The 72,089-nt window shown below is 41.2% G+C and overlaps 1 pseudogene; it reads right to left on the reverse strand.

Annotated features, from left to right (window-relative positions):
• Positions 1–1,243: 1,243 nt before the first annotated feature.
• LOC149261205 (syntaxin-21 pseudogene) lies at positions 1,244–37,345 on the reverse strand (annotated as a pseudogene).
• Between the last annotated feature and the right edge of the window lie 34,744 nt (positions 37,346–72,089).

Consider the following 72,089-nt stretch of genomic DNA (forward strand, 5'->3'; position numbering starts at 1 on the left):
AACGCATAAGATGATCTTGTAAATAAGAACAACTGGAGAAATATCCCAAGTGTAAGCACAAATCTCAAGTACAGGAATAATTTCTTAATGCGGCAAATCAGTGAAGCTTAGAGCTGAAAGGAAAATGTTGTAGCAAATTAAATACCATTAACTTGAGAAAGGAAAAGAAACTGTCAATAAACAAATAAAATTTTCACAACAAATAAGAATTGAAATGCTATTTATTTTAAAAGATGAGAGTAGTGTCGAGCTGGTCTAGCGGCCAACCTAGCCAGTTCACACCCTCTTTGAGTGCCTGGTTCACACATAAATTAACCCCATTAGATGCAGAAAATAAATAGATAGTTCATGGATAAAAATCGCTTCAATTAACTCCTGAAAAAAAATCTGTATATCAAGAAGACATCAACTTAACTCCAATAAGCAGGGAAGCGATCCACAACTAGAATTAGTGTGTTGCGACATCGAGACAAATTCTCGAGGATCGATTTCCTAATTCATGTCTATCTAATTAATTAACTAATTGACTGACTATACTGCTCCAGGCAGTTTCTCAAACTTATATATGCATCGATTTACAAATTCAGGCTTTTTAATTTGCTGATTAGAATATAGGAAGGAGATCTCAACAATTTGCCATGAATAAAGTTGGTTTGCAACTGAATGTTGAAACAGGGTCAATTCTAGTGAATTGTTACTCTTTTCCTTGAATGGTGATGTTGCTAGACTCCACTTAGGATGGGTGCAACGCTGCATCATAACCACTTTGTGTAGATGTGGACAAGGCATTGCGTAGACTCCAACGTTGATGTGGATGCCGTTCTATAAGCATCAGTTTTGATAAACTCACTGAGGATCTTAGCTTCAATATATTGAGGGTAACCAAAATCCATCATCTCATCTAATAATTCATACACGACGACAAAGTTATCTCTTAGAGACTCTTCTTCCAGCTCCTCAAAATAGTGCTTGAACATGTCCACGACTCGGTGAAGAAAGAGCAGTAGGCTGGCCGCATTGCAATTTTTTCTTGAAGCAATCATCAAATAAACATTGTTATGTTGAATGAGCATGTAAGTAATTCCATTGTCATGAACCATCAGATCATGAGATGCAGGATCACCCTCTTTTTGATGAGTTTGGAGAAGAATCGTTTGACATCAGAGATTCGGTGCATATCTCCAGAAATATAGATAAACTTTGGTGAAGCATGATTCATCATTGTTAAACAATACGTGGTCAATTATAAAACAAGGACTATGACCACAATGATTATCGCCACACCTAAAATTTCCAATGTTACCCAAAAACTCAAGAATTTTCTAGACTTCTAACTTTTGAATGCTTTATCAAGTTAGGTTTTAGCTTCAACAGTGGCAGAATATGAGCTCTCAATATTAGAACCAATGTCATCAATCACAATGCCTTGCTCATTAACTAGTATAACAAGTTCCTTAAAAAGTCTCATTAACTTCTGAAATTTGGTTCTGACTTTCCTTTATTCCTTGATCTCTTTCTTCGATGATGGCTTCATTGAAGGACACTTCGTTTTCTAATTGGACGAATTCTTGTTTTCTTGATTCTATGAGAAGCTGCTGCTCCTGATTTACTTTTGCACCCGAATCAGGCACAGTTGAAGAGTAACCTGAAGACCCAATCACTTGAGGAACAAAAGGTGTGTAATCTGTCTCTCGCTTAGCAGCAAGTTGTTGGGCCTTCTGATACTCTTTTAGTATAGCATGGATTTCTTTAACAAGTTTTGCATCAACGACATTTTTACTTGCAGAAACCTCTTGGTGCTGATCTATTTCACAGGCTTCTTTGAGTCGAGCAGAAGTCTCTTTCACTTGTTGCCCAATATGCTGCCTCATCTTATGCAACTTCTCGTGGAGCTGTGGAGGTGCCTAGATCATTGAGAAGGTGCTTGAAAGATGAAACAATGGTGTTAACAACTGAGCTAATAGGCTTGGATTCCCTAGTCGTGACCACGATGCACTTAAACCATTGGCATCTAAGCAATTAACATATGTGTCTGACTGAAGTAGTAACCCGTATGCACCATAGCAAGCCAAGGAACAAAATCCTTATACAAGTCAACAACTGATACAATTCGATCTCCATGATTGGAGGGTTCGATTAGGCACAGAGAATGTGAGTGCAGTCCAGGAATCCTTCGAAGTGCAAGCAGGTAAATGGTGCAGGCAGGTAAGTGAAATGGTGTAGGCACATAAATGCAATGGTGCAGGCACGTTCCAAAGTATAATCAAATCGGTTTTAATCCTGCAACATACAAACCTTAATTAAACTCTTATTAATGCTATTTTAATCCTGTTAAAACAAAGAAGTACAAATACTCTTCAAAAATAATCATTTATCCAATTGAGAGCATGAGAGAAATAAATAAAAATAAGACAAAACAAAGACCCAACGGTGATCCTTACCTCTCACAGTAAGTTGTATCTTTACCATTGTCATTGTATAATAGGATGGATGTGATCCTTATCTCTCATGGCAAGTAGTATCTCGCTTGTTGTCATTAGACAACATGATGGTTGCTTTGCTCGGTAAGTTGTATCTCGCCTATCGTCATTGGATATAGGGTGGCAGCTTGAGATCCACTATAATGATGATTCTTCTTTAGATTCAAGAATGTTCAATAGATGAGAATGACGATATTTTCAAGATGATATTTATGATTAAGTCATAAATTTCTCCCTAGCTGAGAGGGAGTGTTAATTTGGTAGTCCAGGGACAAATTCCCTCCTTGGAAAACATTCCTCACCAAGAAATACCTCTCTTAGCTTTTGGAATAATTTGATTTGGTCAATGAAAAATATTATTTTTGATGAAAAACCCGTAAGTGCACAAAAGTTCAGGTCGACCTTCAGGACAAATTGGGTCTCCTCCAACACATATAAATACACCTCAAGGTCACCTTATTTGGACAAAATCATCACACATTCATTTATTCTCTTAGATTATTTTCATAGCTCTAAAATTGCACTTATGAATTCACACGTGTGAAGAGGGGAGAGAGGCAACGTTCACTTCCTGTTTCACGTCTTTGATCAACGTTGGATTTTGGGAGTTTGGGCTGGCTTGAATTATTTTAACTTGGGAATTTTCATCTATTTTAGAGGCTAAATTCAATGGAAAAGAGGATGGAATGTTCTAGGAGCTTTGACCCGCGTTAACTATAGGTCTGCACCTAGGCTTTCAGTAGAGTTGATTTTGACTTTGACTAGAGTTGGAGGCACTATTTTGGGACTATTTTGACTTGAATTTAACCAATAAAGAAGGCTGAATATTTTGACTATTGACCGAGCTATTTTGGAGGAATTTTGACCATTGAATTGTGGACTAGTTAGGGCATCATTTTATGCTATTGATTGTTGTTAACTTTGACAGAAATTGCAGATTTGACTTGTTGACTTTGATAGAAATTACATATTTGACTTGTTGACTAGATTTGACTATGAGGCTCATATTTTGTATATTGGCTGGTTGATCTCTTGGATTCTAAAGTTGTTGACCTTTGAATAAATATTTATGAATTTGAACATTGTATCTCTTTGCTGAACATTTGATGACAATCAAATAGAAGATGAATTTGGAAAGGGTTTGCCCCCTTGTGGGGTTTTTCCCTTGTCTTTAACCAAATCTTGTGTCTCTTGTTATTACTCTTGGAAGTATTTTATTGTGAATTGGATTAACTGTTCTATCTACAATTGATTATTTCATTGGAAAATTGAATTTATTTGAAAAATGATTGCTAATTGAAGAAGAATTGGAATAAGTGATTGTGCTAAACATAGAACATTGGAAAATTAACAGGTCCAAAGTACATATGAAAATTGGTGAAACATACCTAGTTTTGAGTTTGTTGGTTGGCCTTATAGGTTCAAGTTAATTGTTAATGGTTTCAAGCATGTGGTGCTTCATTGGTTTTCTATTGATGAATAAACTTTGGTAGTCTTTGTTTCGTAGTGTTGGTTAGTTGGAAATCTCGGCAAGTCGAGCCTCTTACACACGTCCATTGGATAGTCTTTGTCACTAATTTTATTTTTTCATGGCGTGGTTGGATTCATTGGTATTCTAATTATGGATATACTTTAGTAGTTTTTTTTCACAATGTTGCTTACTTGGCAATCTTAGTAGGACAAGCCTCTTAGACACATTGATTGGATAGTCTTTGTCACTTATTTTCTTTTGTCACAATATGGTTGGATTCATTGGTTTTCTATTAATGGATATACTTTGTTTTGACCTTTGTTATTCGTCTCTATTTCATAATGTTTCTTGATTGGAAATATTCGTAGGCAAAGCCTCTTAGACACGTCGATTGGTTAGTCTCTATCACTTGTTTTCTTCTGTCACAGTGTGGTTGGCTCCATTGGTTTTTTATTGATGGGTAGACTTCATTTTGACCTTTGCCAGTAGTGTCTATTTCACATTATTTCTTAGTTGGAAATCTTGGTAGCGTGAGCCTCTTAGATAAGTTGAATTGGTGTCATATAGTCAACAATGTGGTTGACACATTTTCCATGGTAAGAAGAGACATTTGATGATGATTGTCCATTGGATAGTATCCCCACTTTGAGCCGGCTTTATCATAACAAAAGTAGTTCGAGAGAATAACATTGCAAGAATCAAAGGATAAAACAGTTGGTATTTGATTGGTAGTCGGTAGCTGAGGTCACAAGTTCGAGCCTTGACAATTATCAAGTCAAAAAAATTTATTTTTTATTTTTTCCCCATTAGTTACATGTTTTTGAACAGTACGAGGCTAGCGATGTTATTTTGTAGGACTACTCGAAAAAGGTTGTCTTATGGAACACACCCTGAAAGGGCCATTCTAATAAGAATTTAATTTATTTTTGGTTTTATATGGCTTTTGGGGGTTTCAGGGGTCATTTCAAAGCCAAATTGGATTCTGGAAGAAGCATAATGATCAAGATTTAGTTGTGAACAATTATGAAGGCATGAAGAGCCTTGATGATGTATTTTTTATGTTCAAAATCAGTGTTATGTGTTTTGGGCACTTATGAGCAGGTTGTAGTGAATGTTGTGTATATGGATAGAACAGGTTTCGAGAAGAGTTTTATGTGACTAGATTGATGAATAGGTTGTAATAAGTTATGGAAAGGATATGACATGTTCATGAAAAGATTATGACAACAACAACATGATCAATCTTCAAGACCTACATTTAAGAGAATGTAGATCAAGTTTGAAATATTGTTGAAAAGTGGTCCACACAAAGTTGAAGAAGGAGGTGGGTGATGAGCCTCATAAATTGGTAATTATATGGGCTCATTTTACCTCCTAACCTAGTCAAATAAACCATTCTCTTAGCTTATTGTATGATTTTCTGATTATATTTATGCTTATAGGGTGAGTTGAGTTAGTTAGTATGGCATGTGGTCTAACATGTATTTAATGTAGATTATTGATGGATTTCGAGGTCAAAGTGAAGGATCTAGTGGCCAAACTACAGCAATAACTCGAAGTAGACAGAGGAGAGGACTTATAAGAGGGAATGCCCCTCATTTATTGCTCCTCACTTCGAATTCCCCTTCATTCAGCTCGGAGTACAAGTAGCTGAATCATGCACTAGAAGGCAGCCAAGCAAGTGGAAGATGATTAAGAGTTATGTCGAGTTTTGGGAGCGAAGCCTCCATAATTTTAAGGAAGCTATTGGTAGCTTCAGATGTATAAGAAGAGAAGCCTAGGGTCTCACTAGGGTTAGATTTTTTTTTTCTTGTGTAAACTCTGCTCAAATTTCGAGCTTATTATTTTGTGACAGTTTCATGTAATCTTGCTATTTTTTGATAATGAAGATGGAATCCATTTTGAGCTAGAACTGAGTTACCTCAGAGGGTTGAAGCTCTTGGGTTAGGGCCCAATCCAGGTAGCCAAGCTTCTCTTTACTTGTATTTGTATACTTTACTTATGTTGGTAGAATAGTTTGTTGTTAGATGTATTTTCCTTATGGTTAAGAATAGGTTGCTTTTGATGATTTAGTAGTTTGCTTCCATTTGTGCTTTCTGTAGCAGGTTAAGCAGTAATCAGAAAAGATTCAAAAGGGTAGAAATAGTGCCTTGGCCTCTCTTCCTCCCTCTGGGACCATGATTTGAGGCAAATACTCTCTTGCTGCCCCAAAAACACAGCTTTTCCTCATTCCTAGGACTTCTAGCATTTGCAACACTTTAGTAGGCTGATAGTCCAGTTTTGCTTTGCTTTAGATCTCCTTTATCATGTTCAATTCCTGATTTTAAATAGTCCTCTTTTATTCTTTCCTTTCTTGCAGCATTTCTCAGCATTTCCTTTCATACATCATAGTTTAGACCATTTTTATGCAAAACTCTGTTTTCCTAGGATGCACTCATTTCATTTGCTACTTGATTTTCTTGGTTGACTGTTAGTTTCTATGTAGCAGATCTCCTCCAATAGTAGGTCAGCTTACTAGAAATCACAGCCTCCATCTGACCCATGCCCTACAGGTCTCCCAAACCTCACCTCAATTCTGCCCTAGTTTCCTTTATTTTCCATAGAACTTCTTCCTCTCCCCTTGAGCAAACCCAATTATCTTTCTCTCTCCTGGTGGTTCATGGTAGACCTTAGGTGCCCTAACACCTCATCCCAAACTTCATTCACCTTTTCTACCTACTCTCACACCCTCAAAACAACAAAAATTTCTCTCGGCCTCCTCCTGTAGGCCTTCTGTAGTTTTCTTATTTTCCTCCTATAGTTTCCCTGTGTTCTCTTGTAGTTTTTCTTGTAGGCCTTCTTTTGAAGGCCAATTGTGGGAAGAGCCTCCAGAAGGCCACCTAAGACCTCCTAGGAACCATACACGCCATCCTACATCCTCCCAAGCTCCAAAATCGCCCTCTAATGCCACCTGTTTGCTGCCACACTCACACACAATAAATTATATACACGATTAAATTCACATAAAAACACATAAAAATCCAAAAATATGTTCTTTGCTTATTTACTTCCAGAAATAGCATGGTTATATGTTTTTTACTTCTTTGGGTAGCTAATGGCATTTCTTTCATGGTTTTCATAGTGTTTTTGGCAGACGTAGATTTGGCTTGTTAATTAGGCTTTACTAGGTTTTTCTTTACATTCTAGTCTTTCTCCTTTCTACAGTTAGAATAACATCTGTAGAGTAATCTTTCTTTCCTTTCATCAGACATATAGCTTCTTCTAAAATTTATAGAAGTTAGCTTGAGCTCCTAGTGATCTTGCATCAGCTAACCAAGTGACAACCTGCAGTGAGAACTGGTACTTGTGCATACATCACCGACGCTTCCAAGTTTGTTACGAACTACTAGGTTGATAAAAGTAAAGTTGGCAGCCCAGGAGTTGCAACATTCTTGCTACAATACTGGCGCTCAACACTTTTTGGTGCCGTTGCCGGGGAAGCATCAGAGTATTATGTGATTACTACTTTCTTCTATTTCCTATTGCAACATTCATCTAATAGTTTACTTTAGCAAAAGTAGACTAGTCATTTCTTTTCTTTCAGTTCTGCATTTCCTTGCTTTCCTTTTCAATTCTACAAATTTCCATTCAGCAAGTTCATTTCATCTAGTTGTAATTTGTTTTTTTCAATCACAATTTTAGCTTCTGCAGTTACTATCAGTGTTGGGAAAAAGAAACAAAAACCAACCAAAAATATTTCCTTTCATGCCTCATAGGAATAGAGATAACTCGGGAAAATTTTTTCCCAACACCCCCACTGCTTCACACATCCAACCTTCTCTCTTCTTCGGGGGCTGCAGTCAAGAATAACCCTTAGGTGAAAAACCAGACATATTTGAAGAACCTATAGGGGAAGAAGAAGAAGAAAACATTCCTCTGGAGCCAATGGCTAAAAATAGAAATGCTAGGGGAAATGGAGAGAGAATAGAGGGTACCTTCCCCATTCGAGACATCAATGGGGACACCAAAATGAAGAATATAAGCCATTTAGCACTACCTCACTTCCATGGTCTGACTACAAAAGATCTTGACACCTTCTTGTTTGAGTTTGTTGTCACCTGTCACACTTATGACTATGCAGAAGACGAGAAAAAGTTGAAACTGTTCCCATCGACTCTCAAGCAGGCAGCACTGCGCTGGTTCATGGGATTACGTGGCAATAACATCACAACTTGGGCTCAGATGCAACAAGCCTTTAACAACAAGTATCAAGACTATTGTAGGTCAAAAGATACTAAAGAATAAATCTTCCAAATGACCATGGGAAGTGATGAGTCCCTAGAAGACTATGAAGAGAGGTTCCAACTCAATTACAAAAGGGCCGGGTGTACACTTGACCCTGAGTCTCTGAAGTTGGTCCTGATCAGGGGAATTCGGGAAGACCTTTTAGACACCCTCCTTCTATTGGCTGGGGGACACATCTACCAACTATCCTATGAGGACATAAAGACTATTTTTAGAAACCATTCTAGAGCAGCCATAAAGAAAGGTAGGGGGAGTCAACCCATAGCCAGTACCTCTTCCTCCAATTCGCCCATTAAAGGTGAAATTGGAAACATGCTAGAAGACTTCAAGAGTGAGATGCTGCAGACTCTTGAAGTTTCAAATGGATACCTTACATATCAAAAGAAAACAAGAGGAAGCAGAGAAGGCTTTGGTCATCTTTTGTCCTAGATGCACCTGGAGGCATCCTAGGAATGAATGCCCATTGAAATCTATAGAGGTTTGTTTAGTATATGAAGAAAGCATTCTACAGATAAGTGCCCTTCCTTGCCCGAACTTAAAGCTGTATACCAAGGGGCCGAAGGAGTCACTGAACAGATCTATTACATAAACCAAAGGAGGCCGCATGGACCATGACCATACCAGCAAGGGATGCTAGGGACATCTCAGGCATACTACAACTGCAACCAAGCCCCCTCCATACCTTCTTGGGACCCCCCTGCTCATCCTTCCTGGTCTATGTCTCCTCCTTAGTCCTTCACATCTCAATATCATTGCCAACGAGCCACCCATTCATTTCAATCTTATTCTCAACCAGCAACCTCAGTGGAATGCATCTCATCAAGGGTGGAGGCCCCAATACAACTCTCTTCCCGCTCTTCTACATCCACCACCTGCCCAACCATAACCATTACCTTCCGCTCCACCAAGGCAACCCCAAATGCCTGCCCAGCCAAATCTGAACCCGAACAATAGACAGGCTCAACAAGTGTATAATGTGGAACCATCATGCCCAACTTATGCTGTGGAGATTCAAGAAATTAACTTGCGATCTAGGAAAGTTCTTCCAGATAGCCAGCCTCCACCTAGGGAGGTTGAGGAAGATAAAGAGGAAAGTGAACCTAAAGCAAATCCACCCTTTCCTGAGAGACTATCCATGACAATCCAGCCTACCCCAGAAGAGACTGAACTCCTCGGAGAATTGAAACACTTATGTGTGAGGATACCACTTCTCCAAGCCATAAAAGATGTTCCTATATACAATAGGTTGATCAAAGAGAAGTTCTTTAGGCATCCAGGAAGGTGCAAGAGAGATGCCCCAACCATCAATGTCATAGGACAATTGTCTGACCTGATGTTGGGGCAGATAATCTGTCCAAAATATGTGGATCCTGGAAGCCCAATAGTTTATGTCCACATCAATGGCACAATGGTCTCACATACCTTGATTAATCTGGGAGCTACCATTAATGTGATGATAAAGGACACAAGGCTCAAACTTAACCTCCAAGGCTCCTTGAGGAAGACCACAACAGTGCTGCAGCTATCAGACCACTCCATAGTGACCCCTGAGAGGATTGTGGAAGATGTGATGGTCTCCATTGACTCTTGGGAGTACCCTGCTGATTTCTTAGTTCTCTAGCCAAAGGAAAATCTCATTGGGTATCCTCTCATCCTGGGAAGACCCTGGGTGGCTACAACTGATGCCTATGTCAACTGTCAAGTTGGGAACATGACCATAAAGAATGGGCACATGTCCAAGAAATTAACCATATATCCTCCTACCCAACCCTTGCTAGAACATGATCTATCTCTCTAGTTGGAGGAGGAGGATGAGGATGAATTTTATTTGGCACCACTTTGTGCATTAGAAATCGCCATGGGGGGAAGCGCAAGATGAGGACGATATGATTGAACAATTGATTCAGAATCCACCTCCCAGTGTATCACCATTAGAAGACATAGTAAGAGAAACCCAAAACAACCCCTCAACCGATCTCTGTGTGGCCAACCCTACTTCTCTTCGTGTCAAAAATATAGAGTTCGGCCTAGAAAGAACATTGAAAATCAATCCATCCGTATCCACTTCCCAGGAGAAGGAGCTATGTAGCCTACTGAGAAAACATCTAGATGCCTTCACCTGGAGTTATAAGGAGATGAAGGGAGTGCACCCTTCAGTATGTACTCATCATATATACATAAAGGAAGATTGCAAACTAGTCAGGCAACCTTGAAGGAGGATGAATCTAGCACTTAAAGATATTGTTAAGGAAGAATTGCAGAAATTACTTGATGCATGATTCATCTATCCCATCTCTGACAGTGAAAGGGTCTCTCCTTTGGTGCTAGTGCCAAAGAAAAATGGTAAGAGGAGAATCTGTGTCGACTATCGGGAATTGAAAAAATCCACTAAAAAGGACCATTTTCCTTTAGCTTTCATAGATCAAGTGTTAGACGGTCTGGCAGGGAAAAAGTTTTTCTCTTTCCTAGATGGGTTTAACGAGTACAATCAGATCCAAATCAGCCTAGAGGACCAAGATAAGACAACTTTCACTGGTCCTTGGGGTACCTTTGCATACCGGGTCCTTCCTTTTGGTTTGTGAAACACTCCAGCCACTTTCCAGAGAGCGGTATTGAGTATATTTTCTGAACTAGTTCATGATGTAGTAGAAATATACATGGATGATTTTACTGTTTATGGCTCTAACTTTCAGGAAGCTTTATCTAACCTAGGAAAAGTTCTAGATAAGTGTATTGAGATGAACCTATCCCTTAGTTTGGAAAAATGTGAATTTTTAATGACTGAAGGGACCGTGCTAGGTCATGCAATATCTCAACAAGGACTGTAGGTGGACACCAACAAAATTGCCATCATCTAAAGGGTCCCACCTCCTCAAAAGCTGAGAGATGTAAAAAGTTTCCTAGGCATAGCTGGATATTACAGGAGATTCATTAAAGATTTCAGCAAGATAGCCTCTCCTTTGTTTGGCCTCCTAGGTAAAGATGTTGAGTTCATATGGTCAGAAAACTATCAAGAAGCCCTAGATACCTTGAAGAGCAAGCTAGTGATTGCCCCAATTCTCAGAGGCCCAAACTGGGCCCTACCCTTTCACATTCACACAGATGCCTCAAACAAAGCGATAGGAGCAGTTAGGACAAATTGATGGAAAGCTACCTTATGCCATATACTTTATAAGCAAAAACTTGTCAAAGGCAGAGCTAAACTATACAGTGACCGAAGGAACTCCTCGCTGTCGTGCGTTCCTTAAACAAATTCAGACATTATATCATAGGCTATCAAACCTTTGTGCACACTGATCATGCTACAATTAGATATTTAATGAATAAACCAGATGTAAATGCTCGCATTATTAGATGGTTGCTTTTACTGCAGCAGTTTGATCTGACCATTATCGATAAGCTTGATAAAGAAAATGTTGTTGCTGACTTTTTGTCTAGAGTAAATTTGCCTGCAGGTGAAGAAGGAATGGTGGATGACCAAATGCCAGATGAACACCTATTTTCTATATCATTACTCTCTCCATGGTTTGCTGATATAGCAAACTACTTAGTTTCAACACAGTTCCCACCACACCTATCCTCAAAGGAGAAGAGCAAGATAGTAAGGAAAAGTGCCCCTTTCACCTGGATTGGAGGCAATCTCTTCAAACTTGGCCTAGATCAGATCTTGAGAAGATGTGCTAGGGAGGAGGAAGTCTTTGACATCCTCATGACCTATCATGACGGGCCTTGTGGAGGTCATTTCATAGCAAAAAGAACTACCTTCAAGATATTGCAGGCAGGCTACTACTAGCCCACTCTTCATTAGGATGTGAGGAGATACACAAGCCAGTGTGATCGGTGTCAGAGGATGGGGAAACCCACTCCAAAGGATGAAATTCCCATGCAACCTCAAGTGACCTTTGAGCCATTTGAGAAGTGGGGCATGGACTTTGTGGGGCCTATCAATACCCCTTCAAAGTAGAAGCAGTACATCATTGTGTGCACCGAATACCTGACAAAGTGGGTAGAGACAAAAGCAATCAAAGCAACGATAGAGGAAAAAGTAGTTGAGTTTTTGAGGGAAAATATATTCTACAAGTTCGGGTATCTGAGAGAGTTGGTCACAGACCAAGGGAGTCAGTTCAATTCTAGCCTGATTGAAAACCTTCTCACACATAATAAGATCAAGCACATGACTTCCACCCATTACCATCCACAAGATAATGGGCAAGTGGAGATCACTAACATAGCATTGGAAAGGATCCTAACTAAGGTAGTGAGCAGCAACAGAAAAGATTGAGCAGACAGATTAGTTGAGGCCACTTGGGCCTACAACACAACATGGAAGACCACCACCAGGTTCACACCCTATGAGCTGGTCTATGGGAAGAAGGCTTTGCTATCAATAGAGTTTGAATTCAATACCCTAAGGATGGTAGCTCAGCTAGACCTAGACCTCAACCATGCACAGAAGGAGAGATTACTTCAACTCAATGGATTGGATGAATACAGATTACAAGCCCTTCTCCATACAGAGGTAGTTAAGCTTTAGATAAAGATATGGCATGACAAAAATATCAGGGAGAAGCAATTCCAAGAGGGGGATTGATAACTACTCTATGATTCAAGATACAAGGATTTCAAAGGCAAGATGAGGACAAGATGGCTGGGACCTTACACTGTGGAGAAATGCAATGACAATGGTTCAGTTTTGATCAGAACCATTGATGATGAAGCCATCCCCATGCTTGTTAATGGACAACGGTTGAAAATATACAAGAAACCCCTCTCCAAGCGAGAGATTATTAAAGATTGGAATAAAACAACGATGGTAGTGGAGCATGTCCTAGCTCCCACTTCACCCACTTACTGAAGAAAAAGAGAAAAATAAGGACTCAAGTGAAAACCTCCATGAGGCGCTTGAGTCCCATCATTGTGATGAAAACCTCTCCTGAGGCGGCCCAGTGATGTCAGAAAAAAGAGAAAAAGAGGAAAAAAGGGAAAGAATAATATCCTTGGGTGAAAACCTCCCTTGGGGTGCCCAGGGCAGGCAATTAGGGTGAAAACCTCTCTGAGGCACTCTAGTTGTTTAAAAAAAATAAATAAAAAAAAAGTAAAAAAAATGATTTTTTATTGCATTGCGGGTTTGCAGGAGGACTACAGGGAGCAGAAGAAGGTGCCAAGGGGACCCTGACATTCACACCAACATCCATCTCATCTCCTCCAGACCTTCCTCCATCACATTTTTGGCATATCTTTCACCCCACTATACCTTTTCTTTCAAAACTGTCTTTTCTACAGGAGGCTATGTGTTTTCTACAGGAGGCTCGTGTAGGAATTACAGAGAGCCAAAAGTATCTATTGGAGGCAGTTTGAGGGACAAGAATAGCTTGATGAGGAACTTATCATCCCTCTTACCACCTTCAAGACTCCTTGCCATCATTTCCAAGCCTGCATCACACTCCAAGAATCATTATTTTTTTCCCTTGTCCAAGAAAAAACACAAAAAATAGTTTTTTCAGTTTTGAAAAAAAAAAACTAAAAATTAAAGGAGAAATGGCGCCATCAACCTCAGCTGAAGATTACCTACTATCCCTCCATCTTTATCTACACCTCTGGCATCATTCTTGAGCTCCAAAAATAGGAAAAAACTAAAGTTTCAAGGGAAGAAGCAGCTACAGGAGCTCTTGTAGGAATTCCTATAGCAGTTGATCCCATAGAAGTCCAACACCAACAACAAAAGAGTGCACATCTATAGGTTGAGAAGGAACATGTAGCTCAGATCTAGCAAAATAAGAACTTGCAAAAACACACAACAACACATTAGCAAGTAGAGACAACATGCATAAAGGAAAATGAAGGCATGCAACATAGAAAGCCACAACACCTCACAACAAATACACTCGGATCACAGGTAAGTAACTAAGTCACTCCTCTATTTGCATTTGTGTAATTAGGAGTCATATGAAGGGAATGAGATGGTTAATATCGAACGAGGGAAAGGTGTCCAGTTAACTTGGCCACCTTCTTTTGGTTGACTCCACTTTTTCGAGATGTCACCAACACATGCGCATAATCAACTCAAGCAAGAGATGCCAAGGACAGGTAGTGGGAGGAAGAGTTAACTCCGATGCAATAATGAGGGATGATTATGAGGAGGGGCCATGATGACCAAGAAGGTGGGGACCATCGGTCCTAATTCGGGCAACGTACACCTTGCCAGATCAGCACTCGTAACTGAAAATATCAATTAAAGGTAATGAGCACTCCTCCCCACGCATTCTCACCACCTTTTATTCATTTTCTTCTCGTAACTCAGTCACACAACAGTCTTCTTGTGCCCCCACAGCGTCATAACCACCATCCTGCATTGATTTCCTCCATATTCTTACTCTCGACATTTTCTACAGGAGCACCTACAGGAAATCTACAAGAGGGACAACGGGCTTCTACAGGAGGGGGAGTGAGTCATTTTGAAGGGAGAAACCACTATTTTTGGCACGAATTTCAGTCTGAAGAGGTAGGGTTCATGAATTCCCCCTGTTGAATATCAATATATGAAGGAAGTGGTCTCAATTTGAGGATGAAATAAGTCTTTAGGAGGGTAAAAATACATAAAAGGAATTTTTGTTTAAAAAAAAAACATAGTCTCCTTTGTTTCTCTGTTTTTCTCAAAATCCTTTGTCTCCACCTCCATATTTGGTTTTTCAAAAGAAGTACAGGCAGTATGATAGGGGGTTTATGATAAAAGAGCCCACTAACTTCACTAGGCTCCATGCACATCCTCAAGTGGTGGACATATTTACAAGGGCAAACAGGATGAATTTCTTTGAGAAGTTTAGAGGGTTTGATGATGAAATTGCCCAAGAATTTGCCCTCTCTCTGGTCCCTCACATAAGAACTCATGCTACTGTAACCATTAGAGGCCTCTTCACTAACCTTCCTCTTGGGCTGCCTTGGAGTAAAGATGAGAAACCAATTGGCCATGCTGCCAAGAAGAAATTTTTCCAAGATAATGAAACCCCTGTTGAAGACAAAAATGGAATTAGGAGGGATAGTATACCATATCCCTAGGATGAAGTTAGCTACCAGGTGATCAAATACATTTATTGTGAGGGGAGGCACAACATTGTCTATGAATATCATTTTAGAATCCTGCATGACTTGAGATATGGCATGGATACCCCAGCAGCTCAAAAGCTTAGTATCACTTACTTTCTCCTTCAATCCCTCATTTACTCCAGTACCAAGGTACAAGAAGGAAATTAATAGCAGTTAGCTCACCACGGCCTAATCAAAATCTTTGTAGAGGAAGCCCTCCATACCTTTACATTCCCTATAGCATGGGAAGTTTCCTGAAATATGACAACTGAGGATGACATAAAGGCATTAACCTATGATGTCAGTCCTATTGTCGGTGACAAGGAAGAACAACAAGGAGAAGGAGATGAAGCCATTGGTGACATAACAGAGAAAGAAAGGAAGGAGGAAAGAAAAGAAACAGAGGAGGGAAAATTTGAAGAAACAAAAAAAGAGATGGAAGAGGGAGAAAAGGAGGTAGAGAGGGCAGAGCAAGGAGAAGAGTCCCATGAAACTTTGGAAAGAGAAGCAACAACATCCCTCACTGCCCTCATACACTAGTCAAGCCAAAGCAGAAGAGGAAAAGAAAAACCTCCATGTATTTTAGGGCAAGGAAGAGTACCATAATTAAAACAAGCAAACCTCAGCCCTCCTCAAAGATTCTCATTACCATTGAAGATTGACCATCTGCCAAGGTGAAAGAATCTCCTTCCAAGATACCTATAACCTATGAAAGGGGGACTCCAAGATCTTCTACATGGAAGGGAAAGGTAGTTCTACAAGACCCCAAAAAAGACCTACAGGAAGTTGAAACAATCCTACAAGAGACATTGTCCCAACTACAGGAGACCCAAAAGCTTAAGAAAAAGGTAGGAGGACAACCAGAGATGAAAGAGGAAGCACAAGAGCTACAAGAACCTAACCCCTAACCTAGTCTTGCCTCCTATTACAATCTACTTGAGGGAGGAAAGATAATCCCACAAAAATTTGCAATTCCACTGTTTTTCAAATTGGAGAAGGAGAGAGTGAGAAAACATAGGTGGATGCAGATAGCCAAGTCCAAAGGATTTGAGGATATTGGTCACATGGAAAACAAACTCAGGGAAATGGGCAGAGAATTGAGTGCTCTCATAGATAGAGAAGCCATCACAAGAAGCCACCTTGAGAATGAGAATGAAATACTAAGGAGGCAGCTGCACGAGAAAGAGAATCATTTGGCATACATGGCCAACTTATCCATGGAATCATTACAATGTAGAACACTAGCCAAATCTTATGGCCTCTATCTGAAGGATCAATGGCTCCAATTCCAAAAAAAAATTTTGGCACAAAGAGGCACCATGCCTTCCCAAGACTACAGGCAGTTCATGGATTTGTATGACCAAAGCACCTCAGAGGATAAAGCAAATATGGGAGAGTTTTATCTACACAACATGGCCCTCACAGACATGAATGTGTTGGACCCCAATGCTAAGCTAGGGGATCTGCAATTAATGGCCATGGCCTCATGGATGAACCATGAAGAATTGAGGGTAGCAGAAATGAAAAGATTATTGATAAAAGAGCAAGAAGAACCATTAATGATAAGAGCTGAGCCATCAGATCCTATGGCCCTCATTAGCACACATAACCTGCTTGCCAATGACCCTTAGATTACCCCTAAATATCTAGCCAATCAGGCATAAGCCATTTCACACTTTGAAGATATGAAAATGCTACTTGGGGATGACTGTGTGCATGCATGCATGAGAAGATGGAACACCCTACCCCACAGCTTGTAGATCATAGAATACCATTCCCCAATGAGGCTGAGGGAGGCATTGAAAAGAGCGCCAATGTACAAGCACTCCATGCAAAGGCTGATGGTCAACTGGGTTGGCCTCAAAATGAGTCCTCCACTCCTATTAGGCATGCTGGAAGGTAGAAGAGAAGAAGAAGAGAAGGAGTAGTGGAAGGACATAGACGAATAGCAACATTTTATGGAAAACATGAGCAGACCACATCAGAAGCCTGGAATGCTAGGGAGTCCACCAAGGCCATAAAAGATGAAGAGATTGACTAGGTTGCTCAGAGGATGAGCAACACCTTCAGTAGGGGGGTGATGATGAGCCCCATAAATGGGTAATTATATGGGCTCATTTTACCTCCTAACCTAGTAAAATCAACCATTCTCTTAGATTATTGTATGATTTTCTGATTATATTTATGCTTATAGGGTGAGTTGAGTTAGTTATTATGGCATGTGGTCTAACATGTATTTAATGCAGATTATTGATGGATTTCAAGGTCAAAGTGAAGGATCTAGTGGCCAAACTGCAGCAATAACTCGAAGTAGACAGAGGAGAGGAATTATATGAGGGAATCCCCCTCATTTATTGCTCCTCACTTTGAATTCCCCTTCATTAATCTCGGAGTACAAGCAACCGAATCATGCACTAGAAGGCAGCTGAGCAAGTGGAAGATGATTAAGAGTTATCTCGAGTTTTGGGAGCCAAGCCTCCCTAATTTTAAGGAAGTTGTTGGTAGCTTCATATGTATAAGTAGAGAGGCCTAGGGCCTCACTAGGGTCAGATTTTTTTTGCTTGTGTAAACTCTGCTCAAATTTCGAGCTTATTATTTTGTGACAGTTTCATGTAATCTTGCTATTTTTTGATAATGAAGATGGAATCCTTTTTGAGCTAGCATTGAGTTACCTCAGAGGGCTGAAGCTCTTGGGTTAGGGCCCAATCCAAGTAGCCAAGCTTCTCTTTACTTGTATTTGTATGCTTTACTTCAGTTGGTAGAATAGTTTGCTGTTAGATGTATTTTCCTTATGGTTAAGAATAGGTTGCTTTTGATGATTTAGTAGTCTGCTTCCATTTGTTATTTCCGTAGCAGGTTAAGTAGTGATAAAAAAAGATTGAAAAGGCTAGCATTAGTTCCTTGGCCTCTCTTCCTCCCTCTAGGACCATAATTTGAGGCAAAGACTCTCTTGCTGCCCCAAAAACACAGATTTTCCTCATTCCTAGGACTTCTAGCGTTTGTAGCTCTTTAGTAGGTTGATAGTCTAGTTTTGCTTTGATTTAGATGTCCTTTATCATGTTCACTTATTGATTTGCAATAGTCCTCTTTCATTCTTTCCTTTCTTTCAGCATGTCTCACCATTTCCTTTCATACATCATAGTTTAGACCATTTTTATGCAAAACTCTGTTTTCCTAGGATGCACTCATTTCATTTGCTGCTTGATTTTATTGGTTGACTGTCAATTTCTATGCAGCGGATCTCTTCCAGTAGTAGGCCAGATTACCAACAATCATATGCTCCATCTGACCCATGCCCTACAGGTCTCCCAAACCTCACCTCAATTCTGCCCTAGTTTCCTTTATTTTCCATAGAACTTCTTCCTCTCTCCTTGAGCAAACCCAATTATCTTTCTCTCTCTTGGTGGTTCATGGTAGACCTTAGGTGCCCTAATACCTCATACCAACCTTCATCAACCTTTTCTACCTACTCTCACACCCTCAAAACAAAAAAAATTGCTCTTGAACTCCTCCTGTAGGCCTCCTGTAGTTTTCCTGTTTTCCTCCGGTAGTTTCCCTGTGTCCTATAGTTTTTCCTGTAGGCCTTCTTTTTGAAGGCCGAGTGTGGGAAAAGCATCCAAAAGGCCACCTAAGACCTCCTAGAACCCATATACTCCATCTTACATCCTCCCAAGCTCCAAAACCGCCCTCTAACGCCACCTGTTCGTTGCCACACTCACACACAATAAATTAGATGCACGATTAAATTCACATAAAAACACATAAAAATCCAAAAATATGTTGTTTTCTTATTTACTTCTCGAAATAGCATGGTTAGATGTTGTTTACTTCCTTGAGTAGGTAATGGCATTTCTTTGATGGCTTTCATAGTGTTTTTGGCAGAAGTAGAATTGGCTTGTTAATTAGGCTTTACTAAGTTTTGCTTTACATTCCAGTCTTTCTCCTTTCCACAGTTAGAATAGCATATTTAGAGTAATCTTTTTTCGTTTCATCACACATAGAGCTTCTTATGAAATCTATAGAAGTTGGCTTGAGCTCCTAGTGATCTTGTGCTGGCTAACCAAGTGACAACCTGCAGCGAGAACTAGTACTTGTGCATACAACACTGACGCTTCCAAGTTTGTTACGAACTACCGGGTTGATAAAAGTAAAGTTGGTAGCCCAGGAGTTGCAGCATTCTTGCTGCAATACTGGTGCTCACCACTTTTTGGTGCCGTTGCTGGGGAAGTGTCAGAGTATTATGTGATTACTGCTTTCTTCTATTTCCTATTGCAACATTCCACTAATAGTTTATTTCAGCATTAGTAGACTAGTCATTTCTTTTCCTTCAGTTTTGCATTTCCTTGCTTTCCTTTTCAATTCTACAAATTTCCATTCAGCAAGTTCATTTTAGCTAGTTGCAATTTGTTTTGTTCAATCACAATTTCAGCTTCTGCAGGTACCATCAGTGTGGGGAAAAAGAAACAAAAACCAACCTAAAATATTTCCTTTCATGCCTCTTAGGAATATAAATAACTTAGGAAAATTTTTGTCCAACACCCCCACTGCTTCACACAACCAACCTTCTCTCTTCCTCAGTTGTTGCAATCAAGAAGAACCCTTAGGTGAAAAACCAGACATATTTGAAGAACCTATAGGGGAAGAAAAAGAAGAAAACATTCCTTTGGAGCCAATGGCTGAAAATAGAAATGTTAGGGGAAATAGAGAGAGAATAGATTGTACCTTCCCCATTCAAGACATTAATGGGGACACCAAAATGAAGAATATAAGCCCTTCAGCTCTACCTCCCTTCCATGGTCTGACTACAGAAGATCCTGATACCTTCTTGTTTGAGTTTGCTGTCATCTGTCCAACTTATGACTATGCAGAAGACGAGCAAAAGTTGAAACTGTTGCCTTCTACTCTCAAGGACGCAACACTGCGCTGGTTCATGGGATTACCTGGAAATAGCATCACAACTTGGGCTTAGATGCAACAAGCCTTTAATAACAAGTATCGAGACTATTGTAGGTCAAAAGATACTAAAGAATAAATCTTCCGAATGACCATGGGAAGTGATGAGTCCTTGGAAGACTATGAAGAGAGGTTCCAACTCAATTACAAAAGGGTTGGGTGTACACTTGACCCTGAGTCTTTGAAGTTCGTCTTGCTCAGGGGAATTCGGGAAGACCTTTTAGACACCCTGCATCTACTGGCCGGGGGAGACATCTACCAATTATCCTATGAGGACATAAAGATTGTTTTTAGAAACCATTCTAGAGCAGTTAGAAAGAAAGGTAGGGGGAGTCAACCCATAGCCAGTACCTCTTCCTCCAATCATCCATTAAAGGTGAAATTGGAAACATGCTGGAAGACTTCAAGAGTGAGATGCTGGAGACTCTTGCCATGCAAATGTATACCTTACATATCAAAAGAAAACAAGAGGAAGCAGAGAGGGATTTGGCCATCTTTTGTCCTATATGCACAAGGAGGCATCCTAGGAATGAATTCCCATTGAACTCTATAGAGGTTTGCTCAGTCTGTGAAGAAAATCATTCTACAGATAAGTGCCCTTCCTTTACCAGAGTTAAGTCTATATACCAAGGGGCCGAAGGAGTCACTGAATAGATCTATTACATAAACCAAAGGAGGCCGCATGGACCTAGACCATACCAGCAGGGGATGCCAGGGACATCTCAGGCATACTACAACCCCAACCAAGTCCCCTCCATACCTTCTTGGGCCCCCCTACTCATCCTTCTTGGTCCACACCTCCTCCTTGGTCCTTCACATCTCAATATCATTCCCAACTAGCCACCCATTCATTTCAATCCTATGCTCAACCGCAACCTCAGTGGAATGTATCTCATCAGGGGTGGAGGCCCAATACAAATCTCTTCTCGCTCTTCTACATCCACCACCTGCCCAACCACAACCATTACCTTCCGATCCACCAAGGCAACCCCAAATGCTTGCCTAGCCAAATCCGAACCCGAACAACAGACGGGCTCATCAAGTGTATAGTGGGGAACCATCATTCCCAACTTATGCTGTGGAGATTCAAGAAATTAACTTGCGATCTAGGAAAGTTCTTCCAGATAGCCAGCCTCCACCCAGGGAGGTTGAGGAAAGAGGAAAGCGAACCTAAAGGAAATTCACCCTTTCTTGAGAGACTATCCATGACAATCTAGCCTACCTCAGAAGAGACTGAACTCCTCGAAGAATTGAAACATCTATGTGTGAGGATACCACTTCTCCAAGACATAAAAAATGTGCCTATCTATAATAGGTTGATCAAAGAGAAGTTTTTTAGGCATCTAGGAAGGCGCAAGAGAGATGCCCCAACCATCAATGTCATAGGACAACTGTCCGACCTAATGTTGGGGCAGATAATCTGTCCAAAATATCTGGATTTTGGAAGCCCAGTAGTTCATGTCCACATCAATGGCACAATGGTCCCACATACCTTGATTTATCTGGGAGGTGCCATTAATGTGATGAAAAAGGACACAATGCTCAAAATTAACCTCCAAGGCTCCGTGAGGAAGACCACGACAGTGCTGCAGCTAGCAGACCACTCCACAGTGACCCCTGAGGGGATTGTGGAAGATGTGATGGTCTCCATTGATTCTTGGGAGTACCCTGCTGATTTCCTAGTTCTCCAGCCAAAGGAAAAGCTCACTAGGTATCCTCTCATCCTGGGAAGACCCTGGTTGGCCACAACTGATGCCTACATCAGCTGTCGAGCTGGGAAAATGACCATAAAGAACGAGCACATGTCCAAGCAATTAACCCTATAACCTCTTGCCAAACCCTTGCTAGAACATGATCTACCTCTCTGGTTGGAGGATGAGGATGAAGATGAAGTTTATTAGGCACTACTTTGTGCATTAGAAATCGCCATGGGGGGAAACCGCAAGATGAGGATGATATGATTGAAAATTTGATTCAGAATACACCTACCATTATATAACCATTAGAAGACATAGTAAGAGAAACCCAAAATAACCCCTCAACTGATCTCTATGTGGCCGACCCTACTTCTCTTCCTGTCAAAAATATAGAGTTCGGCCCAGAAAGAACATTGAAAATCAATCCATCCCTATCTACTTCCTAGGAGTACGAGCTATGCAGCCTATTGAGAAAAAATCTAGATGCCTTCCCCTGGACTTATAAGGAGATGAAGGGAGTGCACCCTTCAGTATGTACTCATCATATATATACCAAGGAAGATTGCAAACCAGTTAGGCAACCTCAAAGGAGGATGAATCCAACACTTAAAGATATTGTTAAGGAAGAACTGTAGAAATTTCTTGATGCAGGATTCATCTATCCCATCTCTGACAGTGAATGGGTCTCTCCTTTGGTGCTAGTGCCAAAGAAAAATGGTAAGAGGAGAATCTGTGTCGACTATCGAGAATTGAACAAAGCCACTAAAAAGGACCATTTTCCTTTACCTTTCATAGATCAAGTGTTAGACGGTTTGGTAGGGAAAAAGTTTTTCTCTTTCCTAGATGGGTTTAGCGAGTACAATCAGATCCAAATAATCCTAGAGGACCAAGATAAGACCACTTTCACTTGTCCTTAGGGTACCTTTGCATACTGGGTCCTTCCTTTTGGTTTGTGCAATGCTCTAGCCACTTTCCAAAGAGCGCTATTGAGTATATTTTTTGAACTAGTTCATGATGCAGTAGAAATATACATGGATGATTTTACTGCTTATGGCTCTGACTTTCAGGAAGCTTTATCTAACCTAGGAAACATTCTAGATAAGTGTATTGAGATGAACCTGTCCCTTAGTCTGGAAAAATGTGAATTTTTAATGACTGAAGGGACCGTGCTAAATCATGCAATATCTCAACAAGGACTGCAGGTGGACCCCAACAAAATTGCCATCATCCAAAGGGTCCCACCTCCTCAAATGGTGAGAGATGTCAGAAGTTTCCTAGGCTTAATAGGATATTACAAGAGATTCATTAAGGATTTTAGCAAGATAGCCTCTCCTTTGTTTGCCCTCCTAGGTAAAGATGTTGAGTTCATATGGTCGAAAAACTGTCAAGAAGCCCTAGATACCTTTAAGAGCAAGCTAGTGATTGCCCCAATTCTCAGAGGCCCAAGCTGGCCCTACCCTTTCACATTCACACAGATGCATCAAACAAAGTGATAGGAGCAGCCTTAGGACAAATTGATGGAATGTTACCTTATGCCATATACTTTATAAGCAAAAACTTGTCAAAGGCAAAGCTAAACTATACAATGACCGAGAAGGAACGCCTCGCTGTCGTGCATTCCTTAAACAAATTCAGATATTATATCACAGGCTATCAAACCTTTGTGCACACTGATCATGCTACAATTATATATTTAATGAACAAACCAGATGTAAATGCTCGCATTATAAGATGGTTGCTTTTATTTTAACAGTTTGATCTGACCATTATTGATAAGCCTGGTAAAGAAAATGTTGTTGCTGACTTTTTGTCTAGAGTAAATTTACTTGCAGGTGAAGAAGGAATGGTGGATGACCAAATGCTAGATGAACACCTATTTGATATATCAGTGCTCTCTCCATGGTTTGTTGATATAGCAAACTACTTGGTTTCAACACAGTTCCCACCACACCTATCCTCAAAGGAGAAGAGCAAGATAGTAAGGAAAAGTTCCCCTTTCACCTGGATTGGAGACAATCTCTTCAAACTTGGCCCAGATTAAATCTTGAGAAGATGTGTCAAGGAGGAGGAAGTATTTGACATCCTCCTGACCTGTCATGATGGGCCTTGTGGAGGTCATTTCGCAGCAAAAATAACTGCCTTCAAGATATTGCAAGAAGGCTACTACTAGCCCACTCTTCATTAGGATGTGAGGAGATACACGAGCTAGTATGATCGGTGTCAGAGGATGGGGAAACACACTCCAAAGGATGAAATTCCCATGCAACCTTAGGTGACCTTTGAGCCATTTGAGAAGTGGGGCATGGACTTTGTGGGGCCTATCAAACACCCTTCAAAGAAAAAGGATTACATCATTGTGTGCACTGACTCCCTGACAAAGTGGGTGGAGGCAAAAGCAATCAAAGCAGTGACAGAGGAAAAAGTTGATGAGTTTTTGAGGGAAAACATATTCTACAAGTTCGGTTATCCGAGAGAGTTGGTCATATACCAAGGTAGTCAATTCATTTCCAGCCTGATTGAAGACCTGCTCACACATAATAAGATCAAGCACATGAATTCCACCCCTTACCATCCACAAGCTAATGGGCAAGTGGCGGTCACTAACTGAGCATTGGAAGGGATCCTAACTAAGGTAGTGAGCAGCAACAGAAAATATTGGGTGGATAGGTTAGTTGAGGTCACTTGGGCCTACAAGTACACAACATGGAAGACCACCACCGGGTTCACACCCTATGAGCTAGTTTATGGGAAGAAGGCTTTAGTGTCAATAGAGTTTGAATTCAGTACCCTAAGGATGGCAGCTCATCTGGACCTAGAACTCAACCATGCAATGAAGGAGAGATTAGTTCATCTCAATGGATTGGATGAATACAGATTGCAAACCCTTCTCCATACAGAGGTAGTTCAACTTCAAATAAAGATATGGCATGATAAAAATATTAGGGAGAAGCAATTCCAAGAGGGAGATTGGGCACTACTCTATGAATCAAGATATAAGGATTTCAAAGGGAAGCTGAGGACAAGATTGCTAGGACCCTACACTGTGGAGAAATGCAATGAAAATGGTTCCATTCAGATCAGAACCATTGATGATGAAGCCATCCCCATGCTTGTTAATGGACATCGGTTGAAAATCTACAAGAAACCCCTCTCCAAGCGAGAGTTTATTGAATCTTTGAATAAAACAGTGATGGTAGTGGATCATTTCCTAGCTCCCACTTCACCCACTTACTGAAGAAAAAGAGAAAAATAAGGACTCAAGTGAAAACCTCCATGAGGCGCTTGAGTCCCATCATTGGGTTGAAAACCTCTCCTGAGGCGGCCTAGTGATGTCAAAAAAAAAGAGAAAAAGAGGAAAAAAGGGAAAGAATAAGATCCTTGGGTGAAAACCTCCAACGGGGCGCCCAGGGTAAGAAATTAGGGTGAAAAACTTTCTGAGGAAATAAAAAGAAATGAATTTTTATTGCATTGTAGGTTTGCATGAGGACTACAGGGAGCAGAAGAAGGTGCAAAGGGGACCCTGACATTCACACCAGCATCCATCTCATCTCCTCCACAGCTTCCTCCATCATTTTCTCCATCTCTTTCACCCCACTGTACCTTTTCTTTCAAAACTGTCTTTTCTACAGGAGGCTATATGTTTTCTACAGGAGGCTCCTGTAGGAATTACAGAGAGCCAAAAGTATCTACTGGAGGCAGTTTGAGGGACAAGAATAGATTGATGAGGAGCTTATCATCCCTCTTACCACCTTCAAGACTCCTTGCCATCATTTTCAAGCCTGCATCACACTCCAAGCATCATTATTTTTTTCCCCTGTCTAAGAAAAAACACAGAAAAACAGTTTTTCAGTTTTGGAAAAAAAAAAACAAAAAATTGAAGGAGAAAAGGCACCATCAACTTCACCTGAAGATACCTACTATCTCTCCATCTTTATCTACAACTATGGCATCATTCTCGATCTCCAAACATAGGAAAAAGCTGAAGTTTCAAGGGGAGAAGCAGCTACAGGAGCTCATGGAGGAATTCCTGTAGCAACTAATCCCATAGAAGTCTAGCACCAGCAGCAAAAGAGTGCACATCTACAGGTTGAAAAGGCACATGCAACTCAGCTCCAGCAAAAGAAGAACCTACAAAAACACATAACAACACATCAGCAAGCAGAGACAACATGCATAAAGGAAAATGAAGGCATGCAACAAAGAAAGCCACAACACCTCACAACAAATACACTCGGATCACAGGTAAGTAACTAAGCCACTCCTCTATTTGTATTTGTGTAATTTGGAGTCATACGAAGGCAACAAGATGGTTGAGATCGAACGAGGGAAAGGTGGCCAGTTAGCCTGGCCACCTTCATTTAGTTGACTCCACTTATTTGAGATGTCGCTCACACGTGCACACAATCAACTCAAGCAAGATATGCCAAGGACATGTAGTGGGAGGAATATTTAACTCCGATGCAATAATGAGGGATGATTACGAGGACATGCCATGATGACCAACTAGGTGGGGACCAATGGTCCTAATTCGGGCAACGTACACCTTGCCAGCTCAACACTTATAACTGAAAATATCCATAAAAGGTAACGAACACTCCTCCCCGTGCATTCTCACCACCTTTTATTCATTTTCTCCTCGTAACTCAGTCACACAGTAGTCTTCTTGTGCCCCCACAACCTTGTGACCACCATCCTCCATCGATTTCCTTCATATTCTTGCTCTCGGCATTTTCTACAGGAGCACCTATAGCAAATCTACAAGAGGGACATTAGGCTTCTACAAGAGGGGAAGTGAGTCATTTTGAAGGGAGAAACCATGATTTTTGGCACAAATTTCAGTTTGAAGAGGTAGGTTTCATGAATGCCCCCCGTTGAATATCAATATATGAAGGAAGTGGTATCAATTTGACGATGAAATAAGTCTTTAGGAGGGTAAAAATACATAAAAGGAATTTATGTTTTAAGAAAAAACACAGTCTCCTCTGTTTCTCTGTTTTTCTCAAAATCCTTTGTCCCCACCTCCATATTTGGTTTTTAAAAAGTAGTACAGGCAGTATGACAGGGGGGTTCATTATAAAAGAGCCCACTAACTCCACTAGTCTCCATGCACATCCTCAAGTGGTGGACATATTTACAAGGGTAAACAGGATGAATTTCTTTGAGAAGTTTAGAGGGCTTGATGATGAAATTGCCCAAGAATTTTCTCTCTCTCTAGTCCCTAACATAAGAACTCATGGTACTGTAACCATTAGAGGCCTCTCCATTGAGATAACCCCTGAATTCATCAGTAGGGTCACTACCCTTCCTCTTGGATTGCCTTGGAGTAAAGATGAGAAACTAATTGGCCAGGCTGCCAAGAAGAAATTTTTCCAAGATAATGAAACCCCCGTTGAAGACAAAAATGGAATTAGAAGGGCTAGTATACCATATCCCTAGGATGAAGTTAGCTACTAGGTGATCAAGTACATTTCTTGTGAGGGGAGGCACAACATTGTCTATGGTTATCATTTCAGAATCCTCCATGACTTGAGATATGGCATGGATACCACAACACCTTAAAAGCTCAGTATCACTTACTTTCTCCTTCAGTTGCTCATTGATTCCAGCACCAAGGTACAAGCAGGAAATTTACAGCAGTTAGCTCACCATGGCCTAATCAAAATCCTAGTAGAGGAAGCCCTCCATACCTTTACACTCCCTATAGCATGGGAAGTTTTCTGAAATATGACAGTTGAGGATGACATAAAGTGTTGGGTCCCTATAATACTAGTGATTACCCCATTACTATTGTAGTTATACCCCTTATTTATATTGTTGTGCCCCTATTACCCCCATATTGTTATTTCTGTGCCCCATAGAATCCCTCTATTGTTATTTTTGTGGCTTTATATTATTATTGTTAGGTCGGCTGGATTATATTGTGACTCCTTAGACTCCTATATATAGAAAGGAGGCTTTGTCATTTGTATCATCCAATAATTTTTCATTTATGTAATGTAAAGGAGGTTGCCCCCTCGAAGAGGCTGAATTCTAAGGTGTTGATCTATCTTTTCTTGAGCTGGTTTCATAACATTTGGTATCAGAGCTTTGGATTCTAGGGTTTCGCTGCTCCAAACAGGTCATCGTGGATTTTTCGCTATAACTTTTTTTTTGTGACGTTTCAGAAATCAAAAAAAAAACCCATTTGAGAAGAATTGGCGATGAAACTTGGGTCCGAATTTCAGAGCTTTTCGCGCGAAATTTTCGGAGATATGATCTGAGGAAGTTGGCCTTTTTGCAGACTCCTGAATTACATTCAAAACAGGTGACCTGGGGAAAATCGTCATAACTCTCTCTCTGAGGATCGGATTGAAATTTCATAAAAAGGTACAGAAAGAGGACGAACTATAGTTTCTTGTGTGTGTGTTTCAGATTCAAAGGTTGAAACAGTGACTCATGGCACGTCGTACAAGTTCGCTCTACTGAACCAGTCTAAAAGCAAGTCACTGTGGGAGATTTCACATAACTCTTCCTTGGAGAATCCAATTTGGCTCAAACTTGTGGCATTGGAAAGAGGACGCAGAAGGATACTGTAGATAGCAATTTTAGAACTGGATGATCCGAAATTACAGAGATACATCAGATTCAATATCAGGCTTCTATAAAGTGAAAAAAGGTGTGTAGTTTTTTTTAAATTTTTGTGTAAGCTTGGTTTAACGGAATTCAAAGGGCATAGTAAAGCATTATTATCGGTAAATGATGCCCCGAGGAAAGAAAATGCAAAAACCTAGTAAGGAACCTGAAAGCTCTAGCATGACTCATGAAGAAGGAGAAGAAATGCTACATGATATATCAAAATTACAAGAACAAGTGCAACAAATGTCACGCTCACAAAAGCTAACAGAAGCTAAGATAAGTGGCGTGGAATCTAAGATAAAGGGCATGGAAGCTAAGATGGATGATTCGAAGACAGATTTGAAGAGAGACATGGCAGATTTGAAGATATATTTGAAGGCAGATATGGAAGAATTGAAGAAGTTGCTACAAGAAAGGGTCACTAATGGTGAAAAGGTAGTAAAGGAAACTCATGATGAGAACAAAAGAAATGTTAATCATGATACCATAGATGCTAATGTTGGATTGAAGAATCACCATATTCCAAAAATCGATATGAGGAAGTTTGATGGCAAGGATCCCGCTACATGGATATTACAGATGGAGCAATTCTTCGATCTCAATAATGTGCAAAATGCACAAAAGGTACGTATGGCAACTGTATATTTGGAACCAAATCAGTTTGTATGGTATCAATGGTTTTGCTCTCGTAAACAATTTATCACTTGGGCAATTTTTACGGAAGAATTGATAGCACATTATGAAGATACAAAAAGCAACACTTTTTTTAGCCAATTGATAAGTCTCAAACAAAAGGGTTCAGTAATGGAGCACATTGAGGAGTTCCAAAAATTGAACATAAGGGTAAAAGATATTCCAGAGGAGCGTAGGATTGATGTGTTCATAGGGTATTTAAAGGATAATATCCAACATGATGTTCGCCTTTGGGAACCGGATTCATTAGAGAAGGCATTCAGGTTAGCAAGAAAAATGGAAAGCAAAATTATGGCAACCAGGAAGCATACCACTCACAACTATAAAGACGGAAGTGTTGTTGCCCCTAGTCTTCCACAACCTATAAGGTTGACACCACAAAAATTGGAAGAAAAAAGAGCAAAAGGGCTTTGTTACAGTTGTGATAGCAAATACACTAAAGGTCATAAGTGTGCTGAGAAGAAATTATTCTACATAGATTATGAAGAGGAAGAAGAAAAGGAGCAAGAAAGGTCAAAAGAAGAAGATATACTCCAGGAACAAAGCCTAGATGAAGAACAAATAAATCCGACCATATCTTGTAATGCATTGGCGGGAATTACCACTCCTCAAACCATCAAGATAGAAGGACAAATCAAGAAGAAAAAGTTAATAGTGTTGATTGATTCAGGAAGCACCCACAATTTTATTCATTGTAGGGTAGCAAAAGAATTGAATTGCTTCCTATATCTAGCACCAGAGTGTCAAGTGATGATTGCCAAAGGAGGAACAATAAATTGCTCTGGAAAGTGCCATAATATCAAGCTATCCATGGGAGAATATGTATTGACTAGCCCAATGCTTTCCATTCCAATGGGAGGTGCGGATGTTGTACAAGGAGTCCAATGACTACAATCCTTGGGTACAATAGCTTTTAATTTTCAAGAACTTTTCATCAAATTTTCTTCGGAAGGAAAGGAAGTTGAATTAAGGGGTATTGCAGGGAAACCAGGAAAGATAATCAGCTCTCATGGTATGAAAAAGCTTCTAAGAAAGGAGCAAAGAGGTGTAATTGCACAATTATGCTCGCTAGATGTTTCCACATTGGAATCATCTATTTCTCCAGATCTCCAAAAAGTCTTGGACAATCATTCCAAGGTATTTGAGACTCCCAAGGGTCTCCCACCTATGCATGATCATGATCATGCTATTCATCTGATTCCAGGAAGTGTTCCTCCAAACATCAGGCCGTACAGATATCCCTATGTCCAAAAAAGTGAAATTGAACATATGGTTGCAGAAATGCTAGAGGCTGGTATAATTCAACCGAGTCAAAGTTCTTTCTCAGCTCCAGTAGTATTGGTGCACAAGAAGGATGGATCATGGCGCATGTGTCCAGATTATAGGGAGCTCAACAAGCTCACTATTAAAGATAAGTTCCCCATTCCTGTTATTGATGAATTACTGGATGAATTGCATGGATCAATTTACTTCACCAAGTTGGATCTTCGTTCGGGATATCATCAAATCAGAATGAAGATTGAAGACATTCCAAAAATGGCATTTAGAACTCATGAGGGTCATTATGAATTTTTGGTCATGCCTTTGGGCCTTACCAATGCACCTTCAACATTTCAAGGTTTGATGAATTCAATTTTCAAACCATTCCTTAGAAAATTTGTGTTAGTATTTTTTGATGATATACTAATCTATAGCAAGTCTTGGAAGGATCATGTTGAACATCTTGACAGGGTGCTACAACTATTGGAGGAGAAACAATTATATGCAAAAAGATCCAAATGTTTCTTTGGAGTCCAGGAGGTGGAATATTTGGGTCATATTTTATCTCATGAAGGAGTTAAGGTAGACCCTAGCAAAATTAAAGCCATTAAGGAATGGAAAATCCCCACATCCATAAAGCATCTGCGAGGATTTCTTGGGTTGACAGGGTATTATCGCAAGTTTGTTAAGAATTATGGGAGAATAGCAGCACCTCTAACAACATTATTGAAGAAAGATTCATTTTCATGGACTCCGAAAGCAACAAAGGCCTTTGAACATCTTAAAGAGGCAATGTGCCAAGCACCGGTCTTAGCTACACCGGAATTCACAAAAACCTTTATTGTGGAATGTGATGCTTCAGGAAATGGAATTGGTGCTGTTCTAATGCAAGATGAAAGACCCATTGCTTTTGAAAGTCGTCCAATCAAGGGAAAGTTTTTAAGCAAAGCTATTTATGAGAAGGAAATGTTGGCAATACTCCATGCACTTAAGAAATGGCGACCCTACCTAATGGGAAGACACTTCAAGGTAAAAACGGATCATGATAGCCTTAAATACTTTTTAGAACAAAGATTATCCTCTGAAGAGCAACAAAATTGGGTCACAAAGATGTTGGGTTATGACTTTGAAATCATCTACAAAAAGGGAAGCAAAATGTGGTGGCAGATGCACTCTCAAGAAAGGATGAGGATGTGGAAGCATTGTTGTGTGCCATTTCTATTATCCAACCAGATTGGATAAACGAAGCAAGGGAGGAATGGAAGAATGACGAAGAAGTGTGGGCACTTATTCGAAAGCTACAACAAGATTCCAGTACTTCTGATACATTTAGCTGGCAAAATGATTCGTTATGGTACAAAGATCGCTTATACATCTGTAAGAATTCCCAGCTAAAACAAAATATTCTTATGGAATTGCACACTTCTCCCTTAGGAGGGCACTCAGGATTTTTAAAAACTTACCACAGGGTTAAGAAGGAATTTTTTGGGATGGTCTTAAATTAGATATTCAAAAGTTTGTGGCGGAATGTTTGGTTTGCCAGCAAAATAAATTTGAAACAATTAAGACACCGAGTCTATTACAACCTTTATCCATTCCAAGCCAACGTTGGGAGGAGGTTTCAATGGATTTTATCACAGGTTTACCCAAGTCTGAGGGAAAGAGTGTCATCATGGTGGTAGTTGTCAGACTTACTAAGTATGCACACTTTTGTGCATTATCACATCCATTTAAAGCCAGTACAGTTTCTACTGCATTTATGGAAATAGTTTAAAAGCTACATGGAAACCCAAAGATTATTGTAAGTGACAGAGATCCCATTTTCACTGGAAATTTTTGGACAAAATTATTTTATTGTCTTGGTACTTAGTTAGCTCATAGCTCATCTTATCATCCTCAATCTGATGGGCAAACTGAGATAGTAAACAAATGTTTGGAAGGATATCTTCGTTGCTTTGTATCTGATAAACAGACACAATGGGTCAAATGGTTGCCTCTAGCTGAATGGTGGTATAACACTTCCTTCCATACAGCAACAAAAATGACCCCATTTATGGCACTTTATGGGTATCAACCACCATCCATGACATCATATTTAAGAGAAAATTCTAAGGTTCAGGTAGTGGAACATCACATCGAACATCAACAACAAGTCCTCCAACTCTTAAAGGATAACCTCGTGTTGGCACAAAATAGAATGAAACAACAAGCAGATCAACATCGCAGTGAAAGAAGTTTTGATGTAGGTGATTGGGTATTCCTACGGCTACAACCATATAAGCAAATGTTCCTAAAGCAAGCTAAGAAGGATAATAAATTATCACCAAAGTATTATGGTCCGTACAAGGTGTTGCAAAAGATTGGTACTATGGCATACAAATTGGAGCTTCCTGCAGCTTCTCGATTGCACCCAGTCTTCCATGTTTCATGTTTAAAGAAGGTTATAGGTGACAAGCTCCCAATTCAAACAATATTGCCAGAACTTGATGAGGAAGGAAAAATTATATTGGAACCGGAAGCAGTCACAGAAACAAGAACTCGACAGCTACGAAATCGATCAATTTCAGAGTATCTTATCAAGTGGAAGAACTTATCCGCTGAAGATTCCACATGGGAGGATGAGAATTTTATGCAGAAGTATCCAGAACTACTCAAGCGTTGAGGACAACACTTTTTTGAAGGAGAGGGGCATGTTGGGTCCCTATAATACTAGTGATTATCCCATTACTATTGTAGTTATACCCCTTATTTATATTGTTGTGCCCCTATTACCCCCATATTGTTATTTCTGTGCCCCATAGAATCCCTCTATTGTTATTTTTGTGGCTTTATATTATTATTGTTAGGTCGGCTGGATTATATTGTGACTCCTTAGACTCCTATATATAGAAAGGAGGTTTTGTCATTTGTATCATCCAAGAATTGTTCATTTATGTAATGTAAAGGAGGTTGCCCCCTCGAAGAGGCTGAATTCTAAGGTGTTGATCTATCTTTTCTTGAGCTGGTTTCATAACATAAAGGCATTAACCTATGATGTCAGTCTTGCTGTAAGTGAGGAGGAAGAAAAACAAGGAGAAGAAGATGAAGCCACTGGTGACATAGTGTAGAGCTGTAACAAGGGCCTTTTTCACCTCTAGTTATCTCACATTACAAGTCAATCCGGGAGCGTTTTGTTATTGCAAAGGGTATCTCAATTTGAGGCTATTTGTCAGAGTAATGCTTCGTAGTATAGGCCTAAGAAATACAAGAGTAAATGGATGCTAAACTATGACTAGATTACTTTTACAGAAAGGAATTACACGCAGCAACCTTACCAGTCGAGGGTGCGGAAGTAATAACCCATCCCTCTAGAAACTGTTTGAAAGAAAAGAACTTAGAGTATGGATCATGGTTCTGGGAGCATAGTAGCGTCTGCTGTGTCTCACGACAGCCTTGATCCTCCTCTCACACCACACCAATGAATGCGAGTAAAAAGGAACAGCAGGAAAGTAAAATGGAACGACAATGCAGAAATGGAACGGCAGTAAAAGGAACAGCAGTAAAGAAACTAAGTCTCGCGAGTTCAACACTCTCAATCCTTTACATCAACTTATACACAAAGACAGAGCAATCCTTTATACAAGTAAACAGCTTAACCCAATGGAACAACAAACCATCATAAACAGGAAACGTCAATCATATATAAAAGTAGACAACTAAATCAATAAACAGGAAACGTCAATCATATGTACAGATAATCTGACATGATCACCAGTAGTCCACATACAACATTGATTCCACTTTCTTATGATCGTCACTCCAACTATATGTAGCTAAAGCATTCCACTTATAAATTCTGTAACAGAAGTGAACAACTCAGAATAATCGTTATATGACCAATTCTGGAAATATGATACGAGATTGTTATAAAGATTTACAATAGGAAACTACTGATGAACGAATATGGAACAACATGTAAATATGTCAAATTATTGAGAATGATAAACAAACCACACAAAGCCAAACTGTAATGATACAATCAGCCAGTGTCCGTTGGATCTGGGCCCTTAGCTTCCAATGGCACACCGCCGGAATTTACTTCAGACGCAGAGGGAAAATAATACCAAAGATATTATATTAACGCATCAATGATAGTACAGCAAAAATTAAGTCTCAAAGAGACTTGATAGTTTGAGTTCCAACTGACTGTGAAGTCTGTAAACAGAGAATAAAGATACAATATAAAAAACCAGAGTCCTTTAAGCCTTCAATGCTACCCTTTTTATACTAGTGATGGCGGAGTTAACCAGACAACAAAATAATTGAAAGTAACGATCCCTCAGGATCAAAGATCCTGAGGGATCTGCTAAGCTGTTAACTCCTCTCTTTTGTTTGCCTAGTCTTCCGAACTGACAGCTCCTTATCTCGTCCCAGATTGATTTGCCGAGATTTGCTCGCCCTGGTCTGGACTTTAGTTAGTTCCGAAGGGACAACCGTTATCTTCTCATGGAACTCCAGTTTTGCACTGCATTTTCCTCCTTTTGTCATTTTCTGCATAGAGAAGACAATTATTAAACCTTGGTCATTCGTGCTCATTCTTATTACATTCTTCTTACTTTATAACAATGAAAGGATTACAAATATTGCTTGAAACATCACTAAATTATGCATCAAAACATACCTTTCCAATGCTCTACACACCCCTCGGCTTACCCTGTTTCATGGCCTCATTAAAACGTTATAATTAACATGGAGAGCGGTAAGAGAATAAGCGGGAGAGGGTATCTCGTGAGGAGGTCTGCAACCATGGTGAACAACGAGATTATCAAAGAAGTAATTCAATTGATCTGCAGGCATGTCATACAAGGCCTGGTATCCAGGTGCAGGGTGCCAAATAATTGGGCTACGGAACCGGTATCCTAACCAAGACGGCCCAGCTTGCAAAAGGCGCTGGCCATAAAGGCTCAATCGTTCAGCAGCCAGCTCAAAATTCTCATAGTTGAATGGCTCCCTGAGCTGGATGCTTGGGGTGGAAACCTGATAACGGAATTTGGCAGCATCCAGGGCAGAATCTTTAATAGCCAGAAAGAATTCCACGCTATTTCGGATCAAGTCCTCATGCATGGGTCCTAACAGTTCCATGACGCCCTGGGTTCTCATGAGGCTTTTGTGTGATTGCCATAGGTGAACTGGGTCTCTAGGTTCGGCCCTGACCCATAGATCTAGGCTGTGCTCCTGCCTCTGAAAGGCATTGTAAGCCCTGAGCCACTTTAACTGATTGACCCCAAACGAGACAAAGGCTTGGAGCTGTATATCCCCCACGAAGGGCCCCGGGTTTAAGTCAGTTTCCTGTTCGAGCACCATATTGTGCAAATAGAATTCACATAGCAACCGTTGAACCTTAACCCCATAATGTTTGCAACAATCAATAAAATCATTAACAATATTAATCTGAATAGGGGCACCTGCCCTGACAGCTTTTATTTTCAGTCTTAAGTATCTCTCAAGGAGAAATAAAGCATAATTCTTTGCAGGGGCCCTGCAAGTCAAAACATCATCATACAGCGAACATACTGTGTCAAATTGTTTAATAACAACATCTAATCGACGTGTTACCTTGGCAGCCTTTTCCTGTTCCTTCTGCCATCCTTCAAAGGCCTGACTCTCTGATTGACTCATGTTGCGTAGTTGCTGCTGCAATTCTTCATATTTTGCCCGAGGGATTGTTTGTTCTTTCAACTGCTCGGCTTCCTGCTACAACTCCTCGTATTTTCTCGAGGGATCATTTGCTCCCTCAGCTGGTCAGCCTCCTGTCGGGCTTGCTTCATTTTGTGGTGCAAGGCCTTGGTTTTTGGATCCCTTTTCCAAGAATTCTCAGAGGCAGGGAGTCTCACCTGTACCTTTACATTTCGCTGCCTGGAATTCGTGTCCCGAATTATTCCTAACGGGGATGCCTCAGTTTGGACCTCTTTGTTTTCCTTTTCTTTCTTCACCTGGATAAAGGGGTACGGTGGCCCCTCTGTAAATGGAATATCGTCTTGCGGCTCAGTTTTGATTGGAACAGCAGTTGGTCCCAATGGGCTATTTGGTACAGCAGTTTGTTCCGGAACGGCATTCTGCTGTTCCATATCAGATGGAACGGCATTTGGTTCCTCAGTGCTGGTCGGACCAGCCATAGGTCTATCAGCAGAGTATTGACCTACGAAACGCCTATAAGCCCTTTGCCTTCTCTTCTGACAGGACCCTGCTACATTTGTTCTTCTTTTTCTCCTTACGGTCCTCCTTATTCTCAGACTGGCTTTCAAGCTTCTAATTTTCTGCCGAAGCTGGGCTATAATATTCAGTAGTCTCTGCTGTTTCTTTCTTAATTTCTTAATTTCCCTAGCCTCGGCAGTGGGCGTATGAGTGGCCCTCAGCTCTGTCCCTCTTTCATCGAGGGTTTCTTCTGGCATCTTGGGAACGGATTGTTCCCGGTCGGTATTTACATTCTCTCCATCAACAACAGGGAGGTTTTCTCCTCCCGCTATCTCTTCATGCAATTCTTCATGTACCTCTTCCTCAGAGGGTCCCTCAGGAGGGCTTGCTGGACTGGAAGGTGAAGTATAATCTCCCAGGCTGGCCAAGATAGTGGCCAGCTCTTCTTCCTCCATGGCGACCTGTGGAGGGTTGCCTCCCAATTGTTCCATCTCCTCCTCCTGAATTGGCTGCTCAGTGGTTGCCTTCGGGTGGCCGGCTTCGGCCTCAGAGTCAGAAGGTTTCTTTCCTTCCTCGGCTTCTGCTTCATCCTCAGTTTGTTCCACATTTTCCCTCGAAGGTTCCCGTTCTGGCATAGGTGGCTCATCTGTTATCTCGATCGGCTGGTCAATGCTTGGCTGGATTTTCTCCAGCCTGCCTTTTATTCTTGCCAGCCGAGCTGACTTCCTAGGTCTCTCAGGTCTCTCAGGTGTACTGGCCACCTGTTCTTCCACCACCACCTTTTTACGTTTTTTAGACTGTTCTGTCGTGCCAAAGGGATGCCTACGTTTCGAGGCAGCACACTCTTCTGCAGCCCGTTCCTTATGTTTTTCTACATGTCCAGATGCCCTAGAGGAGCATTTTCGTTTTGATAACTCCGTGTTTTTCTTGGGTTGTTCGGGTGTATCCGAGGGGCGCTTAGGTTTTGGCGATGGTGATGCTCTGGGCTCCCTGGGTGCTTCAGAGGTACTAGCAGGGTGCTTAGCTTTTGGGGATGGTGATGCTACTCCCCCTCCGATTGCTGAAATAAGCTCCCCCCAGCTACTCTGCTGCCGAGTGAGACTGTGGCTCACTATTAGGCGGATCAACCCATGGTGGCTAACTACTGCATCTTCATGGTGTGCCTTTTTCAGGCTTCGAGAGGCATCATGTAATAATGAATTTAACAATGCAGGGAGATGCACAGAACATTTTCCTTTTAACACAGCTAAGAGCTTAAGGTGACGCGGTCTTACCACATCTTTTCGGCCCTCGCAGGTGATGTAGCTCTGCACTACTTTTGCCAATTCGCTCCAGGGTTCTCCCAACGTTGCCGGCAGCACTCCTTTCCCTTTTACTGTTAGATTCTGTCCTTCGTCTTGGAAAATATCTATGATCTTCTGCAGCCTCTCTTTCTTTGTCGTCCATATTGGTCCTGAGGCTGGTAATCCTGTTACCTCTGCGATTATTTCCTCCGTGACCGTTATCTGTTTTCCACCCACTACGGAGTGTTCTTCCTGCAAGTTCTGCAGAAATTCCATGGCCACAGTTTCATTTGATTCACGCAGGTGGCTAAAATAAGTTAACCACCCCGCCCTTTCTAGGATTTCCCGAGCAGCTTCGGAGACTACCAGCTCACTAGGTTCGCTTCTGATAGCTTTGCCTCCCATGGTTCTGTTTCGGCTCCTAAATGGAACAGCAGTTACCTGTCGCAAAGAACGTAATCGCAGCTAGAAAAAACACAGAGCATGCATGAAAAATCGATTGTAAATAACAACTTATTGCGAAAATAGTATTATCATGCCGTTAGCCCGTATCGTACCTTCGTACCATATCATTTCCGAATGGTGTGTTACGACGTGGCCGGTGGAGTAATGAGGTCACCTCCCCCCTCGCAATATGATAGGCTGTCCCAGCCGTCAAATGGAGGAGGAGCCGCCATCCCGTCACCAAGTCATAAAGGAACAACATGTAGAGTTTTGCCAAGTTTTAGATTAGACAAAGAAATACCGAGATCGAGGCAACAGATAGATCGCGTTTCGCATAAGCCTTCGTGATGTGATGCAAAATAGGAGGATAGGACGTCTGGCACTCATATAAAGTCTAAGGTAGTCATAGTCAATATCTCTGCCATGATTGGTAGTGATAGATATTCATGTGACGTATCCATCAAAATGTAAGATATCATTATTACAAGGATAGAAGGAAGTATTTAATATCATCCAAATTGGTGTATATATTACGACTCCGATACCACTAACAGAGCTCTGCTGCCGACAGGTGTTCATAACCTTGGCAGAGTTGTTTATTTCACCCTGGAACCATGGTTCTTTGTGTGTTTTTGAAGAGAAATTCTTGTCAAAATGCAGGCCATCATGCTGGCTTGGTAACCAGATAACCATGATGCTATTCACCAGAGAGGCGCGAATCGTGGGCAGGTCGGCTCGTGATGAGACCCCCTGTTCCAAGGTTTGTTTATATAGTGAACCTGTTGGACCATATCCCTGGTGTGGTGGCCATGATGGGAATGCCACTTCGCTTCCAATCTTATGATCATAGTAGGCTGGTTCTTTGATGAAACCCCCTATCCTGCATTTGACAAATATATATATAATAATAATAATAATAATTATTATTATTATTTTTTTTTTTTGAAATAATAGATTGTGCTCTTGTATAATTACACATAAGAGTGGTTCAGCCCTCCTTAAGAGTGGGAATGGCGGAAGAAGTCTTGTCATCTCAACTTGGAAGATATAAATCTTCTGTTCTTATTTCCAAGTAATAATAGAGAAAATTGTAGGAACTCAACATGATAAAAATATCCAACAAGGCAGAGGAGGTGAGACTATGACAGCAAAAATTATGAGTGTGTAGATCCTTCCTTTGTTGTTGCATCAATACTAGGTTTGTTAAAGATAGCGATTCATGATATTCTGATCTCGATATGTCCTGTCTTTTATATTCATTGCATAAAGGTATAGCTGTTACTTATGACCTTGAAAAGAGGATGGACAACACATCCTTTTGTTTTTGAAAGGAAGGGTGAGGAGGAGTTCATTTGATGCATTGCCTTAAAAAATCAACAAAACACACAAATGCTACTTCCTTTTCAAAAGGAGCAGCGAAAACCCAAAAGTGCTGTTCAAACACACAAATGCTGTGCCTTTTGAAAAGGAACAACAAAAACACACAAGTGTTGTTCCCTTTGAAAAGGGACAGCAAAAACGCAAACAGTGCTGTTCTTTTTTTTGAAAAGGAACAACAAAAACACACCAGTGCCGTTCCTTTTGAAAAGGAACAGCAAAACGCAAGAGTGTTGTTCCTTTTTTGAAAAGGAACAGCAAAAACACACAAGTGCTGTTCCTTTTGAAAAGGAACAGCAAAACGCAAAAGTGCTGTTCCTTTTTGAAAAGGAACAGCAAAAACACACAAGTGTTGTTCCTTTTGAAAAGGAACAGCAAAACGCAAAAGTGCTGTTCCTTTTTGGAAAAGGAACAACAAAAAAACCAAAGGTGCTGTTCCTTTTGAAAAGGAACAGCACACACAAATACTAAAAACATATATACAAAATTTACAATTTTATATACAAAATGTGGTAATAAAAAGTAAATTCTTACCGATCTATAGGTGAGGAAGTTTTTGCTTCCTCGCCCATAATTTCAATGTTAGTATCTTGGCGTAGCTGCTGACAAAAAGATTCCCGAGTGAGCGGTTTGTGATACAGACGAACTCGATGACCGTTTACCTTAAATGTATATCCAGAACCATCGATTGTGGTCAGTGTAAGGGTCCCATTGTCATGGAATTTTTGAATCTCATATGGTCCCAACCAACGAGTCTGAAGCTTCCCCGGGAAATCCTGAAATCTAGAATCATATAACAGAGCCCAGTCTCCTTCATGAAATATCTTGTTTTTGATAAGCGCATCATGCCATTTGGCTCGCTGCTGTTGAATGAGTGCTGTGTTCTGTAATGCAGAGAGCCTTATTTCATCTAATTCATTAATTTGGTGTAATCGATTTTTCTGTGCTTCACTTAAATCCAATCCAACTTCTTGGGCTGTTCGCAGCGTTTGGATTTCGAATTCGATAGGAAAAATGGGCTGCTTTCCAAACACTAAATGATATGGTGAGTAGCCGGTGGTGCTTCTCCATGTGGTTCGATAAGCCCACAGTGCCTCGGGTAATCGGGTGGCCCAATCACGCCGATGTGAGGCAATTGTTTTTGTCAAAATCGACTCTATTACCTTATTGCTGCTCTCCACTTGCCCATTCGCCTGAGGATGGTATGGGGTAGTAATTTTATGCTGGACACGATAATTATTGAGTGTTGCAGCTAAGTGGTGCCCTACAAATTATGGTCCTCCGTCTGTAATTACTTCCCTTGGGAGACCATAACGTACAAACAAATGGAGCAAGAACTGTATTACCAAATCTTCTGTAGCTCTAATCAATGGCTCCGCTTCAACCCATTTGGTAACATATTCAGTTGCTACCAAAATGTAGGTTCTTTGATTTGATGGCGGGCTGATGGGGCCGACGAAGTCCAGAGCCCAGCGTTCGAAAGGTTCGATTACTAATTAGGGCCGCAAAGGCATTTCGTCGGCTGGACCAGGTCGTCCTGCACGCTGACAGCTATCACAGGCCTGAACAATTTTTTTCGCATCTTTGAAAATTGTAGGCCAGTAATATCCCGTTTGTAGTACCTTGTGTGCTGTTCTTTTTTCAGCAAAGTGTCCTCCACATCGCCCGTCATGGCAGGCTTTCAGAATATCAAAGATTTCGTCCTCTCGGATACATCTTCTGATTTCCATATCTGCTCCTGTGTGAAACAAATAGCCCCCAACCCACGAAAATCGAGTGCTTCTCTGAACAATTTGTTTCCGTTCATTGGGAGTTAAATGTTTTGGAAGCTTACCTACTGCAAGATAATTAGCAACATCAGCGTACCAGGGAGCCTGAACAGTGACAACGAATAAGTGTTCGTCTGGAAATTGGTCCTCGACTGCTGCTGCTTCAACTGACTTTGGTATTCGTGAGAGGAAATCGGCTACAGGATTCTCCTTCCCCGGTCGATCTCTGATTGTAATGTCGAACTCCTGCAACAAGATCAACCACCTGGTTACTCTTCCATTTGTAACAGGCTTGTTTGCTAAGTACTTAATAGCAGAATGGTCTGTATACAAAATAACAGGATAGCCTGTAATATAGTGTCTAAATTTATTAACAGCGTGTATCACAACTAAAAATTCTTTTTCGGTGACAATGTAATTTAATTCAGCTGGAACCAAATTCTTGCTGATATAATAGATGGCGTATGGTTTTTTATCCTCTTCTTGGCCCAGAACTGAACCGATTGCTGTGTCTGAGGCGTCGGTTGAAATTTGGAATGGTAAATTCCAATTAGGTCCTCGGAGAACTGGAGCTGTAGATACCAGCCTCTTTAGTTCTTTGAAGGCCTGATCACATTCCTCTGTCCATAAGAAGTCAACATTTCCAGTTAATGCATGTAAAGGTGCGGCAATATGTGAATAATGTTGTATGAATCGTCTATAATAGCCAGAAAAACCAAGAAAACTGCGTACCTCTGTCTGATTAATGGGGGTTGGAATAAGCAAAAGTATTTGGATTTTAGCCGGGTCTACCTGAATACCAGCTGCTGAAATATAGTGTCCCAGAATGAGTCCTTCAGTCATCATCATGTAACACTTTTCGTGACTCAAGTAGAGTCTGGTAGCGATGCAGCGCTGTAGGACTTTTTCGAGAGTATCTAGAGCTGGATCAAAGTCCTCTCCATATGGTGTGAAATCATCCATGTAGACTTCCAATCCATCATTAATTAGATCTGCAAAGATGCTAAGAACAACCCTTTGGAATGTGGCTGGAGCATTACATAAACCAAAGGGTAAGACTCGATAAGCGAACGTTCCCCAGGGGCAAGTAAAGGTAGTTTTATCCTGGTCTTCAGGGGCAATCTGAATCTAGTTGTATCCGCTGAAGCCATCCAGGAAAGAGAAAAATTTCTTGCCTGCTAAGGTGTCCAGTACCTGGTCTATAAATGGAAGGGGGAAATGATCTTTTTGCGTGGCTTTGTTCAATTCTCTATAATCGACACAGATCCTCCATTTCCCGTTCTTTTTAGGTACTACCACCAGTGGGGAGACCCATTTGCTGTCAGAAATAGGATAAATGAAATTAACATCTAAAAGTTTCTGAAGCTCATCTTTTACAACATCTTTTAAATGGGGGTTGAGTCTTCTTTGCGGTTGTCTAACAGGTCTTGCATCTTTTTCAATATAAATATGATGTGTACATAGCTGGGGGTCAATCCCTTTCATATCGGGATAGTCCCATGCAAATGCCTCCTGATACTTTCGTAACAGCTGGATGAGTTTTGTCTCTTGATCTGATGTCAGATTAGCGTTAATATTTAAAGTCTTCCCCGGTTCAATTTGCACTACTTTGCTATTAGCGACAGAAGTCACCGGTATACCTTGGTCATGTTCGTTCTTCAGGGGATCCTCTTCTAATTCGTTGTCAAATGCCGCCTTTATCATAAAACATTGTGTATACGATGTGGATTCTGTTTGATTAATGAATTTATTAATGGCATCGTCTTCGGTTTGATCTTTGAAATCTAGCACTTCCTGGATTGTTAATGGAGGTCTAATATTGTCTGTGATATATGAGGCAGGGCGCAGGTTGGTTTCATCATCGTGATGCTTGGCTGAGCTGGAGGGTACAAAATTAAATTTTTGATATCCGGCCCTCTGGTTATGGTCATGTTTCCCTGCCTGCAACCAATGTAGGCGTCAGCAGTAGCGAGCCACGGTCTTCCTAGAATTAGCGGATGTCCATCTAGTCGAGTTTTCGGATTAATTATCAGGAAGTCGGTCGGGTATTCCCAGGAGTCTATTGAAACCATGACATCATACAGGGTGCCTTCTGGTCTAATTACTGATCGGTCAGCTAGTTCTAACAATGTGGAAGTAGGTTCTACCGATGTAATTCCGAGTTTCTGGCAAGCTGATGTTGTCAGGATGTTGATTGCAGCCCCTAGATCAACTAAGACGTTGCTCAAGGTCTGCCCATAAATTTGAACAGTGACAATTGGGTTCCCAGGGTCCTCGTATTTCACTGGTGTTTCTTTTCCTGATAGGAGGTCGGATAAGGTGCTGACTACCTGGACTCTCGGGTTAGAAGTTATATTTATTTTTGGTTTTCTGCTACACAAGTCCTTTATGGTTTTTGCATATATGGGGATATCCTGTATAGCTTGAAGAAATGGAATTCTTATATACAAATTTTGTAGTTGTCCCAGAATATCAAAGTCTGGATATTGTGTTGGTCGTGGAATGGCTAATCGTTCTGGGAATGGTGGAGGAGATGTAATTGCTTGTTGATGAGCCTGGTCTTTATTTACATCTTCCTGTTATGATGGTTGTTCTATAGGTAACTGATCTTCAATGTGAGTTGTTCTATGTCCCTCAGTTTCTATTATTCGCCCAGATCTTAACTGAAGATCATTGCACTCCCGCAGATCAGATTCAATTTCTGAGGATTCTATAATTTGAAGAGATTGAACTGGTCTATTATTTGGATTAGGGTTGGGTTGGGCTGGGAGCTGCGGTCTTAGATTAGGCTGGGGGTTTTGTTGTAAGGCTGGCAGAGTCGGTTGAGGGAACGAAATTGATCCTGCTGGCTGATATGTCGATCTTGGCCAGCTTGTCTGCCAGGATGAGCTTTACGAAGTGGAAGGGGTCCACTGCGGAGGATATGAATTATTCTGCCAATATGGTGGAGGATAAGGGCAGTTTGGCCAACCAAATTGGGACATCCAAGGATTCAGAGTAGGAAACATTTGAGGTGACCAATTTGAAAACGGGGTTGAGACTGGTTTTGCCACATATTCTGTTGCTGGGTATTGAATTGTGGGGGTTGAAAAGAAGAGGAGGGGTCTGAAAACATACCTGATTGCCTAGGCTGCCATTGACGACGCTGGTTAATAAAATATGCTGATTCTGGCTCCTCTCCTGCTTCTTTGTATACTGCCTTCAAACCAGGAAGTGAAGGGCAGCTTTCGGTCAGGTGGTCCTTGGTACAGATAGCACATATTTGGACTGTATCCAGTGGGCATTCCTTGTGGCTATGTTTCTTCCTGCATCGTGGGCAAAAAACTGCTAGATTCTGCTCCGACTCGGCTTGCTTCTGTTTAGCCTGCACAATGTCAAGTTGTGTAGTTAATGTTCCCAGGATATCAGTTTTAAAATTTTCTAGCAAATTTCCAAGTTCCACCCGTGTTACTCCCTCTGTTGATGTTCTGTTATCTCTGGGGAAGCGATCATATTCCGCTGGTTTTATCCTCGTGCTGCCTCTTGAGCTCTTGATACACAGATCAATGATATCAGCAAAATTTTCCTGATAAATGTCTCCTTTCCCTATAATGTTTAACGTTTCGATCCATTGTTCTTTCATACCTCTAATTAATGCAGTTTTCAACACGTTATCAGGCAGAGGTAGCGATGCATAAGGGGATCTTTGCAAGTTATATTGGAAACGTTCCACATATTCTTCTAGGGTTTCGTTTGGTCTGGCTGACATTTGAAAGATTTCATCTTTTAGTTCTCTCAACCTACAGTAATCTTGATATTTCTTTAAAAAGGCTTCTTTCATTTGATCCCAATTGTTAATAACCCCACCACCTAAGCCCATAAACCATCTTAACGCAGCCCCTTTTAATGTAGAGGGGAACAATTTCAGTTTCTGGGGATCGGTGGTGTAATCGTATCCTCTACATAATACATCAAATTCGAACAAGAATGCGTCCGAATCTTCTGATGTAAGGCCATGAAATGTGGGGATATGCTGGAGAGGGATGGCTTTCATGGGCGCATTTGCTGCAGAATCTACTATCGGATATTGTAATGTGGAGGTCTGGGTGTTTGGCTGATTCTGCGCCATGGGATCGAATATATGCCAGTAATCTTCAGGAATTTCCAAGAGAGTGTTCCTTGGTTGAGGAGGGGTAGTCTTAACAGGGATTGTCTTGACACCACTCCCTTGATCAGGGATGATAATGGCCCCAACTGTCTGCGGTGAATGGATTCCTTCAACAAGGATTTTTACAGCGCTTCCCTTGTCCGGGCTATTTAAAGGCTGGTTTAATTCAATAGGAGATCTAGGTTCCTCGATTTCCCCTGTTTCTCCTTCTCCTTCACAAAGGTTACTTTGGGTCCCTTCGTGCAATGGTCCAGGAGTCAAATTTTCAATTTCTTGAAAATCCTGCTCCTCTGTTTGACTGTGCACTTCAGCAAAGGCTTCAGATGGTGATCCCGAGGCCTGAAGGGAACTAGTAGGCTGTTTAGAATTGACTTTCTTATAACCTACCGATGGCTGAGAGTCGGCTTTCTTATAGATTTCGTCTATGAAGGTCGTTCGTCCAAGGGTCACCGGCCCCTTGGCTTTGGATGGAGGCTTTTGATCTTTCTCTAACTTTTTTTGCTTAGTCATGCACTCCAATTAAACTGCTAAATCCTATTTAACCAATCAATTCTGCTAGGAAAGCGGACGGTGGAGCAGGGCTTTTACATGCTCCGTATGCAGGTTCTTACCTTTCGTTTTTAAAATCCAACTCTCCCCTAGCAGATTCGCACACTACCCTGTTTAAAAGACAAATGGCTATACCCTTCCCCGGCAACGGTGCCAAAATGTAGAGCTGTAACAAGGGCCTTTTTCAGCTCTAGTTATCTCACATTACAAGTCAATCCGGGAGCGTTTTGTTATTGCAAAGGGTATCTCAATTTGAGGCTATTTGTCAGAGTAATGCTTCGTAGTATAGGCCTAAGAAATACAAGAGTAAACGGATGCTAAACTATGACTAGATTACTTTTACAGAAAGGAATTACACGCAGCAACCTTACCAGTCGAGGGTGCGGAAGTAATAACCCATCCCTCTAGAAACTGTTTGAAAGAAAAGAACTTAGAGTATGGATCATGGTTCTGGGAGCATAGTAGCGTCTGCTGTTTCTCACGACAGACTTGATCCTCCTCTCACACCACACCAATGAATGCGAGTAAAAAGGAACAGCAGGAAAGTAAAATGGAACGGCAATGCAGAAATGGAACGGCAGTAAAAGGAACAGCAGTAAAGAAACTAAGTCTCGCGAGTTCAACACTCTCAATCCTTTACATCAACTTATACACAAAGACAGAGCAATCCTTTATACAAGTAAACAGCTTAACCCAAAGGAACAACAAACCATCATAAACAGGAAACGTCAATCATATATAAAAGTAGACAACTAAATCAAATAAACAGGAAACGTCAATCATATGTACAGATAATCTGACATGATCACCAGTAGTCCACATACAACATTGATTCCACTTTCTTATGATCGTCACTCCAACTATATGTAGCTAAAGCATTCCACTTATAAATTCTGTAACAGAAGTGAACAACTCAGAATAATCGTTATATGACCAATTATGGAAATATGATACGAGCTTGTTATAAAGATTTAAAATAGGAAACTACTGATGAACGAATATGGAACAGCATGTAAATATGTCAAATTATTGAGAATGATAAACAAACCACACAAAGCCAAACTGTAATGATACAATCATCCAGTGTCCGTTGGAGCCGGGCCCTTAGCTTCCAATGGCACACCGCCAGAATTTACTTCAGACGCAGAGGGAAAATAATACCAAAGATATTATATTAACGCATCAATGATAGTACAACAAAAATTAAGTCTCAAAGAGACTTGATAGTCTGAGTTCCAACTGACTGTGAAGTCTGTAAACAAAGAATAAAGATACAATATAAAAAACCAGAGTCCTTTAAGCCTTCAATGCTACCCTTTTTATACTAGTGATGGCGGAGTTAACCAGACAACAAAATAATTGAAAGTAACGATCCCTCAGGATCAAAGATCCTGAGGGATCTGTTTAGCTGTTAACTCCTCTCTTTTGTTTGCCTAGTCTTCCGAACTGACAGCTCCTTATCTTGTCCCAGATTGATTTGCCGAGATTTGCTCGCCCTGGTCTGGACTTTAGTTAGTTCCGAAGGGACAACCGTTATCTTCTCATGGAACTCCAGTTTTGCACTGCGTTTTCCTCCTTTTGTCATTTTCTGCATAGAGAAGACAATTATTAAACCTTGGTCATTCGTGCTCATTCTTATTACATTCTTCTTACTTTATAACAACGAAAGGATTACAAATATTGCTTGAAACATCACTAAATTATGCATCAAAACATATCTTTCCAATGCTCTACACATAACAGAGAAAGAAAGGAAGGAGGAAAGAAAAGAAACAGAGGAGGGAAAAGTTGAAGAGACAAAAAAAGAGACAGAAGAGAGAGAAAAGGAGGTAGAGAGGGTAGAGTAAGGAGAAGAGTCCCCTGAAACTTTGGAAAGAGAAGCAAAAACTTCCCTCACTGCCCTAAGTACACTAGTCGAGCCAAAGCAGAAGAGGAAAAGAAAAACCTCCATGTATTTCACGGCAAGGAAGAGTACTAGAATTAAAACAGGAAAACCTCATCCCTCCTCAAAGAATCCCATTACCATTGAAGATTGACCATCTGCCAAGGCGAAATAATCTCCTTCCAAGACACCTGTAACCTACGAAAGGGGGACTCCACGATCTTCTACATGGAAGGGAAAGGCAGTTCTACAGGACCCCAAACCCGACCTACAGGAAGCTAAAATAGTCCTACAGGAGACATTGTCCCAACTACAGGAGACCAAAAAGCTTAAGAGAAAGGTAGGAGGACAACTAGAGATGAAAGAGGAAGCATAAGAGCTACAAGAACCTGACCCCTAGCCTTGTCTTGCCTCCTATTGCAATCTACTTGAGGGAGAAAGGATAATCCCACAAAAATTTACAATTCCGCTATTTTTCAAATTGGAGAATGAGAGAGTGAGAACACATAGGTGGATGCAGATAGCCAAGTCCAAAGGAGTTGAGGATATTAGCCACATGGAAAACAAACTCAAGGAAATGGGCAGAGAATTGAGTGCTCTCAGAGATTGAGAAGCCATCACAAGAAGGCACCTTGAGAATGAGAATGAAATACTAAGGAGGCAGCTGCAGGAGAAAGAGTCTCATTTGGCATACATGGCCAGCTTATCCATGGAAGCATTATAATGTAGAACACTAGCCAAAACTTATGGCCTCTATCTAAAGGATCAATGGCTCCAATTCCAAATTAAAATTTTGGCACAAAGAGGCACCATGCCTTTCCTAGACTACAGGCAGTTCATGGATTTGTGTGACCAAAGCACCTTAGAGGATAAAGCAAAGATGGCAGAGTTCTACCTACACAACATGGCCCTCATAGACATGAATGTGTGGGACCCAAACGCTAAGCTAGGGGATCTGCAATTAATTGCCATGGCCACACGGATGAACCATTAAGAATAGAGGGCAACAGAAATGAAAAGATTATTGGTAAAAGAGCAAGAAGAACCATTAATGATAAGAGTTGAGCCGTCAGATCCTATGGCCCTGATCAGCACACATAACCTGCTTGCCAATGACCCTCAGATTGCCCCTAAATATCTAGCCAATCTGGCACAAGCCATTCAACACTTCGAATATATGAAAATGCTACTTGGAGATGACTGTGTGCATGAATGCATGAGAAGATGGAACACCCTACCCCACAGCTTTCAGATCAGAGAATACCATTCCCCAATGAGGCCGAGGGAGGCATTGAAAAGAGTGCAATTGTACAAGCACTCCATGCAAAGGTTGAAGGTTAACTGGGTTGGCCTTAAACTGAGTCCTCCACTCCTATTAGGCATGCTGGAAGGCAGAAGATAAGAAGAAGAGAAGGAGCAGTGGAGGGACATAGACAAAATAGTAGGATTTTATGGAAAACATGAGCAGACCACATCAGAAGCCTGGAATGCTAGGGAGGCCACCAGGGCCATACAAGATGAAGAGATTGAGTAGGTTGCTTAGAGGATGAGCAACACCTTCAGTAGGGGGGTGATGATGAGCCTTATAAATGGGTAATTATATGGGCTCATTCTAACTCCTAACCGAGTAAAATCAACCATTCCCTTAGCTTATTGTATGATTTTCTGATTATATTTATGCTTATAGGGTGAGTTGAGTTAGTTATTATGGCATGTGGTCTAACATGTATTTAATGCAAATTATTGATGGATTTTGAGGTCAAAGTGAAGGATCTAGTGGCCAAACTGTAGCAATAACTCAAAGTATATAGAGGAGAGGAATTATAGGAGGAAATCAACCTCATTTATTGCTCCTCATTTCGAATTCCCCTTTATTCATCTCGGAGTACAAGCAGTCGAATCATGCACTAGAAGACAGTCGAGCAAGTGGAAGATGATTAAGAGTTATCTCGAGTTTTGGGAGCCAAGCCTCCTTGATTTTAAGGCAGCTATTGGTAGCTTCAGATGTATAAGTAGAGAGGCCTAGGGCATCACTAGGGTCAGATTTTTTTTTTGTTGTGTAAACTCTGCTCAAATTTCGAGCTTATTATTTTGTGACAGTTTCATGTAATCTTGCTATTTTTTGATAATGAAGATGGAATCCTTTTTGAGCTGTCACTGAGTTACCTCAGAGGGATAAAGCTCTTGGGTTAGGTCCCAATCCAAGCAGCCAAGGTTCTCTTTACTTGTATTTGTATGCTTTAATTTAGTTGGTAGAATAGTTTGCTGTTAGATGTATTTTCCTTATGGTTAAGAATATGTTGCTTTTGATGATTTAATAGTTTTCTTCCATTTGTTCTTTCTGTAGTAGGTTAAGAAATGATAAAAAAAGATTCAAAAGGATAGAAATAGTGCCTTGGCCTCTCTTCCTCCCTCTAGGACCATGATTTGAGGCAAAGACTCTCTTGCTGCCCAAAAAACACAGATTTCCATCATTCCTAGGACTTCTAGCGTTTACAGCTCTTTAGTAGGTTGATATTCCAATTTTGCTCTGATTTAGATCTCCTTTATCATGTTCACTTCATGATTTTCAATAGTCCTCTTTCATGCTTTCCTTTATTGTAGTATTTCTCACCATTTCCTTTCATACATCATAGTTTAGACCTTTTTTATGCAAAACTCTATTTTCCTAGGATGCACTCATTTCATTTGCTGCTTGATTTTCTTGGTTGACTTTCATTTTCTATGCAGCAGATCTCTTCCAGTAGTAGGCCAGCTTACTAGCAATCACAACCTCCATTTGACCCATTCCCTACAGGTCTGCCAAACCTCACCTCAATTTTTCCCGAGGTTCCTTTATTTTCCATAGAACTTCTTCCTTTCTCCTTGAGCAAACCCAATTATCTTTCTCTCTCTTGGTGGTTCATGGTAGAACTTATGCACCCTAACACCTCATCCCAACCTTCATCCACCTTTTCTACCTACCCTCACACCGTCAAAACAATGAAAATTACTCTTGACCTCCTCCTGCAGGCCTCTTGTAGTTTTCATGTTTTCCTCTTGTGGGAAAAGCCTCCAGAAGGCCACATAAGACCTCCTAGAACCCACCCATGCCATCCTACATCCTCGCAAGCATCAAAACCACCCTCTAATGCCACCTGTTCGCTGCCACACTCACACAATAAATTAGGTGCACGATTAAATTCACATAAAAATCCAAAAATATGTTGTTTGCTTATTTACTTCCAGAAATAGCATGGTTAGATGTTTTTTACTTCCTTGAGTAGGTAATGGAATTTCTCTCATGGTTTTCATAGTGTTTTTGACAAAAGTAGAATTGGCTTGTTAATTAGGCTTTACTAAGTTTTGCTTCACATTCCAGTCTTTCTCCTTTCTGTAGTTAGAATAGCATCTATAGAGTAATGTTTCTTTCCTTTCATCACACATAGAGCTTCTTCAGAAATCTATAGAAGTTGGCTTGAGATCCTAGTGATCTTGCACCGGCTAACCAAGTGATGACCTACAGTGAGAACTAGTACTTGTGCATACAACACCGACGCTTCCAAGTTTGTTACGAACTACCAGGTTGATAAAAGTAAAGTTGGTAGCCCAAGAGTTGCAGCATTCCCACTGCAATACTGGTGCTCACCAATTTTTGGCGTCGTTGCCGGGGAAGCGTCAGAGTATCTTGTGATTATTGCTTTCTTCTATTTCCTATTGCAACATTCTGCTAATAGTTTATTTCAACAAAAGTAGAATTGTCATTTCTTTTCTTTCAGTTCTGCATTTCCTTGCTTTCCTTTTCAATTTTGAAAATTTCCATTCGGAAAGTTCATTTCAGCTAGTTGCAATTTTTTTTGTTCAATCACAATTTCAGCTTCTATAGGTACTATTAGTGTGGGGAAAGAGAAACAAAAACCAACCAAAAATATTTCCTTTCATGTCTCGTAGGAATAGAGATAACTCAGGAAAATTTTTGCCCAACACCCCCACTGCTTCACATAGCCAACCTTCTCTCTTCTTTGGTGGCTGCAATGAAGAAGAACCCTTAGGTGAACAACCAGATATATTTAAAGAACCTATAGGGGAAGAAGAAGAAGAAAACATTCCTCTGGAGCCAATGGTTGAAAATAGAAATGCCAGGGGAAATGGAGAGAGAATAGAGGGTACCATCCCCATTCGAGACATCAATGGGGACACCAAAATGAAGAATATAATCCCTTCAGCCCTACCTCACTTCCATGGTCTGACTACAAAAGATCCTAACACCTTCTTGTTTGAGTTTTTTGTCATCTGTTGAACTTATGACTATGCAGAAGACGAGCAAAAGTTGAAACTGTTCCCTTCTACTCTTAAGGACGCAGCACTGCTCTGGTTCATGGGATTACCTGGCAATAGCATCACAACCTGGGCTCAGATGCAGCAAGCCCTTAACAATAAGTATCGAGACTATTATAGGTCAAAAGGTACTAAAGAATAAATCTTTCGAATGACAATGGGAAGTGATGAGTCCCTGGAAGAATATGAAGAGAGGTTCCAGCTCAATTACAAAAGGGCCGGGTGTACACTTGACCCTGAGTCTTTGAAGTTGGTCCTGCTCAGGGGAATTCAGGAAGACCTTTTAGACACCCTCCATCTACTGGCCGGGGGAGACATCTACCAAATATCCTATGAGGACATAAAGACTATTTTTAGAAACCATTCTAGAGCAGCTAGAAAAGATGTAGGGGGAGTCAACCCATAGCCAGTACCTCTTCCTCCAATTCATCCATTAAAGGTGAAATTGGAAACATGCTGGAAGACTTCAAGAGTGAGATGTTGCAGATACTTGCCATGCAAATGGATACCTTTCATATCAAAAGAAAACAAGAGGAAGCAGAGAGGGCTTTAGAAATCTTTTGTCCTAGATGCATCAGGAGGCATCCTAGAAATAAATGCCCATTGAAATCTATAGAGGTTTGTTCAGTCTATGAAGAAAATCATTCTACAGATAAGTGCCATTCATTACCCAGACTTAAAGTTGTATACCAAGGTGGTGAAGGAGTCACTAAACAGATCTATTACATAAACCAAAGGAGGCCGCATGGACCTAGACCATACTAGCAAGGGATGCCAGGGACATCTCAGGGATACTACAACCCCAACCAAGTCCCCTCCATACCTACTTGGCCCCCCTGCTCATCCTTCCTGGTCCATTCCTCCTCCTTGGTCCTTCACGTCTCAATATCATTCCCAACCAGCCACCCATTTATTTCAATCCTATGCTCAACCGTAACCTCAGTGGAATGCATATCATCGGGGGTGGAGGCCCCAATACAACTCTCTTCCCGCCTTCTGCATCCACTACCTGCCCAACCACAACCGTTACCTTCTGCTCCACCAAGGAAACCCCAAAGTCCCACTCAGCCAAATCCGAACCCGAACAATAGACAAGCTCAGCAAGTGTATAGTAGGGAACCATCATGCTCAACTTATGCAGTGGAGATTCAAGAAATTAAATTGCGATCCGGGAAAGTTCTTTTAGATAGCCAACCTCCACCTAATGAGGTTGAGGAAGATAAAGAGGAAAGAGAATCTAAAGCAAATCCACCCTTTCCTGAGAGACTATCCATGACAATCCAGCCTACCCCAGAGGAGACTGAAATCCTAGGAGAATTGAAACACTTATGTGTGAGGATACCACTTCTCCAAGCCATAAAAGATGTGCCTATCTACAATAGGTTGATCAAAGAGAAGTTCTTTAGGCATCTAGGAAGGCGCAAGAGAGATGCCCTAACCATCAATGTCATAGGACAACTGTACGACCTGATGTTGGGATAGATAATCTGTCCAAAATATCTGGATCTTGGAAGCCCAGTAGTTGATGTCCACATCAATGGCATAATGGTCCCACCTTGATTGATCTAGGAGCTACCATTAATGTGATGACAAAGGACACAATACTCAAAATTAACCTCCAAGGCTCCTTAAGGAAGACCACGACAGCTGCAGCTAGCAGGCCAATCCATAGTGACCCCTGAGGGGATTGTGGAATATGTGATGGTCTTCATTGATTGTTGGGAGCACCCTGCTGATTTCTTAGTTCTTCAGGCAAAGGCAAAGCTCACTGGGTATCCTCTCATCCTTGGAAGACCCTGGTTGGCTACAACTGATGCCAACATCAGCTGTCAGGCTGGGAACATGACCATAAAAAATGGGGACATGTCCAAGCAATTAACCCTATATCCTCCTTCCCAACCCTTGCTAGAAGATGATCTACATCTCTAGTTGGAGGAGGAAGATGAGGATGAAGTTTATTCGACACCACTTTGTGCATTAGAAATTGCAATGGGGGGAAAACCGCAAGATGAGGATGATATGATTGAAAATTTGATTCAGAATTCACCTCCCAGTGTATCACCATTAGAAGACATAGTAAGAGAAACCCAAAACAACACCTCAATTGATCTCTGTGTGGCCGAACCTACTTCTCTTCGTGTCAAAAATATAGAGTTCGGCCTAGAAAGAATATTGAAAATCAATCCATCCCTATCTACTTCCCAGTAGAAGGAGCTATGTAGCCTACTGAGAAAACATCTAGATGCCTTTGCCTAGAGTTATAAGGAGATGAAGGGAGTGCACCCTTTAGTATGTACTCATCATATATACACCAAGGAAGATTGCAAACTAGTCAGGCAACCTCGAAGGACGATGAATCCAGCACTTAAAGATATTGTTAAGGAAGAACTACAGAAATTGCCTGATGCAGGATTCATCTATCCCATCTCTGACACTAAATGGGTCTCTCCTTTGGTGCTAGTGCCAAAGAAAAATGGTAAGAGGAGAATCTGTGTCGACTATAGGGAATTGAACAAAGCCACTAAAAAGGACCATTTTCCTTTAGCTTTCATAGATCAAGTGTTAGACGGTCTGGCAGGGAAAAAGTTTTTCTCTTTCCTAGATGGGTTTAACGGGTACAATCCGATCCAAATCAGCCTAGAGGACCAAGATAAGACCGCTTTCACTTGTCCTTGGGGTACCTTTGCATACCGGGTCCTTCCTTTTGGTTTGTGCAATGCTCCAGCCACTTTCCAAAGAGCGGTATTGAGTATATTTTTTGAACCGGTTCATGATGTAGTAGAAATATACATGGATGATTTTAATGCTTATGGCTTTGATCCAGATTTAAACAGGAACGCAATAAGACACAGAGATAACCATAAACATGGATATGCAGCGAAAATAATAATTCACTTCATTAATGTAAAATACTGAAATATGCTTACAAATGGTAATGGAAATAAACTAGCTAGGGCGATGGTAGCTTATCTCTGAGAAGAGATGTGGTGGTTACATGCCTCTGAACTGTTATGAACTGTGTTACAGTGAGGCTCGAAGACCTATTTATTGTTGAGAAACAATGGAAAACCTTTCACATCCTGAAACCTAACCCTAGAAGATGAAACGCTAAATTGTGGGCCCCGTTTGGGTAAATTGGTACATCAATTTCTCGGGGTCGTAACTTTGGCATACGATCTCCGTTTGACGCGTACAATAGCTCATTAGAAAGATCTATCCGAGCACTACCACTTTGGGATTTCCCAAAAAACGTCATTTAGGGCCTCAAAATGGCTCCGGAAGTTTGGGACCCGAAAAAATGCTAAAAATAGTAAACTGTGCTACAATTTAGGAAACTGCAAAAGCTGAAAGAGACAATTGTGGGGGTCCAAATGGGATAGGTGGGTGGCCACCAACATCCACTTGGATCATTCCTCCCCCCTTAGGAAGCAATGGTCCCCATTGCGTTGAGTTCCTCCATCTGCTGAACTTGGTCCTTGGTGAGCTGTTCTGCAATCTCTGATGTGTTCAGAAATGGTGGGAAGAATGGTTGATGACGGTCCACATTGATCACTTGGTGCAAGCGAAGGAATGGAGGAATGCTATGCTTCAAAGAATTATTACCCGTAGCCTTGGTACTGGTGTAAGGACCATGTCGAAGTGGTCTGAGTTTCTGATGGGTTCTGGTAAGGTGTTCTCTCTGCAGATGCAACCAAACTTTCTCGCCCACCTGAAACTTGTGTGGTACCCCTATGGGTGAGGAGAAGTTGTTCCTGTGTCTTGTCATGACTGTATCCCTTTGCTGCTACTGCTGCATGGAGGAACCCTTCGCGGGGGTCATGGATGTGATGACAATCTTCCCCTTACTTTGGGAGTGAACCAGACAGATGAATTTCCTAGTTTGGGAGATGAGCTTGCTGCCTTTCTTAGTGGTGGTCAAAGATGTGGTAGTATGTGGGGCTACCTCTGGTATCCTGTATAATGAATTATTCAAAGAAATAATGACAGCACGAGGCCTTGAATCATACACAACATGTCGCCTCCACAAGTATGGTTGGCCTAGTAATATATCACAAACATCCAGAGGTGTAACATCACACAATACCTCGTCTGTGAAGGGCTTGATGCTGTAGGGAAGGCGACACTGCTAGCAAACTTTGAGATCTCGTCCTTCATGAAGCCATTCGATACTGTACAGCTGGGGGTGTGGTGTAGTCGGTAGTCCCAAACGCTTCACGACCTCTGCTGAAAAATGGTTCTTTTGGCTGCCGCTGTCGACAATGAATTGCAACGGCGAACCATTCACACACATCTGTGAGTGAAAAAGATGCTCCCCCTCTTCTGGATCTTGGCAGTGGAAACAGTGGCACTGGGATCCACATCAATGATCTGCTTCCCTTTGCCATTCCCCTTGTCAGGTTCTGGCTCAGGGTCAGAACATGCATCTGATTCGGAAGCCTTCAACTCGGCCACCAACGACTGCTTGGTCTGACACTCACTTGTGTTATGAGTGGGACTCTTGTGGAACTCACACCACTTTCCTGTGTCCTTCTTCAACTTCGTGGTATTGTTATTTTCTTGCGGCTTCGACGGGTTGTCTTGGTTCACCCCGCCTTGGCTTTGTCCTTTGGGCTTCAGATTTGCAAATCCAAAGTCTCGCTTCTTCTGTTTGAACTTTTGCTCGATTTTGACAGCGTATCGGTATGCTGTGCCGAGTGAGGAGATGTTCAAGAACCCCATCTCTTCCCGGATGTATCTATGTAGGCAGCCATGGTATTTGAGTACCAGATGCAGTTTAGAATATTTGATACCCAACTGTGTGCGAAGGGTATGAAAAATGTTTGTGAACTCCGGCACATCTTGGTCTCGTCCCTGCCGCAGTGTGGTCCATTTGATGTATTTGTCCTCATAGCTTCCGACAGGGTAGTACTGCTCCTTGATGGCATCCCGGAAGTCATTCAAAGTGGGTGCGGCTGAAAATAGTGAGCCTGTACTTTCATCTTTCTGCTCGCAGTAGGTTTCCCACCAGTCCTTGACGTGGGGGGATGTTTTGAGAAGAGCGAAAACAATCTTTTCCCGACTTGAAAATTCGTGAACAGAAAAATACCCATCTAGCAGATTTAAGCATTTTTATCTACAGCATCTGCGTCTATTTGACCCTCGAAGATGGGGATTTCAAAATTAACTTGTACCTTAAACGGTGTGGCGTTTCCAGAGTAGCTGTTGGAAGCCGATGCGTCGCCTCTAGGTAGCTGCTGAAGGATCTGCGCAAAGCTATCCATCATCGCGTTCCTTTGCCGCTCGACCGCTTCTTCGAGCAAGATTTTGATAGGATCTCCTGCCCCCTCGTCTTTCATATCATCCGCCATTGGAGGCCGTCGGGATTTGCGAGGCTGGTCTTGCAAAGGTTCGACCAGTTCAAGCCCTAACTCCTTATATCCCGACCTCATTGGGGACATGCAAAGAAAAATAGAGAAAAAGCAGACCGCCCTGATACGACTGATCTGGATCTTGAACAAGAATGCAATAAAACACAGAGATAACCATAAACATAGATATGCAGCAGAAATAATACTTCACTTCATTAATGTAAAATACTGAAATATGCTTACAAACAGTAATGGAAATAAACCAACTAGGGCGATGGTAGCTTATCTCTGAGAAGAGATGTGGTGGCTACATGCCTCTGAACTGTTCTAAAATGTGTTACAATGAGGCTCGAAGGCCTATTTATTGTTGAGAAACAATGGAAAACCTTTCACATCCTGAAACCTAACCCTAGAAGATGAAACGCCAAATTTTGGGCCCCGTTTGGGTAAATTGGTACATCAATTTCCCGGGGTCGTAACTTTGGCATACGTTTTCTGTTTGACGCGTACAATAGCTCGTTAGAAAGATCTATCCGAGCACTACCACTTTGAGAGGCAACATGGGTCTATGGAACCATGTTGCCCCAGATTTCCCAAAAAACATCATTTAGGGCCTCAAAACGGCTCCGGAAGTTCGGGACCTGAAAAACTGCTAAAAATAGTAAACTGTGCTACAATTTAGGAAACTGCAAAAGATGAAAGAGACAATTGTGGGGGTCCAAATGGGATAGGTGGGTGGCCACCAACATCCACCTGGATCAGGCTTTGACTTTTAGGAAGCTTTATCTAACCTAGGAAAAGTTCTAGATAAGTGTATTGAGATGAACCTGTCCCTTAGTCGGGAAAAATGTGAATTTTTAATGACTGAAGGGACCGTGCTAGGTCCTGCAATAGCTCAACAAGGACTACAGGTGGACCCCAACAAAATTGCCATCATCCAAAGGGTCCCACCTCTTCAAAAGGTTAGAGATGCAAAAGTTTCCTAGGCTTAGCAAAATATTACATGAGATTCATTAAATATTTCAGCAAGATAGCCTCTCCTTTGTTTAGCCTCCTAGGTGAAGATTTTGAGTTCATATGGTCGAAAAACTGTCAAGAAGCCATAGATACCTTGAAGAGCAAGCTAGTGATTGCCCCAATTCTCAGAGGCCCAAACTGGGCCCTACCCTTTCACATTCACACAGATGTCTCAAACAAAGCAATAGGAGCAGCCTTAAGACAAATTGATGGAATGTTACCTTATGCCATATACTTTATAAGCAAAAACTTGTCAAAGGCAGAGCTAAAATATACAGTGACCAAGAAGGAACTCCTCGCTGTCGTGAATTCCTTAAACAAATTTAGACATTATATCACAGGCTATCAAACCTTTGTGCACACTAATCATGCTACAATTAGATATTTAATGAACAAACCAGATGTAAATGCTCGCATTATTAGATGGTTTCTTTTACTGCAGCACTTTGATCTGACCATTATTGGTAAGCTTGCTAAAGAAAATGTTGTTGTTGACTTGTTGTCTAGAGTAAATTTTCCTACAGGTGAAGAAGGAATGGTGGATGACCAAATGCCAAATGAAGAGCTATTTTCTATATCAATACTCTCTCCATGGTTTTCTGATATAGCAAACTACTTGGTTTCAACACAGTTCCCAACACAACTATCCTCAAAGGAGAAGAGTAAGATAGTAAGGAAAAGTGCCCCTTTCACCTGGATTGGAGGCAATCTCTTCAAACTTGTCCCAGATCAGATCTTGAGAAGATGTGTAAGGGAGGAGGAAGTCTTTGACATCCTCCTGACCTATCATGACAGACCTTGTGGAGGTCATTTCGCAGCAAAAAGAACTGCCTTCAAGATATTGCAAGCAGGCTACTACTGTCCCACTCTTCATCAGGATGTGAGGAGATACACGAGTCAGTGTGATCGGTGTCAGAGGATGGGGAAGCCCACTCCAAAGGATGAAATTCCCATGCAACCTCAGGTGACCTTTGAGCCATTTGAGAAGTGGGGCATGGACTTTGTGGGGCCTATCAACCCTCCTTAAAAGCAGAAGCAATACATCATTATGTGCACTGACTACCTAACAAAGTGGGCAGAGAAAAAAGCGATCAAAGCAGCGAAGAGGAAAAAGTAGCTGAGGTTTTGAGGGAAAACATATTCTACAAGTTCGGGTATCTGAGAGAGTTGGTCACAAACCAAGGCAGTTAGTTCACTTGCAGCCTGATTGAAGACCTTCTCACACATAATAAGATCAAGCACATGACTTCCACCCCTTACCATCCACAAGCTAATGGGCAAGTGGAGGTCACTAACAGAGCATTGGAAGGGATCCTAACTAAGGTAGTAAGCAGTAGCAGAAAATACTGGGCGGACAGATTAGTTGAGGCCACTTGGGCCTACAACACAACATGGAAGACCACCACCGGGTTCACACCCTATGAGCCGGTCTATGGGAAGGAGGTTTTTCTAGCTATAGAGTTTGAACTCAGTACCCTAAGGATGGTAGCTCACCTGGACCTATGCCTCAACCATGCACAACAAAAGAGATTAATTCAGCTCAATGGATTTCATGAATACAGATTACAAGCCCTTCTCCATACAAAGGTAGTTCAGCTTCAGATAAAGATATGGCATGACAAAAATATCAGGGAGAAGCAATTCCAAGAGGGAGATTGAGCACTACTATGACTCAAGATAAAAGGATTTCAAAGGAAAGCTGAGGACAAGATGGCTGGGACCCTACACTGTGGAGAAATGCAATGACAATGGTTCAGTTCTGATCAGAACCATTGATGATGAAGCCATCCCCATGCTTGTTAATGGACATCGGTTGAAAATATACAAGAAACCCCTCTCCAAGCGAGAGTTTATTGAAGATTTGAATAAAACAGTGATGGTAGTGGAGCATGTCCTAGCTCCCACTTCACCCACTCAATGAAGAAAAAGAAAAAAATAAGGACTCAAGTGAAAACCTCCATGAGGTGATTGAGTCCGATCATTGGGTTGAAAACCTCTCCTGAGGCGGCCCAGTGATGTCAAAAAAAAAGAGAAAAAGAGGAAAAAAGGGAAAGAATAAGATCCCTGGGTGAAAAACTCCCTTAGGGCTCCTAGGGTAGGCAATTAGGGTGAAAACCTCTCTGAGGCACTCTAGTTGTTTAAAAAAATAAAATAAAAATAAAAATGAATTTTTATTGCATTGCGATTTGTAGGAGGACTACAGGGAGCAGAAGAAGGTGCCAAGGGGACACTGACATTCACACAAGCATCCATCTCATCTCCTCCACACCTTCCTCCATCATTTTTGGCATCTCTTTTACCCCACTGTACCTTTTCTTTCAAAACTGTCTTTTCTACAGGAGGTTATGTGTTTTCTACAGGAGGCTATGTGTTTTCTACAGAAGACCCCTTCAAGAATTACAAAGAGCCAAAAGTATCTACCAGAGGTAGTTTGAGGGACAAGAATAGCTTCATGAGGAACATATCATCCCTTTTACCACCTTAAAGTCTCCTTGCCATCATTTCTAAGCCGGTATCACACTCTAAGCATAATTATTTTTTTCTCGTCCAAGAAAAAACACATAAAACAGTTTTTCAGTTTTGAAAAAAAAAACAAAAAATTAAAGGAGAAAAGGCACCATTAACTTTATCTGAAGATTACCTACTATCCCTCCATCTTTATCTACACCTCTGGCATCATTCTCAAGCTCCAAACACAAGAAAAAGCTGAAGCTTCAAGGGGAGAAGCAACTACAGGAGCTCCTGTAGGAATTGCTGTAGCAGCTGATCCCATAGAATTCCAGCACCAGCAACAAAAGAGTGCACATCTGCAGGTTGAAAAGGCACATGAAGCTCAACTCCAGCAAAAGAAGGACCTGCAAAAACACACAACAACACATCAGCAAGCAGAGACAGCATGCTTGAAGGAAAATGAAGGCACGCAGAAGAGAAAGCCACAACATCTCACATCAAATACACTCGGATCACAGGTAAGTAACTAAGTCACTCCTCTATTTTCATTTGTATAATTAGGAGTAATATGAAGGCAATGATATGGTTGAGATCAAATGAGGGAAAGGTGGCCAGTTAACTTGGCCACCTTCATTTAGTTGACTCCACTTATCCGAGATGTCACCTGCACATGCACACAATCAACTCAAGCAAGAGATGACAAGGACAGGTAGTGGGAGGAAGAGTTAACTCTAATTTAATAATGAGGGATGATTATGAGGAGGGGCCATGATGACCAAGCAGGTGGGTACCAACGTTCCTAATTCAGGTGACATACACCTTGCCAGCTCAGCACTCATAACTGAAAATATCCATAAAAGGTAATGAGCACTCCTCCCCACACATTATCACCACCTTTTATTCATTTTCTCCTTGTAACTTAGTCACACAGTAGTCTTCTTGTGCCCCCACAGCCTCGTAACCACCATGCTCCATCGATTTCCTCCATATTCTTACTCTCGAAATTTTCTACAGGAGCACCTACAGGCAATATACAGGAGGGATATCAAGCTTCTACAGGAGGGGAAGTGAGTCATTTTGAAGGGAGAAACCATGATTTTTGGCATGAATTTAAGTCTGAAGAGGTAGGGTTCATGAATGCCCCCTATTGAATATCAATATATGAAGGAAGTGGTCTTGATTTGAGGATGAAATAAGTCTTTAGGAGGGTAAAAATACATAAAAGGAATTTTTGTTAAAAAAAAAACACAGTCTCCTTTGTTTCTCTGTTTTTCTCAAAATCCTTTGTCTCCACCTCCATATTTGGTTTTTCAAAATAAGTGCAGGTAGTATGGCAGGGGGTTTATGATAAAATAGCCCACTAACTCCACTAGGCTCCATGCACATCCTCAAGTGGTGGACATATTTACAAGGGAAAATTGGATGAATTTCTTTGAGAAGTTTAGAGGGTTTTATGATGAAATTGCCCAAGAATTTGCTCTCTCTTTGGTCCCTCACATAAGAACTCATGCTACTGTAACCATTAGAGGCCTCTCCATTCAAATAACCCCTAAATTCATCAGTAGGGTCACTACCCTTCCTCTTGGGCTGCCTTGGAGTAAAGATGAGAAACCAATTGGCCAGACTGCCAAGAAGAATTTTTTCCAAGATAATGAAACCCCTGTTGAAGACAAAAATGGGATTAGGAGGGCTAGTATACCATATCCCTGGGATGAAGTTAGCTACCAGGTGATCAAATACATTTCTTGTGAGGGGAGGCACAACATTGTCTATGGATATCATTTCAGAATCCTCTATGACTTGAGATATGGCATGGATACCCCAACACCTCAAAATCTCAGTATCACTTACTTTCTCCTTCAGTCCCTCATTGGCTCTAGCACCAAGGTACAAGTAGGAAATTCATAACAGTTAGCTCACAATGGCCTAATCAAAATCATAGTAGAAGAAGCCCTCCATACCTTTACACTCCCTATAGCATGGGAAGTTTTCTGAAATATGACAGCGGAGGATGACATAAAGGCATTAACCTATGACGTCAGTCCTGTTGTGAGTGAGGAGGAAGAAAAACAAGGAGGAGAAGATGAATCCACTAGTGACATAGCAGAGAAAGAAAGGAAGGAGGAAAGAAAAGAAATAGAGGAGGGAAAAGTTGAAGAGACAAAAAAAGAGACAGAAGAGGGAGAAAAGGAGGTAGAGAGAGCAGAGCAAGGAGAAGAGTTCCCCTAAAACTTTGGAAAGAGAAGCAACAACTTCCCTCACTGCCCTCAGTACACCAGTCAATCCAAAGCAGAATAGGAAAAGAAAAACCTCCATGTATTTAAGGGCAAGGAAGAGTACTAGAATTAAAACAGGCAAACCTCAGCCCTCCTCAAAGATTCCCATTACCATTGAAGATTGACCATCTGCCAAGGTGAAAGAATCTCCTTCCAAGACACCTATAACCTATGAAAGGGGGACTCCAAGATCTTCTACATGGAAGGGAAAGGCAGTTCTATAGGACCCAAAACCAGACCTACAAGAAGCTGAAATAGTCTTACAGGAGACATTTTCCCAACTACAGGAGACCCAAAAGCTTAAGAAAAAGGTAGGAGGATAACCAGAGATGATAGAGGAAGTAAAAGAGCTACAAGAACCTGACCCCCAACCTAGTCTTTCCTCCTATTACAATCTACTTGAGCGAGGAAAGATAATCCCACAGAAATTTGCAATTCCACTGTTTTTCGAATTGGAGAAAGAGAGAGTGAGAACACATAGGTGTATGCAGATAGCCAAGTCAAAATGAGTTGAGGATATTGGCCACATGGAAAACAAACTCAGGGAAATGGGTAGAGGATTGAGTGGGCTTAGAGATAGAGAAGACATCACAAGAAGCCACCTTGAGAATGAGAATGAAATACTAAGGAGGCAGCTGCAAGAGAAAGAGACTCATTTGGCATACATGACTAGCTTATCCATGGAAGCGTTACAATGTTGAGCACCAGAAAAATCTTATGGCCTCTATCTGAAGGATCAATGGCTCAAATTTCAAATAAAAACTTTGGCACAAAGAGGCACCATGCCTTTCCTAGACTACAGGAAGTTCATGGATTTGTGTGACCAAAGCACCTCAGAGGATAAAGCAAAGATGGTAGAGTTATACCTACACAACATGGCCCTCACAGACATGAATGTGTTGGACCCCAACACTAAGCTAGGGGATCTGCAATTAATGGCCATGACCTCATGGATGAACCATGAAGAATTGAGGGCAACAAAAATGAAAAGATTATTGATAAAAGAGCAAGAATAACCATTAATGATAAGAGTTGAGCCATCAGATCCTATGGCCCTCATCAGCACACATAACCTACTTTCCAATGAACCTCAGATGGCCCAAATATCTAGCCAATCAGGCACAAACCATTGCACACTTCGAAGATATGAAAAAGCTACTTGGAGATGACTGTGTGCATGCATGCTTGAGAATATGGAACACCTACCCCATAGCTTTCTAATTAGAGAATACCATTCCCCAATGAGGCTGAGGGAGGCATTGAAAAGAGTGCCATTGTACAATCACTCCATGCAAAGGCTAAAGGTCAACTGGGTTGGCCTCAAATTGAGTCCTCCACTCCTATTAGGCATGCTGGAAGGCAAAAGAGAAGAAGAAGGAAGGAGAAGTGGAGGGAAATAGACAGAATAGTAGGATTTTATGGAAAACATGAGTAGACCACATCAGAAGCCTGAAATGCTAGGGAGGCCACCACGACCATAAAAGATGAAGAGATTTATTAGGTTGATCAAAGGATGAGCAACACCTTCAGTAGGGGGGTGATGATGAGCCTCATAAATGGGTAAGTATATGGGCTCATTTTACCTCCTAACCTAGTAAAATCAACCATTCTCTTAGCTTATTGTATGATTTTCTGATTATATTTATGCTTATAGGATGAGTTGAGTTAGTTATTATGGCATGTGGTATAACATGTATTTAATGCAGATTATTAATGGATTTCGAGGTCGAAGTCAAGGATCTAGTGGCAAAACTGCAGCAATAACTCGAAGTAGGCAAAGGAGAGGACTTATAGGAGGGAATCCCCCTCATTTATTTCTCCTCACTTCGAATTCCCCTTCATTCAGTGCGGAGTACAAGTAGTTGAATCATGCACTAGAAGGCAGCCGAGCAAGTGGAAGATGATTAAGAGTTATCTCGAGTTTTGGGAGTGAAGCCTCCCTGATTTTAATGAAGCTGTGGGTAGCTTCAGATATTTAAGTCAAGAGGCCTAGGGCCTCACTAGGGTCAAATTTGTTTTGCTTGTGTAAACTCTGCTCAAATTTCGAGCTTATTATTTTGTGACAGTTTCTTGTAATCTTGCTATTTTTTGATAATGAAAATGGAATCATTTTTGAGCTAACAATGACTTACCTCAGAGGGCTGAAGCTCTTGGGTTAGGGCCCAGTTCAAGCAGCCAAGCTTCTCTTTACTTGTATTTGTATGCTTTACTTCAGTTGGTAGAATAGTTTGTTGTTAGATGTATTTTCCTTATGGTTAAGAATAGGTTTGTTGTTGGGAAAAGTATCCAATACGGAATGACCCTATCCCACTCTAAGGGTGATAGTTCCTTAGCAACAATCAAAGCAAAGCTATCTGAGATTACTTCTTTATGAGATGTAAAAGAGGGGAGAAAGAGATCCACTAACCGATGTCTTTCGCTAATGGTTGATCCAATATTCTCTCCTTGCTGCTTGCCCCCAGCTCCTTGCTCTTTCACTGGCCCAGCTGCACCAAAATCCTGCAAAATGGAAAGAGAGGGAAACTACAAGAAGCATACATTCATAATTGATTCAAGGATTAGAATAAATCAAATACACAAGTATAACAATACACCATTGAGACACATGCATATAGAAGAACCTCAAATGCTTTATTAATGGAAGAAGTAAGGTTCAGGAAGTGATACAACCATAAGAGGCCCAATCCAGCATCACCTTCCCAGCAGAAAGAAATCTCCTCTTCACCTCCTTCAAAGAAAATCACCCAATAGTTCTAAACTCAAACCAATAACAATTCTTTACATTCACAAGATTCCAGCCCCTGGATCTCATGGGAGAGAGATCCATATATAGGAGTTTGGAGAGAGGATGAGTCAGCCTGAGATGTGACTAGTGTCCTCTCCCACTCCAGTTCTTCTTCAGTTCTTGAGTCCACTTGGAGGTTCTTGCTTCCACTTGGAGATCTAGAACCTCTTACTCATCACCAGTCGAATTCCTTGATCCAAGTGTCATTTTGGAAGCTTCCTGGGCATTGACTCATTGAGGAATGAGACTTCCACATGTCAAAACTCGCTCAGCGCAGGTAGCCTTTGTTGGAGTTGACATTCAACGCAGGTGGTCCATGGAGCAGTTGACATTCAGCGCAGATGCTTAGTGGAGCAGTTGAGATGATCCAGAATTGCCTTGTTTTTGAGTGTTTTCAGGTGGAGAACTTTTGTTCAGTGCTGTGGTTTGCTGACCTTGTTCCTCTAGGGGTAGGAACAACATGTTTAGGGACTTTGGATCCCTTAGATTATGGACATTTCATGTTTCATGCTGTAAGGCACAAAAATGTCTATAACAAGGTTGCTTTTGATGATTTAGTAGTTTGCTTCCATTTGTTCTTTCTGTAGTAGGTTAAGGAGTGATCAGAAAAGATTCAAAAGGCTAGAAATAGTGCCTTGGCCTCTCTTCCTCCCTATGGGACCATGATTCAAGGCAAAGACTCTCTTGCTGCCCCAAAAACACAAATTTTCCTCATTCCTAGGACTTCTAGCATTTGCAGCTCTTTAGTAGTTCGATAGTCAAGTTTTGCTTTGCTTTAGATCTCCTTTATCATGTTCACTTCATGATTTTCAATAGTATTCTTTTATGCTTTCCTTTCTTTCAGCGTGTCTCACCATTTCCTTTCATACATCATAGTTTAGACCATTTTTATGCAAAACTCTGTTTTCCTAGGATGCACTCATTTCATTTGTTGCTTGATTTTGTTGGTTGACTGTCAATTTCTATGCAGTAGATCTCCTCCAGTAGTAGGCCATCTTACCAGCAATCACACCCTCCATCTGACCCATGCGCTATAGGTCTCCCAAACCTCACCTCAATTCTGCACTAGTTTCCTTTATTTTCCATAGAACTTCTTCCTCTCTCCTTGAGCAAACCCAATCATCTTTCTCTCTCTTGGTGGTTCATGGTAGACCTTAGGTGCCATAACACCTCATCCCAAACTTCATCCACCTTTTCTTCCTACTCTCACACCCTAAAAACAGCAAAAAATTGCTCTTGACCTCCTCCTGTAGGCCTCCTGTAGTTTTCCTGTTTTCCTCTTGTAGTTTCCTTGTGTCCACCTGTAGTTTTTCCTGTAGGCCTTTTTTTGAAGGCCGAGTATGGGAAAAGCCTCTAGAAGGCCACCTAAGACCTTCTAGAACCCATCCAATCCATATTAAATACTGCCAAGCTCCAAAACTGCCCTCTAACACCACCTGTTCGCTGCCACACTCACACACAATAAATTAGATGCACAATTAAATTCACATAAAAACACATAAAAATCCAAAAATATGTTGTTTGCTTATTTACTTCCAAAAATAGCATGGCTAGATGTTTTTTACTTCCTTGATTAGGTAATGGAATTTATTTCATGGTTTTCATAGTGTTTTTGGCAGAAGTAGAATTGGCTTGTTAATTAGGCTTTACTAGGTTTTGCTTTACATTCTAGTCTTTCTTCTTACTGCAGTTAGAATAACATATGTAGAGTAATCTTTCTTTCCTTTCATCACACATAGAGCTTCTTATGAAATCTATAGAAGTTGGCTTGAGCTCCTAGTGATCTTGCGCTGGCTAACCAAGTGACAACCTGCAGTGAGAACTAGTACTTGTGCATACAACACTGATGCTTCTAGGTTTGTTACGAACTACCGGGTTGATAAAAGTAAAGTTGGCAGCCCAGGAGTTGCAGCATCCTTGCTGCAATACTGGCGCTCACCACTTTTTTGCGCCATTGTTGGGGAAGCGTCAGAGTATTATGTGATTACTACTTTCTTCTATTTCCTATTGCAACATTCTGCTAATAGTTTATTTCAGCAAAAGTAGATTAGTCATTTCTTTTCTTTCAGTTCCACATTTCCTTGCTTTCCTTTTCAATTCTACAAATTTCCATTCAACAAGTTCATTTCAGCTAGTTGCAATTTGTTTTGTTCAATCACAATTTCAGCATTTGTAGGTACTATCAGTGTGGGGAAAAAGAAACAAAAACCAACCAAAATGATTTCCTTTCATGCCTCGTAGGAATAGAGATAACTTAGGAAAACATTTTTCCAACACCCCCACTGCTTCACATAGCCAACCTTCTCTCTTCTTCAGTGGCTGCAATCAAGAAGAACCCTTAGGTGAGCAACTAGACATATTTGAAGAACTTATAGGGGAAGAAGAAGAAGAAAACATTCCTCTAGAGCCAATGGCTAAAAACAGAAATGCTAGGGGAAATGGAGAGAGAATAGAGGGTAGCTTCCCCATTCGAGACATCAATGTGGATGCCAAAATGTAGAATATAAGTTCTTGAGCCCTAGCTCACTTCCATGGTCTAACTACAGAATATCCTGACACCTTCTTGTTTGAGTTTGTTGTCATTTGTCGAACTTATGACTATGCAGAAGACGAGAAAAAGTTAAAACTGTTCCCTTCTACTCTCAAGGACGCAGCACTGTGCTGGTTCATGGGATTACCTGGAAATAGCATCACAACTTGGGCTCAGATGCAGCAGGACTTTAAGAACAAGTATCGAGACTATTGTAGGTCAAAAGATACTAAAGAATAAATCTTCAGAATGACCATGGGAAGTGATGAGTCCCTGGAAGACTATGAAGAGAGGTTCTAGCTCAATTACAAAAGGGCTAGGTGTAAACTTAACCCTGAGTCTCTAAAGTTGGTCTTGCTCAGGGGAATTTGGGAAGACCTTTTAGACACCCTCCATCTACTAGCCAGGGGAGACATCTACAAACTATCCTATGAGGACATAAATACTGTTTTTAGAAACCATTCTAGAGCAGCCAGAAAGAAAGGTAGGGGGAGTCAACCCATAGCCAGTACCTCTTCCTCCAATTCGTCCATTAAAGGTGAAATTGGAAACATGTTGGAAGACTTCAAGAGTGAGATGCTGCAGAATCTTGCCATGCAAATGGATACCTTACATATCAAAAGAAAACAAGAGGAGGTAGAGAGGGCTTTGGCCATATTTTGTCCTATATGCACCAGGAGGCATCCTAGGAATGAATGCCCATCGAACTCTATAGAGGTTTGTTCAGTCTGTGAAGAAAATCATTCTACAGATAAGTTCCCTTCCTTTCTCGGACTTAAAGCTGTATACCAAGGGACCGAAGGACTCACTGAATAGATCTATTACATAAACCAAAGGAGAACACATGGACTTAGACCATACCAGCAAGGGATGCCAGGGACATCTCACGCATACTACAACCCCAACCAAGTCCCCTCCATACCTTCTTAGGCCCCCCCTACTCATCCTTCCTGGTCCATGCCTCCTCCTTAGTCCTTCACATCTCAATATCATTCCAAACCAGCCACCCATTCGTTTCAATCCTATGCTCAGTTGCAACCTCAGTGGAATGCATCTCATCAGGGGTGGATGCCCCAATACAACTCTCTTCCCATTCTTCTGCATCCACCACCACCCAACCACATCCGTTACCTTCTGCTCCACGAAGGAAACCCCAAATGCCTACCTAGCCAAATCCGAACCCGAACAACAGACAGGCTCAACCCAGGGAGGTTGAGGAAGATAAAGAGGAAAGCGAACCTAAAGAAAATCCGCCCTTTCCTGAGAGACTATCCATGACAATCCAGCCTACCCTGGAAGAGACTAAACTCCTGAGAGAATTGAAACACTTATGTGTGAGGATACCACTTCTCCAAGCCATAAAAGATGTTCCTATCTACAATAGGTTGATCAAAGAGAAGTTCTTTAGGCATCCAGGAAGGTGCAAGAGAGATGCCCCAACCATCAATGTCATAGGACAACTATCTGACTTGATGTTGGGGCAGATAATCTGTCAAAAATATTTGGATCCTGGAAGCCTAGTAGTCGATGTCCACATCAATGGCATAATGGTCCCACATACCTTGATTTATCTGGGAGCTGCCATTAATTTGATGACAAAGGACACAATGCTCAAACATAACCTTCAAGGCTCCTTGAGGAAGACCATGACAGTGCTACAGCTAGCAGACCGCTCCATAGTGACCCCTAAGGGCATTGTGGAAGATGTGATAGTCTCCATTGATTCTTGGGAGTACCCTGTTGATTTCTTAGTTCTCTAGCCAAAGGAAAAGCTCACTGGGTATCCTCTCATCCTTGGAAGACCCTGGTTGGCTACAACTAATGCCTACATCAACTGTCGAGCTGGGAACATGACCATAAAGAACAGGCACATGTCCAAGCAATTAACCCTATATCCTCCTGCCCAACCCTTGCTAGAACATGATCTACCTCTCTGATTGGAGGAGGAGGATGAGGATGAATTTTATTTGGCACCACTTTGTGCTTCAGAAATTTCCATGGGGGGAAACCGAAAGATGAGGATGATATGATTGAAAATTTGATTCAGAATCCACCTCCCAGCATATCACCATTAGAATACATAGTAAGAGAAACCCAAAACAACCCCTCAACTAATCTCTATGTGGATAACGCTACTTCTCTTCGTGTCAAAAATATAGAGTTCGACCCAGAAAGAACGCTGAAAATCAATCCATCCCTATCTACTTCCCAGGAGTAGGAGCTATGCAGCCTAGTGAGAAAACATATAGGTGCCTTCACCTGGAGTTATAAGGAGATGAAGGGAGTGCACCCTTTAGTATGTACTCATCATATATACACCAAGGAAGATTGCAAACTAGTCAGGCAACCTCAAAGGAGGATGAATCCAGCACTTAAAGATATTGTTAAGGAAGAACTGCAGAAATTGTTTGATGCAGGATTCATCTATCCCATCTCTGACCGTGAATGGGTCTCTCCTTTGGTGCTAGTGCCAAAGAAAAATGGTAAGAGGAGAATCTGTGTCGACTATAGGGAATTGAACAAAGGCACTAAAAAGGACCATTTTCCTTTAGCTTTCATAGATCAAGTGTTAGATGGTTTGGCAGGGAAATTTTTTTTCTCTTTCCTAGATGGGTTTAGTGGGTACAATCAGATCCAAATCAGCCTGGAGGACCAAGATAAGACCATTTTCACTTGTCCTTGGGGTACCTTTGCATACCGGGTCCTTCCTTTTGGTTTGTGAAATGCTCCAGCCACTTTCCAAAGAGCGGTATTGAGTATATTTTCTGAACTGGTTCATGATGCAGTAGAAATATACATGGATGATTTTACTGCTTATGGCTCTGACTTTCAGGAAGCTTTATCTAACCTAGGAAAATTTCTAGATAACTGTATTGAGATGAACCTGTCCCTTAGTCCAGAAAAATGTGAATTTTCAATGACTGAAGGGACCGTGCTAGGTCATGCAATATCTCAAGAAGGATTGCAGGTGGACCCCAACAAAATTGCCATCATCCAAGGGTCCCACCTCCTCAAAAGGTGAGAGATGTCAAAAGTTTCCTAGGCTTAGCCAAATATTATAGGAGATTCATTAAAAATTTCAGCAAGATAGCCTCTCCTTTGTTTGGCCTCCTAGGTAAAGGTGTTGAGTTCACATGGTCGGAAAACTGTCAAGAAGCCCTAAATACCTTGAAGAGCAAGCTAGTGAATGCCCCAATTCTTAGA

Source organism: Pinus tabuliformis, chromosome 6, assembly GCF_031772625.1.
Source record: "Pinus tabuliformis cultivar Carrire ecotype Pingquan chromosome 6, CPIR1, whole genome shotgun sequence".
In the NCBI taxonomy this organism is placed as follows: Eukaryota; Viridiplantae; Streptophyta; class Pinopsida; order Pinales; family Pinaceae; genus Pinus; species Pinus tabuliformis.